General features: G+C 39.6%; 6 protein-coding genes across 6 annotated transcripts; 3 read left to right on the plus strand and 3 right to left on the minus strand.

Annotated features, from left to right (window-relative positions):
* Positions 1-13,650: 13,650 nt before the first annotated feature.
* Positions 13,651-18,015, plus strand: LOC149405104 (flavin-containing monooxygenase FMO GS-OX-like 4). The gene is made up of 7 exons (XM_089607765.1): positions 13,651-14,203; positions 16,355-16,425; positions 16,510-16,662; positions 16,763-16,845; positions 17,135-17,270; positions 17,348-17,521; positions 17,638-18,015. Exons 1-7 carry the CDS (start codon positions 13,651-13,653, stop codon positions 17,815-17,817), a joined length of 1,350 nt encoding a protein of 449 aa, XP_089463891.1. The 3' UTR covers positions 17,818-18,015.
* An 11,641-nt stretch (positions 18,016-29,656) lies between these two features.
* On the plus strand, positions 29,657-33,340 carry LOC149405105 (bifunctional pinoresinol-lariciresinol reductase 2-like). Its single transcript, XM_089603860.1, has 4 exons — positions 29,657-30,159; positions 30,869-31,109; positions 31,650-31,853; positions 32,970-33,340. Exons 1-4 carry the CDS (start codon positions 29,812-29,814, stop codon positions 33,131-33,133), a joined length of 957 nt encoding a protein of 318 aa, XP_089459986.1. The 5' UTR covers positions 29,657-29,811; the 3' UTR covers positions 33,134-33,340.
* Positions 33,341-36,254: 2,914 nt separating this feature from the next.
* Positions 36,255-37,537, minus strand: LOC149405106 (uncharacterized). The gene is made up of 2 exons (XM_089607766.1): positions 36,488-37,537; positions 36,255-36,404 (listed from the first exon to the last, which is right to left on the minus strand). Exons 1-2 carry the CDS (start codon positions 37,535-37,537, stop codon positions 36,255-36,257), a joined length of 1,200 nt encoding a protein of 399 aa, XP_089463892.1.
* Positions 37,538-42,800: 5,263 nt separating this feature from the next.
* LOC149405107 (cytochrome P450 71AU50-like) lies at positions 42,801-45,588 on the minus strand. The gene is made up of 3 exons (XM_089607767.1): positions 45,143-45,588; positions 44,211-44,664; positions 42,801-43,526 (listed from the first exon to the last, which is right to left on the minus strand). Exons 1-3 carry the CDS (start codon positions 45,586-45,588, stop codon positions 42,894-42,896), a joined length of 1,533 nt encoding a protein of 510 aa, XP_089463893.1. The 3' UTR covers positions 42,801-42,893.
* A 1,601-nt stretch (positions 45,589-47,189) lies between these two features.
* On the minus strand, positions 47,190-49,761 carry LOC149405108 (LOW PSII ACCUMULATION protein (DUF1995)). Its single transcript, XM_089605758.1, has 10 exons — positions 49,646-49,761; positions 49,388-49,552; positions 49,206-49,253; positions 49,060-49,099; positions 48,852-48,952; positions 48,565-48,757; positions 48,395-48,493; positions 48,173-48,290; positions 47,771-47,899; positions 47,190-47,452 (listed from the first exon to the last, which is right to left on the minus strand). Exons 1-9 carry the CDS (start codon positions 49,697-49,699, stop codon positions 47,779-47,781), a joined length of 939 nt encoding a protein of 312 aa, XP_089461884.1. The 5' UTR covers positions 49,700-49,761; the 3' UTR covers positions 47,190-47,452; positions 47,771-47,778.
* Positions 49,762-49,920: 159 nt separating this feature from the next.
* Positions 49,921-54,401, plus strand: LOC149405109 (cyclin-dependent kinase F-4-like). The gene is made up of 14 exons (XM_089606839.1): positions 49,921-50,258; positions 51,202-51,280; positions 51,401-51,469; positions 51,949-52,038; positions 52,127-52,268; positions 52,406-52,508; positions 52,608-52,660; positions 52,749-52,815; positions 52,960-53,068; positions 53,162-53,227; positions 53,377-53,445; positions 53,537-53,603; positions 53,701-53,805; positions 53,937-54,401. Exons 2-14 carry the CDS (start codon positions 51,257-51,259, stop codon positions 54,134-54,136), a joined length of 1,164 nt encoding a protein of 387 aa, XP_089462965.1. The 5' UTR covers positions 49,921-50,258; positions 51,202-51,256; the 3' UTR covers positions 54,137-54,401.
* Positions 54,402-55,077: the final 676 nt, after the last annotated feature.

The raw sequence follows: 55,077 nt of genomic DNA on the forward strand, positions 1-55,077 counted from the left end.
ACAAAGTCAATTAACAGCAATTAACAGATATTAACGCTAATTAACTGGATTGAAATCGTTCAAAAACCTACATAACAGCAATTAACAGATATTAACGTTAATTAACAGGATTGAAAATCGTTCCATACATGAATCAGCTGGGAAGAACAAAGAAAAAATTCAAAAACAAAGTCAAGTAACAGCAACTAACAGATATTAACGTTAATTAACATGAATCAACATTGAATTAAACAAGAATTATTTCTGAAATCCAAAAAATAAACATAAATAAACCGAATGAACACGAATTAACAAACATTAACACGAATTTAAATGAATTAAACAAGAACTATTTTCGAAATCCCCAATCGAAACCCTAGAATTTCACACTTTGAAATTCGACAAAGATATGGAAAATTCAAAGACTAATTACCTGAGACGAAATCCGACCTCCGACTCCGCGAACTCGACGACTCGATCGGAGCTCGGAGCGGCGGCGAGGGAGTCGGCGAAGGGCTCCCATGCCTGGTCGAGCATCCCGCCGGAGGGATAAGTGATCGTGATGCCGTTGTCAGAGACCTGGTTGTGCTACGCCGTGATGGCGATCCAGATCACGGATCGTGTATTGAGCGCCCTCAGCGAGGCAAGTATTCCGGAGCGGAAGACCGTCGATCGGAGCAGCGACGTGTCGGCGCGGGATCCCGACGTGCCGTACGACGGCGTGAAGTTGGGCGGGAGAGGGAAGAGCTTAGAGGATTCGAGGAGGAGCGATCTCTGCGCGGCTTCCATGGCTGCTCTAGTGGAGAGAGAGAGAGAGAGAGAGAGAGAGAGAGAGAGAGAGAGAGAGAGAGAGAGAGAGAGAGAGAGACGTGTAAGGAAAAAAAAAATACTCAACAATAACTCCTAACTTGCTATCAATTATATATCATATAAACATAAATATGTTAGCAATCAAAATAGAATATCTTGGCAATCAAATCATAAATATGTTAGCAATCAATTTTGATTTTCTTTAATTATATTTTTTTAAAATTAAAAAGGGCAAAACTGGAAGCAAAATATTGGCTTGAACGCCACGTCAGCGAAATTGGCTATTTCTCAAAATAAATGTAAATGTTGGCTAAAATGCAATCTCAACGTTTGAATTTTGCTAGTCCGTCTAATTTTTCTTTTTTTAATTATGAACATCATAAATAGTTGTTTTTTTCTAATTAATGATTAATTGTTTTTTTATTATGAACAACAAACTAATTAGTTGTTTTTTGTAAGTAGATTTTTTAAATGATGAACAACAATTGTTTTTTGTAAGTATATTTTTTAAATGATGAACAACATACTAATTAGTTGTTTTATATAATTAGTTTTTTTTAATTATGAATTCTTGGAGTTATGAAGTTTGCTTTTTTTTTTTAATTATGAATTCTTGGAGTTATGTTTAATTCTATTAATATTTGTGATAATTAAATATGTAGGATAAATTGACGTATCTACTACCCCGAATGCAAGTGGATATAATTGTGAATTAGCATCCATCGCAATTGCGCATAACAACTGTCCACCGTATTTTGTCTTCAAAAATGAACCGTCTAGTGATATCACCGGTCGACAAGACTTGAATCCTCTACGACACGCCCCAATAGAAAAGAACGCATACTTGAATCTATTGCCATCTTTCACAAACGCAGTCAGAGTCCCAGGGTTCTTCTGCTCCAACATGTATAGCCAAGATGCTAACTTCTGATAAGATTCTTTTGGCGTACCCCTTACGTATGAAATTGCTTTCTCCCTGGTTCTCCAAGCTTTCAAGTACGAGATGTCAACACCCCATCTTGTCTTGACTTCCTCTCTTACGTTATGTGCCGAATACTCAGCCATAGAGCTAATATTGTACTTATCTTTAAAGACGTGACCAATAACCCATGGTGCAGCTCCTCTATGTCCTTTTGTTCGAACCACACGCGCACAAGAATGTCTACTCTCGTACGACGTAATCTGCCACATTTCAGACCACTGCACAACACCCCTCAGCTTCCAAGTGCACATCTCATTTTTGCATATGACATACCATCTACTTCTCGAAGAGGATTTCACTCTAAACTCGAAATTATTTTTTAGAGCAAAAACATGAATCTCTTGCTTCATCTGCTTCTTGGACTCAAACTCCTTCCCAAGGTATATTTCTTATGTGCTACCTATTGCATTCAATGGTTATAATACATATAACATTATATTTTTCATTTAAGAATATAAGTACATCTCATTCTTAATACCTGTCGAAGAATTTGGCAATCGACTTGGATCGTCATTATGTTCTTCCTTGACAAAATCATCGGTTGTGAACTCAGGGGCTTTCCATGAGTAAGGCACGCAATCTGTTGGTGGTACAACTTTATGAGGGTTACATGATTGTTAACCATGTCTCGATGGTTCACCCTGTCCCGATGGTACTGTAAAATGTTTTACAAAATCTTCATATTCTTCAGTGTTCACGAACTCTTCAAATTATGTTCCTTTGTCACAGTTGTTTCCATCATCTACGTCAAACTTGTCGTCATCATCCAGATCGTTGTTGTGGTAGTCATATCTATCACGCTTGTATACTTCATCGTCTCGGTCATCTATTCGACTGTTGAACACATGATTATCATCTCGATCATTTGTAATAAGATTATGTTGTCTCTTGTTGAGTTCAACACGAGACAATTCTTCGTTCATCACATTTTTCCCTTTATCTTTTTTTTTGGAGTTAACGCCTTGACTTCTTTCGATACCAAAGTTACACAAAGTGCATAACTTCTACGACTTTTATTCTTCGTATAATACTTAACGTCCATATCGTCCTTCAACAAAGCAGGCTCAATTGGCATATTACCAGCCTCATATGGAACTTCAAACTTTAAGTCATACTTTGATCTGTCTATATCGACTCTCTTGTACACCTTGTCGACTAACTCCATGTAGGTTGTCTCTTTCGAAACTTCAAGCGGAAATGTTCTCGCGTTTTTGAACACGTATAAGTGTCCATTTCTCTCCCACGTACCGTTAACCATCAATAAAACTGTAAGAAATATCACAAAAATGCATTAAACTTTGATTTTTTCCAAACGCATCGGAATTGGTCGGAACCGGTCGAAAACTGTCAGAAACCATCGGAAAATTGGTCTTGTCGGAAAATGTCGGAATTTGTCGGAAAGTGTCGGAAATTGTCGGAATTTGTCGGAATATTGGCTTAAATTTCATCGGAATTTTTACATGATTTTCATCCGAAAAGGTCGGAATTCATCGGAAATAACGTTAAATTCCGGAAACTTTAACCTACATCTACCAACTTTATTTTTTCTATACACGCTATATGACTAAAGCAATAAAAGATGAATGGAGAAGCATACTTACCCATTTTGAAGGAATTACACCAATTGGATACGCGAAATGATGAAAAAATGATAGAGAATGAGAGAAGTAGAGAATGAATTTTTTTTAGTAGTGTTATATGATCTTGTAAGGGTATTTTTGTCCGAAATGTGTCCAAAAGTCCAATTTTGGATATTTTTTAAGTAACGGGTCTAATGGTGATATTTTCATAGTTTTTGGGTCTAGAAAATGAAATTTCTCATTTAAAATTTTCTTTTTTATTTTATTTTTTATTTTTTAATGTAAAACTAAAATTAGAATTTCGTTTTCTTGTAAAATATAAATGTCTGGAAAAGGAATTTGCACAGATACGATACAAAATTTTCTTTAATTTCTCTCATGCTTTTTTCGGACTTCCAAACATAATAGATAATTTTGATTTTCTATTAATTTTCTGAAGAAAATTTTATTTTCATTACAAAATTTGGGCACCAGACGTACGATACTAATCAGGGCTGGCCCAACACAATTGGAGGCTTTTATGCAAAATTTAATATCATACAAATCAGGGTCAGCTCAACACAATTGGAAGCCTTATGCAAAATTTAAGAATTAAGCGTCTTAAAAAAATTACAAAATAAGTATTATAAAGAAACGGGTTCTAATCAAATTATAAGTCTTTCGTGTTTTGAGTTTGAGCCTTTTTTTAGCATTTTTTTTTAAATTTTGGGATCTTAGACATTGACCTACACCACTACAAATTTCATTTTCTGGTGCGATATTTTGGGCATTGGGTGCGACGAAATGCTTATATTCGTAGTAGTGCTAACTCGTCTAGGACAAGTGCCGGCCTGATACAAACCATTGACAAGACTTGCATAAATTTGTATGCATAATTTTTTGCCGATATTATGATAAAATTATCCAGTTACATGTATATTTTTTTTAAGCAATAAATTTGTTATATAGCCTTTTTTAGTTGGCAAGTTCTAATAATCTAAATTCCAAATAAAAAATATAAAACCCAACTTTACAATTACTTCCTTTTTTTTAGATCTCTCAAAACCAAATACGAAACAAATAATGAAAAAGAAAAAAAAAATCTGAGAAAATACATTGGTACATGTGGCCTTTAAACTTTAATGTAAATTGAAACTTAGCTGGAATACAAAAAACAACGAACCCCTTTCTTCTCCCCACTGCATGTGACGTAAGGCTCGCTGGCTTTTGGCCCAAGCATTAGAAGAGACACAGTTCTCACTGAAGAAAAAAAAATAAAATTGACTCAGCCGTAATTTACTAGAAATTCAATAACAATGCTTTCCAAAAAAATAGTACAAAAGTTTGCGCGGCCTGCCTATTAGTGTTATGCCGTCTTTTTCTTATGGTAAAAAAACGACACCCCAATCGCAAAAACGACGTTACGATATAAAAGGACAGTTTAAGTCAAACACACATGACTAAAAAAAAACTAGGCGCCAACCAAGCCAAAAACCAAGCTTCAACCAAAGCAAAAACCAAGCTTCAACCAAGTAAAAAACTAGGCGCCAACCAAGCCAAAAACCAAGCTTCAACCAAAGCCAAAAACCAAGCTTCAACCAAAACAAAAACCAAGCTTCAACCAAGTAAAAAACTAGGCGCCAACCAAGCCAAAAACCAAGCTTCAACCAAAGCCAAAAACCAAGCTTCAACCAAGCTTCAACCAAGCGCCAACCAAGCCAAAAACCAAGCTTCAACCAAGCAAAAACCAAGCTTCAACCAAGCACCAAGCACCGGTTTCTTTTCCTATAAATAATTCACTCATTCTCAACTCAAGGGGAGACGGGGAAAAAAGGAGAGAGAATCCCCTGAACTCAAAAACTCTCTCAACCTCGGAATTCACCCAGCCAAATACTCTCCCAACTCAAGAGGACTCTGAACTCAGGGACAGAGAACTGAGAATCCTCTCAACTCTCTTTATTCTCTTCTCCACTCCCAGATCTTACGACGAGGACGGCTGAACCGCTGCCGAGCAACGCCGTCGAGCACCGCGAACCTCCGGCGAGCCCCACGAAGCCCTCGTGCCCACAAGCCACGGAGAAACCTCGGGCCAGCGAGCACCGCGAAGCCTCAGATCGCTAAGCCATGCGAAGTCTCGCGCCGGCGAACCACCATAAAGCCCCGTGCCGGTGAACCGCCATGAAGACCAACGCCACCTCTCAAGTCCCATGACCCTCCATCAGGTCCCGCGACCCATGGGTACTTCTCAATAATATCTGGAAAATCATCCCAAAGCAAGCTCGACCTCCGGGCGAGCTTGACCTCCAGCCAGGTCGACCTCCAGGCGAGCTAGACCTCCCAGGCGAGCTCAACCTCCGGACGAGCTCATCCCCAGCCAGGGTCGACCTCCAGACGAGCTCGACCCCCAAGCGAGCTCATCCCCAGCCAGGGTCGACCTCCAGGCGACCTCATCCCCAGCCAGGGTCGACCTCCAGGCGAGCTCGACCCCCAGACGAGCTCATCCCCAGCGAGGGTCGACCTCCAGGCGAGCTCGACCCCCCAGGTGAGCTTGTCCCCAGCTAGGGTCGACCTCCAGGCGAGTTCGACCCTTCAGGCGAGCTTGACCTCCAGCCAGGGTCGACCTCCAGGCGAGCTCGACCCCCCTGCGAGCTCACCCCCAGCCGAGCTCGACCTCCCGGCAGGCCCGACCTCCCGGCAGGCTCGACCTCCAGGCGAGCTCGACCTACTGGCAGGCTCGACCTCACGGCAGGCTCGACCTCTAGGCGAGCTCGACCTCCTGGCAGGCTCGACCTCCTGGCAGGCTCGACCTCCAGGCGAGCTCGACCTCCAGGCGAGACCACTCGGCGAGGCAACGAGCCACGAGATAGCGCCCCCGACGGGCCACTCGGCGAGGTGACGAGCCACGAGATAGCACCCCCGACGGACCACTCGGCGAGGCGACGAGCCACGAGATAGCGTCCCCGATGGACCACTCGGCGAGGCAACGAGCCACGAGATAGCACCCCCGAAGACCACTCGGCGAGGCAACGAGCCACGAGATAGCGTCCCCGACGGATCACCCGCCCTGAACTACGTCATGACCTGATCCCGCAAAGCGGGTACGTAGGCAGCTCACGAAGAGCACGGTCACACCCCCCATTCACCACACCCCCCAATCGACCCCCAGGCGAGCTCACTCTTCCATCAGGGGCGATCTCCAGGCGAGCTCGACCTCCAGCCGAGTTCGACCCCCAGGCGAGCTCGACCTCCAGCCAAGATCGACCCCCTGGCGAGCTCGACCCCCCAGGCGAGCTCAACCTTCCAGCCGAGCTCACTCTCCCAGTAGGGGCGATCTCCAGGCGAGCTCGACCTCTAGCCAGGATCAACCCGCAGGCGAGCTCGACCCCCAGGCGAGCTTAACCTTCCAGGCGAGCTCACTCTCCCAGCAGGGGGGATCACTAGGCGAGCTCGACCTCGAGCCAGGATCGACCCCCAGGCGAGCTCAACCTTCCAGGCGAGCTCACTCTCCCAGCAGGGGCGATCTCCAGGCGAGCTCGACCTCCAGTCGAGCTCGACCCCCAGGCGAGCTCACCCTCCAGGCAGGGGCGATCTCAAGGCGAGCTCGACCTCCAGCCGAGTTCGACCCCCCAGGCGAGCTCACTCCCCAGACAGGGGTGATCACTAGGCGAGCTCGATTCTCCAGGCGAGCTCGACCCCCCAAGGCGAGCTCAACCTTCCAGGCGAGCTCACTCTCCAGGCAGGGGCAGCTCGACTCTCCAGTTGAGCTCGACCCCTCAGGCGAGCTCAACCTTCCAGGCGAGCTCACTCTCCAGGCAGGGGCGATCACTAGGCGAGCTCGACTCTCCAGGCGAACTCGACCTCCAGCCGGGATCGACTCCCAGGCGAGCTCGACCCCCCAGGCGAGCTTAACCTTCCAGGCGAGCTCACTCTCCAGGCAGGGGCGACCACTAGGCAAGCTCGACTCTCCAGCCGAGCTCGACCCCCAGGCGAGCTCAACCTCCAGGAAGGGCGATCTCCAGGCGAGCTCGACCTCCAGCCGAGCTCGACCCCCCAGGCGAGCTCACCCCCCAGGCAAGAGCTCACCCTCCAGGCAGGGGCGATCTCCAGGCGAGCTCGACCTCCAGCCGAGCTCAACCTCCAGACGAGCTCGACCCTCCTGACGAGCTCGACCCCCAGGCGAGCTTGACCCCCAGGCCAGGAATCTAAGACGAAGATCGCGGTCCCGACGAAAAAGAAGGCAAAGCATCGTTTCCCTCTTTACGATTCTAAGATCCTCTGAAGCTCCTGGACGCTTTGGGCTTTGTCCCGAACTTCCTTGAGCCCATTGGACTCTCGAAAAGTAATTTGGGCCGACCCCATACTAGGCACGTGACTATTCCAGGCATGCCACGTGTCCTCGAATGTTAAACCCAAAAAACGGCTTAACATTTTGGCGCTAGAAGGAGGGGATCCCGAGAACAACCCCGGGCTCTCCACCGGCAACTCTTTTCCTCCGCGGAAAACCTTCAATACGACGAAGATTGACTCCAAAGCTTTCTCTACGGAAGCTTTCCACCAAGGCCCCCCCGAGGCCCAAGCTGTCCCTCGCGACGCAATGAAGCCGTCTCAACGACGCACCAAAGCTGTCCCGCGCGACGCAATAAAGCCGTCCCTCGCGACGCAATAAAGCCGTCTCTACGACGCACCAAAGCCGTGTCAGGCTCGACCTCCAGTCAGCCTCGACCTCCAGTCAGCCTCGACCTTCAGTCAGCCTCGACCTCCAGTCAGGCCCGACCTTCAGGCAGGCCCGACCTCCAACCAGGTGAATAGAGTAAGACAAACACGCAAAACAAATATATACATATATATATATATATATATATATATATATATATATATTTGAAAATGCAGGAATACAGACATAGCGTCCACGGAGTCCGAGAAATGGGGTTTCACGACGTTGAAACCCCGAACGTATCGACTCCGTGCGACCCGAGATGAGGGGGCTTGCGCCACCAAGTCCCCGACCGACCTCAAAGCGTCCACGGAGTCCGAGAAATGGGGTTTCGCAACATTGAAACCCCGAACGTATCGACTCTGTGCGACCCGAGATGAGGGGGCTTGCGCCACCAAGTCCCCGACCGACCTCAAAAGCGTCCACGGAGTCCGAGAAATGGGGTTTCGCAACATTGAAACCCCGAACGTATCGACTCCGTGCGACCCGAGATGAGGGGGCTTGCGCCACCAAGTCCCCGACCGACCTCAAAGCGTCCACGGAGTCCGAGAAATGGGGTTTCGCAACGTTGAAACTCCGAACGTATCAACTCCGTGCGACCCGAGATGAGGGGGCTTGCGCCACCAAGTCCCCGACCGACCTCAAAAGCGTCCACGGAGTCCGAGAAATGGGGTTTCGCGACGTTGAAACCCCGAACGTATCGCAAAGAACTCCGTGCGACCCGAGATGAGGGGACTTGCGCCATCAAGTCCCCGATCGATCCTCAGGCGAGCTCGACCTCCAAGCGAGCTCGGCCTCCAAGCGAACTCGACCCCCAAGCGAGTTCGACCACCAGGCGAGCTCGACCTCCACGCGAGCTCGGCCTCCAAGCGAGCTCGACCCCCAAGCGAGCTTGATCCTCAGGCGACTCGACCTCCAAGCGAGCTCGACCTCCAAGCGAACTCGACCCCCAAGCGAGTTCGACTACCAAGCGAGTTCAACCACCAGGCGAGCTCGACTTCCAAGCGAGCTCGACCTCGCTCGACCTCCAAGCGAATTCGACCACCGGGCAAGCTCGACCTCCAAGCGAGCTCAACCTCCGAGCGAATTCGACCACCAGGCGAGCTCGACCCCCAAGCGAGTTCGACCACCAGGCGAGCTCGACCTCCACGCGAGCTCGACCTCCAAGCGAGCTCGACCTCCACGCGAGCTCGACCACCAAGCGAGTTCGACTACCAGGCGAGCTCGACTTCCAAGCGTGCTCGACCTCCACGCGAGCTCGACCTCGCTCGACCACCAAGCGAGTTCGACTACCAGGCGAGCTCGACTTCCAAGCGAGCTCGACCTCCACGCGAGCTCGACCTCGCTCGACCACCAAGCGAGTTCGACTACCAGGCAAGCTCGACCTCCACGCGAGCTCGACCTCGCTCGACCTTCAAGCGAATTCGACCACCGGGCAAGCTCGACCTCCAACCGAGCTCGACCTCCGAGCGAATTCGACCACCAGGCGAGCTCGACCCCCAAGCGAGTTCGACCGCCAGGCGAGCTCGACCTCCACGCGAGCTCGGCCTCCAAGCGAGTTCGACTACTAGGCGAGCTCGACCTCGAAGCGAGCTCGACCTCCACGCGAGCTCGGCCTCGCTCGACCTCTACGCAAGCTCGGCCTCGCTCGACCTCCAAGCGAGTTCGACCACCAGGCGAGCTCGACCCCCAAGCGAGCTCGACCTCCACGCGAGCTCGGCCTTGTTCGACCTTCAAGCGAGTTCGACCGCCAGGCGAGCTCGACCCCCAGGCGAGCTCGACCTCCAAGCGAGCTCGACCCCCAGGCGAGCTCGACCTCCAGGCCATCGAGAACCCAACCCACCTCGAAGACTGCTCAAAGCGCGGCTACACAAACCATTCCCTCGGCCACACAAAGTGGGAATAAATAAATAAATCAATAAATAAGGGGAGGGGAAGCAAAGTTTCCCACACGACAAGTCGCACGCGAAACTGGGGGGTTAATGTTATGCCGTCTTTTTCTTATGGTAAAAAAACGACACCCCAATCGCAAAAACGACGTTACGATATAAAAGGACAGTTTAAGTCAAACACACATGACTAAAAAAAAACTAGGCGCCAACCAAGCCAAAAACCAAGCTTCAACCAAAGCAAAAACCAAGCTTCAACCAAGTAAAAAACTAGGCGCCAACCAAGCCAAAAACCAAGCTTCAACCAAAGCCAAAAACCAAGCTTCAACCAAAGCAAAAACCAAGCTTCAACCAAGTAAAAAACTAGGCGCCAACCAAGCCAAAAAACAAGCTTCAACCAAAGCCAAAAACCAAGCTTCAACCAAGCAAAAACCAAGCTTCAACCAAGCAAAAACCAAGCGCCAACCAAGCCAAAAATCAAGCTTCAACCAAGCAAAAACCAAGCTTCAACCAAGCACCGGTTTCTTTTCCTATAAATAATTCACTCATTCTCAACTCAAGGGGAGACAAGGAAAAAATGAGAGAGAATCCCCTGAACTCAAAAACTCTCTCAACCCCAGAGACTCTCAACCCCGGAATTCACCCAGCCAAATACTCTCCCAACTCAAGAGGACTCTGAACTCAGGGACAGAGAACTGAGAATCCTCTCAACTCTCTTTATTCTCTTCTCCACTCCCAGATCTTACGACGAGGACGGCTGAACCGCTGTCGAGCAACGCCGTCGAGCACCGTGAACCTCCAGCGAGCCCCACGAAGCCCTCGTGCCCACGAGCCACGGCGAAACCTCGGGCCAGTGAGCACCGCGAAGCCTCGGATCGGCAAGCCATGCGAAGTCTCACGCCTGCGAACCACCATAAAGCCCCGTGCTGGTGAACCGCCATGAAGACCAACGCCACCTCTCAGGTCCCATGACCCTCCATCAGGTCCCGCGACCCATGGGTACTTCTCAATAATATCTGGAAAATCATCCCCAGGCAAGCTCGACCTCCGGGCGAGCTTGACCTCCAGCCAGGTCGACCTCCAGGCGAGCTAGACCTCCCAGGCAAACTCAACCTCCGGACGAGCTCATCCCCAGCCAGGGTCGACCTCCAGACGAGCTCGACCCCCAGGCGAGCTCATCCCCAGCCAGGGTCGACCTCCAGGCGAGCTCGACCCCCAGGCGAGCTCATCCCCAGCCAGGGTCGACCTCCAGGCGAGCTCGACCCCCCAGGCGAGCTTGTCCCCAGCCAGGGTCGACCTCCAGGCGAGTTCAACCCCCCAGGCGAGCTTGACCTCCAGCCAGGGTCGACCTCCAGGCGAGCTCGACCCCCCATGCGAGCTCACCCCCTGCCGAGCTCGACCTCCCGGCAGGCCCGACCTCCCGGCAGGCTCGACCTCCAGGCGAGCTCGACCTCTTGGCAGGCTCGACTTCCTGGCAGGCTCGACCTCCAGGCGAGCTCGACCTCCTGGCAGGCTCGACCTCCTGGCAGGCTCGACCTCCAGGCGAGCTCGACCTCCAGGCAGGCTCAACCTCCAGGCAGGCTCGACCTCCAGGCGAGACCACTCGGCGAGGCGACGAGCCACGAGATAGCGTCCCCGACGGACCACTCGGCGAGGCGACGAGCCACGAGATAGCACCCCCGACGGACCACTCGGTGAGGCGACGAGCCACGAGATAGCGTCCCCAATGGACCACTCGGCGAGGCAACAAGCCACGAGATAGCACCCCCGACGGACCACTCGGCAAGGCAACGAGCCACGAGATAGCGTCCCCGACGGATCACTCGCCCTGAACTACGTCATGACCTGATCCCGCAAAGCGGGTACGTAGGCAGCTCACGAAGAGCACGGTCACACCCCCCATTCACCACACCCCCCAATCGACCCCCAGGCGAGCTCGACCCCCAGGCGAGCTCAACCTTCCAGGCGAGCTCACTCTCCCATCAGGGGCGATCTCCAGGCGAGCTCACTCTCCCAGCAGGGGCGATCTCCAGGTGAGCTCGACCTCCAGCCAGGATCGACCCGCAGGCGAGCTCGACCCCCCAGGTGAGCTCGACCTTCCAGGCGAGCTCACTCTCCCAGCAGGGGCGATCTCCAGGCGAGCTCGACCTCCAGCCGAGCTCGACCCCCAGGCGAGCTCACCCTCCAGGTAGGGGGGATCACTAGGCGAGCTCGACTCTCCAGGCGAGCTCGACCTGCAGCCAGGATCGACCCTCAGGCGAGCTCAACCTTCCAGGCGAGCTCACTCTCCCAGCAGGGGCGATCTCCAGCTCGACCCCCAGGCGAGCTCACCCTCCAGGCAGGGGCGATCTCAAGGCGAGCTCGACCTCCAGCCGAGCTTGACCCCCCAGGCGAGCTCACTCCTCAGGCAGGGGTGATCACTAGGCGAGCTCGATCCCCCAAGGCGAGCTCAACCTTCCAGGCGAGCTCAACCTTCCAGGCGAGCTCACTCTCCAGGCAGGGGCAGCTCGACTGTCCAGGCGAGCTCGACCCCTCAGGCGAGCTCAACCTTCCAGGCGAGCTCACTCTCCATGCAGGGGCGATCACTAGGCGAGCTCGACTCTCCAGGCGAGCTCGACCTCCAGCCGGGATCGACTCCCAGGCGAGCTCGACCCCCCAGGCAAACTTAACCTTCCAGGCGAGCTCACTCTCCAGGCAGGGGCGACCACTAGGCAAGCTCGACTCTCCAGTCGAACTCGACCCCCAGGCGAGCTCAACCTCCAGGAAGGGCGATCTCCAGGCGAGCTCGACCTCCAGCCGAGCTCGACCCCCCAGGCGAGCTCACCCCCTAGGCAGGAGCTCACCCTCCAGGCAGGGGCGATCTCCAGGCGAACTCGACCTCCAGCCGAGCTCAACCTCCAGACGAGCTCGACCCTCCTGACGAGCTCGACCCCCAGGCGAGCTCGATCCCCAGGCCAGGAATCTAAGATGAAGAACGCGTTCCCGACGAAAAAGAAGGCAAAGCATCGTTTCCCTCTTTACGATTCTAAGATCATCTGAAGCTCCTGGACGCTTTGGGCTTTTCCCGAACTTCCTTGAGCCCATTGGACTCTCGAAAAGTAATTTGGGCCGACCCCATACTAGGCACGTGACTATTCCAGGCACGCCACGTGTCCTCGAATGTTAAACCCAAAAAACGGCTTAACAATTAGCACTCGTCCATAATCCATTCTCGGTAATCAGGGAGGGACGAAGCCGAAAAACTACTTCGAGGATAAATATAAATTTGTACATCGTAGATCGATAACAATTTTAATTATTTAATGAAATAAATATATTAATGAATTATTATATTGAAGTTATAAGCTGTAATTATTTATAAAATAAGTTAAGACTGTTAAATATTTTTTAAGATAATAAATCTGAAGATTTGAGGTTATAATATGTAATTATCTTTTACAATACATTATGAAGAGAATTATTTTTTTAAAATAAATTGGGAGCTAAAAGCCCCTAGAGTAGTTGTCCACCTGACTTTCATCGTATTTCTATCTTACTATTGATAAATGGTACATTTCTTTGAAATTTGTGTGCTAGAATCTTGAAATTCAAGCACGTACGAATAAATTATTTATTAGCAGTGTACGAATATTCAAAATTCTTAAATTGAATCCATGACATGAATAAGATACTTTAAAGCTCTTTTTTTTCTACCGACTTAGAACTTCATTTAGAGTAATGAGGAGAACAGACCAAGGCCTACCACTTGTCTCCCGCCACGTGGCAGTCATCGGCGCCGGAGCGTCGGGGCTCGCGGCGGCTCACGAGCTTCTCCGCGAAGGGCACAGAGTTGCGGTGTTCGAGCGAGGAGAGGAAGTGGGTGGAGTTTGGGTCTACACGTCTCGGGTCGAGTCCGATCCGCTGGGACTCGATCCGAATCGGAATCTGGTCCACTCGAGCTTGTACGAGTCTCTCCGGACCAACCTGCCCAGAGAGCTCATGGGTTTCAGAGAATTCCCTTTCACGGGCCGACAAGACCCGAGAAGGTTTCCGAGCCACAGAGAGGTTTTGATGTACTTGAGAGACTTCTCAAAGGAGTTTGGGATCGAGGAGTTTGTGAGGTTCGGGACCGAGGTTGTGTCTGTGAGTCCGGTGATGATTAGGGCTCATCGTGATCAGTGGAGAGTCGTGTCGAAGAAGAAAGGCGAAGATTTCGTCAGAGATGAGATTTTCGACGCTGTTGTTGTTTGTAACGGTCATCACTCGGAGCCTCGTGTCGCTGAGATTCCTGGTAATTTTTTCAGATTGCATTTCCAGCATAAACTTGAATATTCTAATGAATACTCATGAGTCTGTTTTATTTTCTATAGCTGTGTGGTGTTTGGTAATTGTTCCTGGTAGCTATTTTTTGTATTTACCCCAACGGTAATGCAATTAAAATTGTTATTGCAAAAGAGGGGTAATGGTGGCAGCAAAAACACTTAATGTTTAACTAAAATACTATATACTCATTCTTTTTTTCTCCGGAAATAATACTTTATGTTACGATTTAGTACTCCGTAAGTAATTGCACCGTTAGTTTCTAGGGTCAAGCGGCTATATAGCCAAATAGAACTTAAGCTTTTGCAAAATAGCCATAGTTTGCCAACTATAAGCAAACTAGCTCAAGTAAGATTAATTTAGGTTGGATTAAATTTAATCCCAACAAACTATAAAGACAGAATGTAAGCTTTATGAAGGCTGGATTAAAATTAATCGAGGCAGGATTAAAAGTCGTACTACTCTCAATTGACTATTTTGCTATACTTAATGAAACTATGGCTATTTTGCAAAAGTCATAGTTTGAATTGGCTACTTCATATCATTTTTCCTAGTTTCTAACAGAACTCCACGTGGAATGCTCATATATGTCTCTAAAAATAATAGTTATGCATATTTATTTAAAAAAGAAATTTGTAATGATATTACAGATAAGTCAGTAGTAATAGTTATGCATTTTATTTAAAATCGTTTTTCTTTCTTTCTTCTTCTTCTTCGTCGTTAGAAAAATCTCAATTCTGTTTGCAAGCCTGTTGACCAACCCATGAGCTTATTGGAAAATCAACTGTAACAACGGAGATTAGCTCAACCCTATTGCAATTTGTTATTTGGGTCGCCATGGCAATCGGTTACTACAAGCGCGGAGCTTCGCGCATAAGATGTTCGAACTCTGTCGCTCAGGATCTGATATTGGTTGCGTTTGGTTTAGATTAAAAAGCCCTGTTTTTGTTTTTAGAAAAAACTAAACTGTTTATCCGGTGTTTGGCCAAACTGTTTTTATAAAAAACTTCAAAAGCGATTTTAGATCTTATACATGAGATGGAAAAGCTAAAATTCCTATCTTTTGAAAAAAAGTGTTTTTAAATTTGTCTTGTTACGTTATCTTTTTTTCTCTTTGATTTTTTTAAGAAAAAAATATTATTCATATATATGCATATAAATAAGCATATTAATAATTATTATTTAATTTCTAAATACATGTCTATTCTAGTCATTTTACTATAATATATTTATTTTACCAAACGCTAAATCAGCTTTTGTTACCAGCAACAACTGTTATATAAACAGTTTACCAAACACATGTCAGTTTTTGAAGAAAAAAAAAAAAAAAAAGCACTTTTTTAAAAAACAAAGTTATACCAAACGGGACTATTAGAGGTGTTGGAAGCTTTCCGGAAGATGTTTTGTGAAGGAACGAGGTTTAGTTGACCAACGCTGAAATCTCCATCGCCATCTGATTATCTCAAGAAGAAACTGTACGTCATACCATCGCCATCTCCACCTTGTTGTTGATGTTGTTCAAATTTGGATTTGGCAATTTAGAGGTTTTCTATTGCTATTCCTTTTTCTTTTTCTTTTTTTGAAATGTCGAGTATGGTGGTCAGAGTTTTTTTTTTTTTTTTTTTTTCCGAATATTTAATAGTGTAAATAACAAGGGAAACAAATGAAACAAGGGTAATATATCGGGAATTCAATCTAGGCAGTTCATTTTGAAGTTAGCGGTGCAAGTACTTATGGAAACACTAAAACGTAACATGAAGTATTATTTCCGTAGCAAAAAAAAAAAAAACTGAGTATATAAATATTATTTTGGTTAAACATCAAGTATATCTCAATTCACTATAGCCGTGTGGCTATATAACTTAATAACCCTTTTTATTTTCATTTTTTTTCTTATAATTTGTTTGCTATTTGGAGCTCTATTAAACTCTTGTGTTTACAATTTCATTTATAAAAAAACAAGTGTTTATCGTTTGAAAAATGCTATTTTTGAAAATATATTTTTAAAAAATCATTATTTTTTATCCAAAAAAAGCCACTATTTCGATCATATCACACCCTAAAAACACTATTTTCATAATTTCATCTTTCTTTTTTTTTCTTGTTTTTTGTTTCCTTGAAGGCATCGATGCGTGGCCTGGGAAGCAAATTCACAGCCATAATTATCGAACTCCACATCCTTTCCGTGATCAGGTCAATTCGAGGAAAAAAAATATATTGTATGGCATAAAAACCTTGCATAAAAATTTATTTTATCACTTCCGATATTTTTCGCAGGTTGTAGTATTGATAGGGATTTCGGCGAGTGCGATCGACATATCTCGAGACATATCTGAAGTAGCCAAAGAAGCCCACATAGCAGCAAGATCAATATCCGATAAACAACTCAGAAAATTCCCTGGATCTGATAACATTTGGCTACATCCCATGGTTAAGTACATTTTTCCTCTCATGGCCGAGAAATATATCCATTTCCCTTCTGGATTTACACTATGAAGTAGTTTTAATTGTGTTCGATCGGTGAATGCAGATCAAAAGTGTCCACGACGATGGTCGAGTCGTGTTTGAGGACGATAGTGTCGTCTTTGCCGATACCATTCTTCATTGCACCGGGTATTAACTGCAATGATTAAAATGCCAATACTAATCGACCAATAATTTATTCAATTTCATGAATATTTTAGAGTAATCCAAAATGTCGATTTCTGTCTTGCACTGAAAATTCTAGTTTTAAATGGAAAATTTGTTTTTCTTAATGCATAAACATCATCGAAATTTTGCGTTGCAGGAGTTACTGAAATTCTAGTTTTTTTTTTTTTTTTTTTTTTTCAAACTCTGATACGTTGTTACTAAATTGATGTTCTACAAATTAAAGAATTAAGAGAGTTTCCTCTTCATTAAGGTACAAATTCCATTACCCTTTTCTTAAGACCGACGGCATTGTGACCGTGGATGACAACCGAGTCGGGCCACTTTATAAACACGTCTTCCCACCAACTTTGGCTCCGTGGCTTTCCTTTGTTGGCATTCCTTTCAAGGTAATTACTCGTCCTAATCGATTATTCTATTAATTTTTTTTTTTTTGGTGTGTGATGTCAATAAAATTTCCCGCCAGACTCTTCCTTTTCCGATGTATGAGCTACAAAGCAAGTGGATATCGCGTGTTTTGTCTAACCGAATCAAACTTCCAACTGAAGAGGAAATGAATGAAGATATCACGGCATTTTACTCGATGCTTGAACTCAGAAATGTACCAAAGCGATACACTCATGATTTGTGTTGGCGCGCGGTAAGAAGATTTCTCCCTTTCAATGTGTTTCTTGAGACTCAAGTTATCATTTGAATGCTTTATTTCATGCATTACTTGAGACTCAAGTAATCACCCACACGCTCTGTTTTTTGCAGTTTGAGTACGAGGATTGGCTCGCGGACCAGTGTGGCTACGTGGTGTACAAAGACAAGTGGCTTAGAGATATGTTTTCGAGGCTTTTGATAAAATATGCCGCTCAATCACCAACATACCGCGATGATCAGGACTGCGAAGATTCGGTTTTGATAGTCGAACAAGATTTCCAAAAGCACTAGCCTAACTAAATGTTCGTTGGTACGAAGAAGGAACTACGTATGGCACAATTATAAGCAAATTCATGAATTATGCGGTGGTAATATTAATTAAAAGGTGAAGTCTAATTTTGATTCGGTTGAAAATTTTATGAGATAAATTGAACTGTTATTTAAAGACTTAGAATGTTTCATTTCTCTCTTACATAGTGACTAGAAAGTGCAGGCATGCTATTCTTATTTCCTTTCGAAAAATTATACAAATTAAGCCACTTACAACGTAATGTTTTAGGTTTTGAATGTTTAGCAAATTATTCAAAAACTATGATGTGACATCTAACTGCTTTTTCTTTTGACTTTTAGCCTTAATAAATGATCCGTCGTTTTTGTGGTCTTGATTTTGTTTAAGCTCATATTAACGTTCTTTTTTTTTTCTTTTTCGATTTTTTAATTTAATGTGAAATATTGGCTTAACCAATAAGTTGATCTACAGTTTATTTTTTATAAGAATATAATATACATAATCTGTTTGAATTTGTTTGTCGGTGCAGAATATTCGTTGTTTACAAAAACGAACCACTATATGTAATGGCTACAAAATTAACCATCATGATCTGTTATTCTGGAGTCTTTATATTTTTTAAGATGATAATGTTTTTTCTTTTTGCAAAATCAATTCTTTCCTTCTACGCTTATAGCAACTATAGTTATAAAGTTATATATATATATATATATAAAATCGCATCAGTAATTTATTAAATTTTAAAATTATTCAGCGCTCATTTTCTTATTATTAACAGTTTTTTTCCCGATTTTTTTGGTTAATGTGAAATGTTGATAAAAGGTGATGTATGCATTCTAGCTACACGTATTGCTTATATCAATATGTGACACTAATTATATATATATATATATATATATATATATATATATATATATACACTTCCTTATTGCATTCTAGCCACACTCAACATGTTTCTTATTTGTCGATATATATAATTTAAAACTTAATTGATAAAAGTTGATGTATGCATTCTAGCTACACATATTGCTTGGCGTCTTAAAGCTTTGAACTTCAACAACAATATCAGTTTCTTTTTTTTATTCTCAAATGTCAGTTCCTTCATTATGGGAATTCTCTGATCAAATGTTTAATTTATTTGCTTGGCTTACAAAATCAGTTTCTAATATTAAGCGCTAGGTAACGCAAGAGTATACTTCTCACCTATGAAGATATTATATTATGTATCGAACGACATCAGTATTTTGCTTGATATGAATTCCCTCTTTACAATGTATTGGAAATGAAATTTATTTATATGTTTACGATTTAGAAAAAAAAGAAGCAAAGACAATTCGATTGAACTAAAATTTGAAGAAAGAAGTATAACTAAATTTGATATTCAAGAATTTGTTGCAATTAGTCTATTTTTAGATTTTTTTAAAATATTAGTCAAATTTTTATTTTATAAAAAAATTGCTCATCAAATCCACAGTAAATTAAAGAGTAAATTAGTGGGAATTCCACTTCAACATTTTAATGGTAGCTTGTGAATACAAACCCACCAACCAAGCTGTAGATGCTACACAAAATAAAAATAAAAAAAAAATTGAGAACTTTGCACATGTATATACAGGTCCTGAGTCCTGACTTCCAAATAAATCAGAGAGGAAGAGACTTTTGATGTTCTTCCATATTTTTCACGTGAAAACTACTCGAACCAAAGCTTTAAATTGTGTGTGTGTGTGTTTTTTTTTTCCCGTGAATATCCTACTTTTCATTCTTATTCTTATCGTGAAATAATTAAACACAAAATTAAGTAATTAGTCAATTAAAATATTTAAAATTGTTATATAATCAACGTTTCGTAAATCTTAAATAAATATTCATAAAGATGAAATGAACTATTTATCTAAGATTTACGTATATAAATATGAAAGTGATTATTTATCTAAAATTGACAAAACGTTGACTATTTAGTAATGTTAAACTGTAAATGTAATTGTATGTCTAATGGACCCATAATTAAATTTATTCCGAGAATCCTTCATTTTACATCTTTCCTTATTCTTTCCTTCATTTTACATCTTTCCTTATTCTTTACAGAGATTAAAAGTTTTTAATCGACTTATTTGTTTAGTGTTACAAATATGTATATTTATCATCTTAAATTAAAATTAAAGGGATATATACGGAATCAGTCATTTATCATACCTTCCCATAATAGTAGGGGTGGCAATTTGGTCCGGACACGAAACACGAAACGGTTACGACACGATTTAAAGCGGATTTGGATCTCAATAAATGGATCGGTTCTTAATTGGATCGAACACGGTAACACGATTAAATAATGGTTTAAAACGACACGATTACGGTAACACGATAAAAAGCCGATTAACACGATTATTAAATGGTCGACACGAAACACGATTACGACCCGCACGAATATGATCCAATTAACACGATTACGAGTAGTAGCACGATTACGATCCATTTAAACACGATTAATATTATATATGTAAAATTATAAATATAAAATTATAATTATAAACATAAAATTGATATTAGAATATATGATGTAATAAAATAAAGTATATTCTTATAAATATCAATTTACGTATGATAACATATAGTCAATAGTATACCAATTGACTTAACTGGAGCAATAAGAATCACAATTCATATCGAACAATCACAATTACTATAGTATCATAATAACGTATTAAATTCAATTTTATTTTATTTCAATTCATATCAAACAATCACGATTCACAATCACAATAACAATAGTTTCATAACAATGTATCATATTCAATTTTATTGAATATTAATTCAATTCAATTCATATTGAAAAATCACAATTTAAAATTGATAATCACAATAACTATTATATTATAATAACGTATCATATTCAATTTTATTTTCAATTCATATCGAATAATTTCAATTCACAATCACAATAACCATCATCTTATAATAATGTAACATATTCGATTTTATTGGATTTCAATTCAATTCATATTGAAAAATCACAATTTAAAATTGATAGCCACAATAACTATGGTATCATAATAACATATCATATTTAATTTTGTTTTATTTCAATTCAATTCATATTGAAAAATCACAATTTAAAATTGACAATCACAATAACTATAGTGTCATAATAACGTATCATATTCAAATTTTGTTTTATTTCAATTCAACTCATATCGAACAATCACAATAACTATCATCTCATAATAACTTACCATATTCAATTTTATTTGATTTTAATTCAATTCAGTTCACAATCACAATAATGTATCATATTCAATTTATTTGATTTCAATTCAATTCAACTCACAATCACAATAACTATAGTCTCATAATAACATATCATATTCAATATTATTTTATTTCAATTTAATTCAATTCATATCGAACAATCACAATTTCAATTTGACTATCACAATAACTATAGTCTCATAATAACGTATCGTATTCAATTTTATTTGTATCGTATTCAATTTTATTTGATTTCAATTATAGTAAAATGACTTATTACCTCAATTTGTTTTCAAATTCAATATCTAATATTTATCAAAATAAAACATTCATATAATTATAAATTTCTATTATTATTTCATGAAACTATCAATAATTAGACTAATATTTAGATTTGATATCCCTCCATAACATTCCCTCCATATTCTCCATAAAATTTCAGTTTAATATTTTGTTTACTTTTACCCTTCATTATTTTCCCTCCTTTTTTATATTTTGCCAATTTTTTTGTGTGAAAAAATAAAGAAAAGAATAAAGGAAAAACAAAAGTATTAGTTAGCCACGTGACTCGGTGTCGATGTATCGGACGGAGGACAATTCTGATCTTATTATTATGTTTTTTATAATTATATCGCAATTAATTGAGTCCGAATGTCTAAACACGGTTAAAACACGATTAAATACTCATTTAACACGACTATTAAACGGTTTAATTTAAATGGTTATGGATCTGTAAAAAAAATATATGGTCGGATTTGGATCTAGATTTCAAACACGATTAATAAATGGTCGGATTTGGTTCTAGCAATTATTTATGCAAACACGATTAACACGACACGATTACGACACGAACACGAAATTGTCATCCCTACATAATAGTACGTACACACCAAGTCATCACAGAACCGAATCCCTACAGCATAAAAACCGACCTAATAATTCATATATACCCGCGCGTTGCTGCGGAAAAACGTGCGGGGATGCTTTATGTATTTTTGCAATAATTAATATATAGTAAAAAATATCAACAAAATATACAAAACAATGATATAACATAATATGTTTAAGTTATATTTAGATTACATCCATGAGCATTTAATTAATAGATATAATCTGAATAAAACAAAAGCGGTTTGTATTACGCAATATAAATGCTAAAACTCTGTTTAAGTAACATTTTTAGGAATAATATATATTATATATATTCAGACCAAATCTATTTATATATGAGATAATATAACTGCATATTTACATATTTATAGAATTTGGTAATGAGTATATAATTCATACAATTGTGATGAACTTGTATGTGCAACATTATGTATATATATATATATTTACTTTGTATGTACTTAAAATTACAATCATACAAATAAATAAATTCTAATGACTAAAATTTTAAATATAATTACTCTCTCTCTCTCTCTCTCTCTCTCTCTCTCTCTCTCTCTCTCTCTCTCTCTCTCTCTCTCTCTCTCTCTCTCTCTCTCTCTCTCTCTCTCTCTCTATTACAATAATTTAATAATTTCGAAGCCCAAACACAATTCTCATGACGTAAGCCCAAACCTGCTCACATCATAAATAATAAATTGATAAAATAATAAATTTTGAGAATGTAATTTTGTATGCTTAAGAAAATCAAAGTTTATCTATTCGAAAAAATAATAAATAATAATTTTTCGCCACTTAAATTAAAAATAAACATATTATATTGTATGAAAATGATTATTTAGAGCACCAATTAAATATTTAATATAAATTTTACAACTCTTTTACACTATAACAAACATAGCAGATATATACAAATTGATAATAGATATATAATATGATATTTATAATGAAATTTTTTCCTTGTTATAGTTCATTTGAAAGTGTTTAAAATAATTAATAAAAATATATCATTTTTCAAAAACTAAGTTAATATATTCCTCATTTAATATCTTATGCAATGAATTTTAATATAGAAATAATTATTTCTCTATCCGTTCATATCTCCATTCCCATTTATATTTAGACATAATTAGCTTTAGGTTCAAAATCTTCTGATTATATTCGGTCCAGGTCCAAAATATCAGTCCATTCCTGAAACTAAAAAAAATGACAGCTTCCTTTTAGTTGTTAGATAAAACGACAATCCTCACCATCTTACAATTTATATTTATAACCGTTTGATACAAGCTATCCTACGGCACACAAATGTCTGAGATTTAAGAGTGCAAACAAACACAATTGACCCAACCTAAATCGTTTATGTCTCTCTCCCTTCCTCTTTACTCAAAAAAAAAAAAAAAAAAAAAAATCAAGCGACTGTATAGCTAAATAAAACTTAAGCTTTTGCAAAATAGCCATAGTTTGTCAATTATAAGCAAATTAGCTAAAGTAATATTAATCTAGGTTGGATTAAATTTAATCCCAACGAACTATAAAGACAGAATATAAGCTTTATGAAGGCTGGATTAAAATTAATCGAGACAGGATTAAAAGTCGTAGTACTCTCAATTGGCTATTTTGCTATACCTAATGAAACTATGACTATTTTGCAAAAGTCATAGTTTGAATTGGCTATTTCATATCATTCCTTACAAAAAAAACTCGGCCTTTTTCTCCGTACTCTCTCTCTCTCTCTCTCTCTCTCTCTCTCTCTCTCTCTCTCTCTCTCTCTCTCTCTCTCACCGATTGTTGGTTTAATTAATGTCGATATTCAATCTCTTACAATTTCTTAGTTTTTCAACTATATTGGTGCTATAAATATTTGATTTGTTTCTATTCAAAAGAAAGTATGTATTTTTTTTTTTCAATCTTAATCAGTTATGAATCTCTCTCTCTCTCTCATCTGAGTTCACTTTTCATTCAGAAGTTGATTTTTTTTTGGTTTATCATTGGGGGGAATTGACACAAATAATCATCTCAATGTCACTTACCATATTTAGCCCAAAACCAAAAAATTGACAAAAGTAATACTAAAGTTTAGTGAGAGAAATAAATGTTCATCCAACTACCCCCAACCATATTCTCAACCCCTAGAAGTTCTCACGCTAAAAAACTGAGACCCATTTGTTTTTCTTCTTCTTCCTCACGCCCAACAAAACTGAGATTATATTTTTTGTTTTCCTTCTTCTTCCTCTGAAACCCATTTGAAACCCAACGTTTTTCTTCTTCTTCCTCGCCGGAATCTGCACACGTTGTCACCGGAATCTCTTCTTCTTCCTCTGAAACCCATTTGAAACCCAACTCTCAACGTAATAATGATTAACTTATCTAAAATCCAAGCTTGAAGTTTGTTTTCTGAAAATCAAAAGTGGTTGTTCAATATTAAAGATCCAAGATCATCTTCGTTCAAATCAAAGATCCAAAATTCTTCAAACAATTTTTGGTAAGTTCTTCCTATCTTTAAGATACAATAACATGTTTAATTGTTTTGATTCATGTTCAAATAAGTTCCATTGTGTTTGAGTGTGATTTGTTTGTCAAAATGGTGTTTTTGTTGAATTCCCGATTTTTCCAGGGTGTCACGAAGTGAATCAGTTCGTGACACTAGTGTCACGAAGTGGATCCAGTTCGTGACACTTCCCGATTTTTCCAGGGTGTCACGAAGTGAATCCAGTTCGTGACACTTCCCGATTTTTCCAGGGTGTTACGAACTGGATTCACTTCGTGACACTAGTGTCACGAATTGGAAATAACAATTTTATCATGTTGTTGATGTTTTTTATTCTATTCTTTCATAATTAAATAACAGTTGATACAATCACGATGGAGTCGAGTGATTGCAGTTCGTCAACACGTCGGAAGCCGCGCGTTTCAGGAAATATAGGAGGTGGTACCGAGCGTCGACGACCTCCTCTTTCATGTTTGTGTGGTCTAAATGGAGTTGAACGAACTTCCTGGACTGCTGATAACCCTGGAAGACGATTCTATGGATGCCTCGAGTATAAGGTTTGAATATGTTTCTCGTTATCCTAGAAACTGTGTAGAAATCTTATAAATAAGGAGAATCGTGTTTGTAAATAAATATTCTTTGGTTTATGGTTGTGACAGATAAAGAAATCAAATGGATGCGGGTTTTTAGAATGGATTGACACACCTATGTGCCCAAGATCGATTCAAATCATTCCAAGGCTGCTAAGGAAGATAAATTCATTGGAAAACCAGATACCATCTTTTGTCGATGAAGACTTTAAACACGAAGAACCAACTGAAGCCAATGAATTGAAACAACTGATTGTATCTGAATTATTCAAGATTAAAATGCTGGTTGTTGTTGTTTTGTTCATAGGTATTGTGTTATTGTTCAAATGAGTCGGAGATGTATTGAATGGTTCAAAAAATGAAATTACATTTGATTTTGTTCGACTTTTGTTGGACTCGGTTGTCTAATGTGATATTAGAATTGTGATATTTCACCTCATGTGTCACGAAGTGATCTCAGTCCGTGATATTGAGTTTATTGTGAAGAATGGTTTATAAAACACAACTGTCACGAAATGAGGTCACTTAGTGACACATATTAATTGATGTCAAGACAATACATAAAGTTCTAAACAAAGAAATTGATGTCAAGACAATACATAAAGTTCTAAACACACATATACAGTTATAAACACATACATACAATCATAAACACATAATTTTAAGTAGCCTCAACATTGACATTTCCACGCGTGTGTAGTTTTAGCGCTCCGTGTCGGTATAATTCGGTGGTCATCTTCTGTCGATACATGAGCATGTCCTCGTGTTTCTAATCAGACAATGTAAGGTCGTGCGCCAAAAACTCGGCAGTCTTGATCATAAACATGCCACAATCATTTCTGAAGGAACAAAAAACGCATGCTTTAATTAAAATGAGTGACACATCTGTCACGAAGTCAGCGAATCCGTGACACATCTGTCACGAAGTGGGTGAGTCTGTGACACATCTGTCATGACCAGGATCAAAATGAGTTTGTGACACTCACCTTTCGGGAAATAACAGTGGTAGGACTCTCTGAGGCGGCCGCAACGCCCGAGGACTCAGCCTTGTTTTTTTGTCTATATCAAACACAAAACAAAATCAAATAACCATACAACCATACATTGCTCTAATTAAGTCACTTAATTTTTATTCTATACCTTCTTCATCTTTGGTGGTGCGACGATGAACGCGTCGTCATAGTCGGAACGCTTGGACGGCGAAATTATTTTCCTTTTCGAAGCCGTCCTAGGACTTCTTCGGACACTTTTGGAGGCCTCCTCGACCTTGGTTCCTTTAGACTTCGTCATTGAATATAAAAGCTAAAACAAATCAAGTCATCAATTTTCAACAACTTCAAGACCAAACACAAACATTCTTCAACCAAATATACACACGAGCCCGAAACACGTACACAAATACACACAATCACACCTTCGCCCAAACACAAATACACACAAACACACACTTGCTCAAACACAAATACACACAAACACCCAAACATCACACCCGACCATTACTTGTAGCTAGCACAACAGAACATCACAAGGCTAACCAACGAAACAGCCAGTAATACCATTGAACCAATTTCACGTCCAACCCCAAACATTCACAAACGCAAAACAAGGAACAACAATATTAATTTCTCAAACCACATAGTCGGCCAACAGAGGACAACGAGGAACAAAATGGAGAACAGAGCATAATATCACAGTTGGAACTTTGGAAGGAATGTGAGACAAACATTTCAACTAATCTTGACATCAAAATACATAAATCATCATCGAATCGCAGCTATAACACCCCCAAACGAAAACCCCCAAATCCAGTTCCAAAACCCTAGAATCCGAATTAAGAATTGGGGAAGAAGAATTTCCTTACCTTGCTTCCCCGAAATCTGGTCTCCTCGGCGGCCTCTCCCTCTTTTCTCGGCGTCTCCTCTCAGTCCGGCGTCCTCGGCAACGCGCGGTGGTTCTTTTCCTCGGCTGAAACGCGTGCGCGAGTGGTGCTCGGTCTCGGTTTCTCCGCCTCGCTCTCTCGCCGAGCTTCCTCTTCTTTCTTCCTTCTTCTTGGTTTCGCTCAGTCCTCACCCTCTCTTTCCCTCGGTCTCCTTCTCTCGGCTCCCTCTCTCTCTCTCTCCCGTGTTCTCTTCTTCCTCTTTTCTTTTCCTTCTTTCTCTTTCTTTTCTTTCTTTTTCTTCTTATTTTTTCTTTATTCCCGTGGGCTGGTGTTTTTGGCCGAGTGATACTTTTTGACTGAGAAACAATGGGGGGATCGTGCGAGAGAGAGAGAGAGAGAGAGAGAGAGAGAAGATGAGGGGTTTTTTTTTTATGGAAAAACATGAAGAATAGCCGGGAATGGGTTTGCATGCGTTTAAAAGATTTCTGAGGGTATAATTGTCTTTACATAATGGCCTAGGTACTACATGTGTCAATTTTTTGGTTTTGGGCTATATCTGGTAAGTAACATGGAGATGATATTATTTGTGTCAATTCCCCTTTATCATTCAGATTCATAATTCTTTCCCTTATTACATTAAAATGAGAGTTTTGGGAAAGAAAAAGAAAATGAAACTTTATTAAAAAAAATGGCCAGGATATCTTAGTTGTATTTAAATGATATAGTTCTAAATATTTTCTATTTGGGAGTGGACAATAAGAATAGTGCCATTTCTAAATACTTTATCAGAGTTAACAAAAAACTATATATGGTTGTATCTTGATAATAGTTTTTATATTTGCTAAAATAATCAGGAGAGATGTGATGGTATTGAGTCATCTTTAAAGAGATAAGATTAGAACGTTCTTTTTTGTTTTCTTTCACTCCTTTTCTATCCTCACATTATTTCAAAACTGGTACCAAACACATTTTTTCTATTTTGTTTTCTATTTTCATGGTTTGAAAAGTCAAAAAGTGTTTTCATAATGCTTACCGAACACTTCCTTAGGTTTTGAATGTTTAGCAAATTATTCAAAAACTATGATGTGACATCTAATTGTTTTTTTCTTTTGACTTTTAGCCTTAAGAAATGATCCGTCGTTTTTCTGGTCTTGATTTTGTTTAAGCTCATATTAACGTTCTTTTTTTTTCTTTTTCGATTTTTTAATTTAATGTGAAATATTGGCTTAACCAATAAGTTGATCTACAGTTTATTTTTTATAATATAATATACATAATCTGTTTGAATATGTTTGTCGGTGCAGAATATTCGTTGTTTACAAAAACTAACTACTATATGTAATGGCTACAAAATTAACCATCATGATCTGTTATTCTGGAGTCTTTAATATTTTTAAGATGATAATTTTTTTTCTTTTTGCAAAATCAATTCTTTCCTTCTACGCTTATTGCAACTATAGTTATAAAGTTATATAAAGTTATAACTATAGTTGCAATAAGCGTAGAAGGAAAGAATTGATTTTGCAAAAAGAAAAAAAATTATCATCTTAAAAATATTAAAGACTCCAGAATAACAGATCATGATGGTTTATATATATAATCGTATCAGTAATTTATTAAATTTTAAAATTATTCAGCGCTCATTTTCTTATTATTAACAGTTTTTTTTCCCGATTTTTTTGGTTAATATGAAATGTTGATAAAAGGTGATGTTTGCATTCTAGCTACACATATTGCTTATATTAATATGTGACACTAATTATAGCCACACTCAACATGTTTCCTAATCACATTCTTCCTTATTGCATTCTAGCCACACTCAACATGTTTCCTATTTGTCGATATACATAATTTAAAACTTAATTGATAAAAGTTGATGTATGCATTCTAGCTACACATATTGCTTGGCATCTTAAAGCTTTGAACTTCAACAACAATATCAGTTTTTTTTTTTTTATTCTCAAATGTCAGTTCCTTCATTATGGGAATTCTCTGATCATATATTTAATTTATTTGCTTGGCTTACAAAATCAGTTTCTAATATTAAGCGCTAGGTAACGCAAGAGTATACTTCTCACCTATGAAGAATTCCCTCTTTACAATGTATTGGAAATGAAATTTATTTATGTGTTTACGATTTAGAAAAAAAAAAAAAAGAAGCAAAGACAATTCGAGTGAACTAAAATTTGAAGAAAGAAGTATAACTAAATTTGATATTCAAGAACTAAAGACAATTCGAGGAAGAGAATTTTGATGTTCTTCCATATTTTTCACGTGAAAACTACCCGAACCAGTGCTTTAAATTGTGTGTTTTTTTTTCCCCGTGAATATCCTACTTTTCATTCTTATTCTTATCGTGAGAATAATTAAACACAAAAGGTAATTAACCAATTAAATTATTTAAAATTGTTATATAATCAACGTTTCGTAAATCTTAAATAAATATTTATAAAGATGGAATGAACTATTTATCTAAAATTTACGTATATAAATATGAAAGGGACTATTTATCTAAAATTGATAAAACGTTGACTATTTAATAATGTCAAACTGTAAATGTAGCTGTATACCTAATGGACCCATAATTAAATTTATTCCGAGAATCCTTCATTTAATTTACATCTTTCCTTATTCTTTACGGAGTTTTTTAATCGACTTATTTGTTTAGTGTTACAATAAATATGTATATTTATCATCTTAAATTAAAATTAAAGAGATATATACGGAATCAGTCATTTATCATACCTTCCCATAATAGTACGTACACACCCAGTCATCACAGAACCGAATCCCTACAGCATAAAAACCGACCTAATAATTCATATACATACACACACATATATCTAAATTTAAGCATACTCTTGATATTTTTTTTTTTTCATTTAGAGAGAGAGAGAGAGGGATGGAAATGAGGCAATGTGAAGAGAAAAGCAAAGTGTTGATCGTGGGAGCGACAGGGTATTTGGGGAAGAGGTTAGCGAGGGCGTGTCTGGACGAGGGACACGAGACGTATGTGGTTCATAGGCCCGAGATCGGAGTGGACATCGAGAAAGTTCAGACGCTGTTGGAGTTCAAGCAGAGAGGGGCTCGGCTCGTGACCGCCTCTTTCGAAGACAAAGAGAGCCTCGTGGCCGCCGTCAAGCTCGTCGACGTCGTTATCTGCGCCGTCTCCGGTGTCCATATCCGAACCCATCACATCCTTCTCCAACTCGTTCTCGTCGACGCCATCAAAGAAGCTGGTAACATCAAGGTATATACTTGTATGAGCACTCTACTTTTCGGATTAGAGATTTCAGTTTGTAAACCTAATAAGTAGTGACAAAATATTAAAGGTTGTATTTTTTTTCTTCAGAAAATTAGAAAAATAGTCAACTTAAACGTTTGATATTGCTAAATAGTCAAAAGTTTGGTAAATATTAGGTAGCTATTTACTTAATATTTGCCAAACTTTGACTATTTAGCAATTCTCAACGTTTAAATTGGCTATTTTGCTAAATTACTTTTTTTTTTTTATAAAAATTCCCCTCTAATAATTTTCATTTTTTAAAAATATTGAATTTAATTGCAAACCATCGAAAATAATGAATTTCATCACAAATAATAGCAAATAAGTTGGCATCCCTACTACTTTTATACATGTTTTTTTTTTTTTTTTGGTAGTAATGTCTTATATATTCATATATAATTAAAATTGATACTAATTTGAAAACAAATATGGAATGGAGTACAAATATTTACAGCTTAGAAAAAAATGGGACAATCCCTTTTAGAATATGGTAAGAGATAACAAATAAAATATATAATTTCAGATTTCTTTTATATTTAGTTTTAGCCCCTAATAAATTACTTTTTTTTAATTAAATGTTGACATTTAGCTCCTCCTATAAATGTGAATAATTAAGAACATAGATATTTACTTTCATTTATGCTGGTCATTGACGTTTGAAGTTTGATCATAGAGATTTTTGCCGTCTGAGTTTGGAACTGACCCAGCAAGAATGGGAAATGCAATAGAGCCGGGAAGAGTGACATTTGATGACAAAATGAGAGTGAGAAAAGCAATTGAAGAAGCCAATATTCCTTTCACTTATATCTCTGCCAATTGCTTCGCTGGCTATTTCCTTGGTGGCCTCTGCCAACCTGGTTTCATTCTTCCCTCTACCCAGTCCGTCACTTTGCATGGACATGGCGACGTAAAAGGTATATATATATATATATATATATATATATATATATATATATATATATATATATATCAAAATGTGTAATACTAAGATATATACATCATGTAAATGTTAGAGATTTTATAATTCAAAATTGTAGTAAAAATTATAATCGCGAAATTATGTCTAGCTTTGGGGGGAAAAAACATAATTATATAAAGGGTGATTAAGAATGTTGATTTATTTTTATTTTTTTTTAAATTGTAATACAAATATTATTATTAGAGGCTTAATACCTTTTATTTGGGAAAAAAAATAGCTACTTGTAAAGTATGTTAAAAACAATTTGAAAATATTGGAGAATTTATAATCCTTAGTTAGCTTTGAAAAACATCTTTTAATTGGGAGATCGGGTAATTAAAAATGTTAACATTCAACTATTATTATTAAAAGCTTAATAATGTAATATATGTATATATATATATATATATATATATATATATTATATTTGTTTTTGTGAACAAATAGCAAGTGCTTGAATATTTTACGTAATTATTTGTTCTCTAAAATGTGGCAGCGATATATGTGGATGAAGATGACATAGCAAGGTACACTATTAAAACCATAGATGACCCTCGAACCCTAAACAAGACAGTGTACATAAGGCCACCCAAAAATATTTTATCACAAAGAGAAGTTGTTCAAGTTTGGGAAAATATCATTGGAAAAGAGTTACACAAGTCTTCAATGTCGAAGGAAGAGTTTTTAGCAACTTTGAAAGGTGAGAGATAATATGATTTTAAATGTCCTTTTAATTTTTTTTTTATATATTTCTTCATCATGATTAGTGAATTAAAAATTATCCACTCATATATATAATAAAAAAAATTATTAGAATTTTCATTAATAGTATAATATTCTATATTAAATAAACATTTTGTGCGGATTTTCATTAATATTTGGCATTTTAATCACTTAATATTGTTACAAAAATATTTTATCACAAAGAGAAGTTGTTCAAGTTTGGGAAAATATCATTGGAAAAGAGATATCATGATTAGTGAATTAAAAATTATCCACTCATATATATAATAAAAAAAATTATTGGAATTTTCATTAATAGTATAATATTCTATATTAAATCAACATTTTGTGCGGATTTTCATTAATATTTGGCATTTTAATCACTTAATATTGTTACCTTAAAAACAAGGGCATATCAGACCTTAATATTACCACATAAGTCATTTGGTCATATCCCTAAAAATTGTCAAACATAGGCTAAATCCAAAATTACATGTTTAAAGTGGACTAATTACTTACAAATCTCTAAAAACAAATCAAACACAAAAATAACAAACTAAGAATGGATTGCTCGACATGAAATTATCGCTTCCTCTTCATCTTCACTCAATTCTTCTTCTTTTTTTTTTTCTTTTTCTTTTGATCTTCTCATTAATCTTGAAGCCTTGAATTTTTTTGTACTAATTAAATATAAATCATCAGAACAACATTAATAATAAAAATGGCTACTTTTTTTTTCCTTAAGTAGGAATAGCTCATTGAAATAATCCAAAACATATATGCCGTTTATTTGATTTTTTATTTTATTTTATTTTATTTTTAGTCGCATTTGTAGAAGTGTTTGAAGGAGTATAGTGTAAATGCTGAATCTAGATAAGCTCATATATGCATGTAAAAACTTTTTTTTTCTCTTTTTTTTCATTGGTGAACTAACTAGATTTGACACACACGACCCACTTTTGTCCAACTTAAGCAAATATACTACCATCTCAGTAAATCCTAGATATGAAGTACATCACATGTACTTGGCTAATTGATTGGTAGCATTGTAATTTTTTTTTTTTTTTTTTTTTTTTTTTTTGAAAAACGAAAGAGCAAAATTACGCGGAACAAGTCGGGTTGGGACATTACTACCATGTCTGTTACGAGGGCTGTCTAACCAACTTTGAAATAGGCGAGGAAGGTCTTGAAGCCACCGCGCTTTATCCAGAAGTGAAGTACATTCCAGTCGACGAGTATATGAAACGTTACGCTTGATTGAAGAAAAAAAAATTGTTGACCACCTCGTGTTTTCTGAGCAATGGAATGGATGCATGATACTAAAAAGAAATTGATTATTTTGCATCTATTAATAAACTGCTTGGATGACTTTGTTAATGTTATGATATCCTGTACGTCGTACATGTTTTCCGACTTTATTATTTATTGAATAAGATATATGCCCAACATTTTCAATCCATTTATCCTGCAAGATTTATACTTAGTGGGTAGCAATAGCATTAGCATAAGTAATTTAGAAATATCAAAACTTTATTTTGACAATGGTATTTTTTTTTTTTTTTTTTTTTTTTTGAGGAATATTTTGACAATGGTATTATAAGGATTATTATTTGGCAACCTAACCTTGGCTTTATTACTAACGCTTAGAATTTTTTTTTATTTTGCTAATTAATTAGTTTAAAATAGCTAATTAATTAGTTTAAATTTTAAAATAGCTATTTTGATCAATATGTATATGTTTTTCATGCAGAAACCCATTTTAATATTTTAAAGTGGAGTATTCTATAATATCGAGAAAATGAGGGGATGGGTTGAGATAAAAGTGGACATGTTGATCGCTTCAATTGATTATCCGATTAATTTACATTTTAATCGTTTTTTTTTCAAAACATATTACTCAAGTGGTTAGCAAATAAAATATTGAAAGATTTGAAGGATTAAAATGCTGGGAACTGTCGTGGAAGTGACGGCGAAATCGCGGTGATCGGAGGTGGCCGACAAAAATTTGCCCATTTGTCGTTTCGAGTTATTTTGTCGTCGAAATGCCCTGGAAATGTCATTTTCGTTTCCACGTCGTTTTGCCGATGATGTGTCGTTTGGTTGCTTGTCTACCATCATTTTCGGGAAATATCATCGACTCAAACCCGAAAAAAAACCTAGGTATTCCTCTTCTTGAAGTCGACGAAGATCACCGACAAAACGACGCAATTCCCATCGTGCCCAGGTAATTTCGAGCGTCCATGAACAAAATCAACATATTTTTGGTCATTTCGTCGTCAAGTCGCCGTGATATCGGCAAAGTGTACGAGAATTTGTGTCGGACTGAGAGAAATTTGACATTTTTCGTGGGTTTTTGAATTTTTTCTTCCCCATGTTTGAATATTTAAGGTCGGTAAAAATGCCGAAAGATTGGTGAAGAAGAAGAAAAGCCTGGCCCACTTTTAAATAATTTTTTTTAGTAAACGTGGACGGCACCACGGAGAAAATACATTTAAAACCCTCACTTCAATGGCGGAGGACACGTCGCGTGGTGTCCGGTGCGCCCCCGGCGGCCCTTGAAAATCCGGAGGACCGAGTGCCTATCACGCCAGGTCGTACTCATAACCGCATCAGGTCTCCAAGGTGAATAGCCTCTGGTCGATGGAACAATGTAGGCAAGGGAAGTCGGCAAAATGGATCCGTAACTTCGGGAAAAGGATTGGCTCTGAGGGCTGGGCACGGGGGTCCCAATCCCGAACCCGTCGGCTGTCGGCGGACTGCTCGAGCTGCTTCCGCGGCTAGAGCGGGAATTGAGAGTTTCCAAAGATAAGACCACCACGTAGAAGATGCCGACGACAACGAGGGACCAGCCACTGGCGACGCGGTCATGGCCACCCAATATCCACTCCGTACCGAGTACTCCTCGTCCTTAGAGGAATGCCAACGAATTCCATCGGTAATCCCAACACGACTCACAGGGATGCTAAGGATAGCGTTGGCATCCTCCTCTCCAAACATAGCTCGGACCAAGGCTTCATTCCACCTCCCATCATAACATTTAAGTTCCGCAACCCTCATGTCTTCCGGGATGAACGGGGTATCCACCAGGGAAAATCGGTGAGAATGGGGAATCCATCTATCGTTAGCAACAAAGACCGATTCACCATCTCCAACTTTCCATCTCGAGCCCTTCTCTAAGATCTTCTTTCCCCAAATCATGCTACGCCACAAAGAAGAACCGGTAGAACCGCACGAGGCTTTGAGAAGATCACCATCCGGGAAATAACTCTCTCTAAAAACACGGTCAACAAGGCTTCCAAGTCATCTTATGAGTCTCCAAGCGTACTTGGCGATGAGAGATTGGTTAAATTTTTCGAGGTCCCGGAAGCCGAGCCCCCCGTTCGACTTATTCTTCGTAACCTCCTCCCATTTATACCAATGAATTTTCCTTGTATCACCGCAGCCTCCTCACCAAAACTTAGCCAAAGCTTTATGGATGTCATCAATAAGGGCTTTGGGAGACGGAAGCAACTAGCCACATAGCTCGGAATAGCTTGAAGAACCGATTTGATGAGGACCTCCCTACCGGATTGCGAGAACCAAAGACCTCTCCACGACTTGATCTTTTCCCACACTCTCTCCCGGACAAAAGCAAATAATTCTTTTTTCTTCCTTCCAGTAAAAGACGAGAGCCCAAGATAACGCTGGTGACACGGAGTGATGATGACCCCAAGACGCGCCGCAACAGAACTTTTAACCTCCTCGGGGACATCGCAGCCAAAGCAGATCTCCGATTTAGAGAAGTTTATCACTTGTCCCGAAGCCGCCGAATAAGTAGAAAGGCAGCCCGAAACCTCCTCACACTCGTCCATGGAAGCAAAGAAAAAGATGATACTATCATCGACAAAGAAGAGGTGAGAAACACGAAGGTCATTCCTACCAAACCTCGCCCCCTGAATCATTCCCCGCCTTTCCCCTTCACTAAGGAGGCATGAGAGACCCTCCGAGCAAAAGAGGAAAAGAAAGGGAGAGAGAGGATCACCTTGCCGAAGCCCCCGATGAGGAATCACGTGACCCCGTTTCGTCCCATTGATGTTGAAGGAGAAACTCACCGACGAGACACACCTCATGACCAACTCCACCCAATTGTCATCAAAGTCGAGTTTAAGCATCATGGCGGCGAGAAAAGGCCATTCAACCCAGTCATACGCTTTAGCCATATCTCACCGTTCTCAAACCTACCTCATCTCATGGTATGGATACCTTCGAAGCAAACCATCACATTGTCTAAGATTTGACGGCCCCCCACAAATGCCCCTTGATTTTCCGTAATAATATCCTCCATGTGAGCCTTTAATCTCTCCACAAGAAATCTCGAAACCACTTTATAGATCACATTTCAAAGGCTAATCGGGCGAAAATCACTCACCTTATCAGCCTTCTCAACCTTAGGAATCAAGGTAATAACCATGTCGTTGATCTCCGAGACCTCGTGCTTATCGTTAAGGATGCCCAAACACACCGAAGTAACAAGCGCCCCGACCACCTCCTAATGTTTTTGGTAAAAGAGCGCAAAAAACCATCTCTTGCAGGAGCCTTGATGGGTCCCATGGAAAAAAGGGCCTTTTTCACATCATCTTCATCGAAGGGGCGGAGCAGGTCTTCATTCATCGCAGCCATGACTTTCGGGGCAACACCAAGCAAGGCTGCATCAATAACCTCCGGGCTCGGGTAGGAAGACGTGAAGATCTTCCCGAAGTAGAAAGAAACCACCTCCTCCACACCTGAATCACCTTCCCTCCAACTTCCGGAGTCATCGAAGAGACCCCGAATGCTATTCCGTTTGCGTCTCGCCGAGGCTCTTCGATGGAAAATGGAGGTATTTTTGTCGCCGCATTTCATCCATATCATTCTACTCATCTGTCTCCAAAATTTATCCTCTTTTTCAAGCAAAGCATCCAACTGCCGTTGTTCCCGACCCAAGTCTGCCCAATCAGCCCCCAATCTTGCATCACCAACCCGACGAACAACCTCTTTTTGCTTGTTAATCCTAGTCGTCAACTCAGTCCTCTTCCCAAGGCTCCATGTACTAAGGCTATTCTTGCACCGCCGAAGAGAATCAATGAGCACCGAGAGACCAGCCCCCGAAGTATTCCCCGCCCAAGCATCACGGATCCTCATAGTACACTCCTCCTCGCCACACGAAGCCTCCTCAAAGAAGAATCTTCTAGCGGGACTCGGGACCCGATTCCTCTCCCCACGAGTAGACAAGAGGATCGGTGTATGGTCTGAACTCCAAAACTCGAGATGAAAGACCTTAGTACAAGGAAACAAGGCCTCCCATGACGGGTTCGCGAGACAACGGTCCAGCCGCTCCTGGATGCTCGACGGAGATGAGTTCTTTCGCCACGTGAACTCAGCCCCCTCGAAGCCGAGATCCGATAACTCACAATCCTCCAAGAGGTGACGGCAGGATTCGAGGCAATGAGGATCTATTGTCTTTCCGTCACTAAGCTCCCGGTTCTCCACCACCTCATTGAAGTCTCCACCAACTAACCACGGTCCCTCTGACGATCCGATAACCCTATGGACGAGCCCCCACGAATGCTTCCTCTCGGCCGCCACCGGATTCCCATAGAGACCCAAAAACCTCCAGACCATGCCACCGTCATTAACCACCATGCCGTCAATATGGAACCGAGAATAAGACCCAAGCACAAAACGTACAAGTTGATTCTAGAGCAACATAAGTCCACCACTCCGGCCCACACAATCCACCGCAAAACAATTCTCAAAACCCAATAAAATCCAAACTCTCTCCGCCGAACTACTCTTAAGCTTAGTTTCCGATAAGAAGATAATCTCGGGCTTATGCTTCAGAGAGTGCAAACGGAGCGCCCTCTTCGTCCAAGGGTTTCCCAACCCCTGGACGTTCCAGACGAGGAGATTCATTGGGCTCGGCGGCCCTCATCACTGTGGGGCGTCGCTTCAGATTTCAGAGTATTCGTAGGCAAATCCGATGACATAGAAAAAGCAGGGATGGAGTACAGAGTAGAGGCCATATCCACATGCTCCTGAACTGGCCTCGTGGAAGGGACAGGAGCCACAGTCTGGAAGGGCGAAGCACGGGCAGGGTCAACGACATGGACCATTCTCGGCACTTAGGAGTATCCTCCATCCTCCCGATGGGTCCCCTGCTCGGCCTCCCCCGCAATTATCGAGTTGATCGGACCCCCAACCTCGGCGCTCGAGGATCGATGGGCCCTCTTCTTCCATGAGACCCGATCCCCGGGGGGTTCTGACCACAGTTGGAGTGCGGCCCCGCCAGAGAGCCTCTCCGAAACCCGTCGCGCCGGTCGACCCCCATTCCTCGAGCTCGACGGCCAGTCACGAGACTTCCGGGAGCCGGCGTAGTGGAGACTGGGGAGAAGGCTTTGCCTCCCACCCCCGACGCTAAAGAGCTGTGGCCACGCGTCGCAGCCCCAGCAAGATGCGCCACATCAACTGGAGAATGCTGAGTCGGAACCTGGCTAGAGGCGCCATGTTTGTCTTCGAGAGAGTTTCCAGGAGAGAGGGACACTCCAGCCGGGCCAGATCCCACCCCAGCCTAGGCCTTGGGGACCTGGGGGCCCAAATCACCTTTTCGACCGTTTGACTTAGGGCCTGGAGAGTCATGGGCCCGAAAAGTAAAAGAGTCCACTTTTTCTTTGACTTTTAAGCCCAGTTGACGTTTAGGTTTGCTGATATTATACCTAATCTTACCATCATCACTCACAAACGTCGCGTGGGTGTCTAGGGTATTGGGACTTGCCGAAAACCCTTGGAGTGAGCAGCCAACCGTCTTGGAAATTGGGGCCATCTGTGGAGACGTCTCCACCCCTAAGTGGTCCTTTGATTCGACCTCAACGGTCTTCTCCAGACCCCGAGACACAGCACTCTTCCCGAGAGACGCGTTCCAGGCATCTGACGAGTACGTGCTAGAATGGATCATCGGGTCCACCTGGGGAAGCTTCTCCTGGGCCGTCGAGGAAGATCTGGTCTGTTGCACGGGAGGATGAGTCAAGGGAGCGTCCTGAGGAGGGCGAGAACTGTCACGCGACTCAGAGTAGTCACCTTCGTCACGGTCGTTCACTCCATCAGCCTGCCGGGTAGGAGAAGAGCTGGTATACCCCGCATTTCTTTTCCGCCCAAGGCCTGGTTCGCCGGCGAGGCGAAACACCGGTGATCCATAGCGATTGGGAGTGACACCAGTTAGGAAATTCCCATAAGCAAACCCGTCCGGAGGTTTCTTAAGTGGAGCATTCGGGGCGATACAGTTCTCCCAATGGTGGCAAATGAGGCCACAGTTGAAGCAGAGAATAAGGAGTCGCTCATATTTGATTTCACACCAGGCCGCCTCCGCCGTCTTCCCAAGCTGGACTGAAATCCCACGTCGCAGAGGTTTGGAGATGTCGAGCAACACTCTAACCCGGATAAAACTATCCCGGATCCTTCCCTTCCGATCCGTATCAACTTTCAAAACCTTGCCCAGCTTCTTTCCGAGCATTTCACCCATTCTTGCCGTCGTAGCAATCAGAGGGAGGCCATGAATCTGGGTCCAGAAGCCCGCACTCGTAAATTGGCCGGAGAGGTGAGACTCCTCCTCAGCAGGGTCCGACAAACACAACAGAGCTTTGTCAAACAGCCAAGGTGACACTTTGATTTTATCCTTAGAAGAACCGAAACTGAATTTTAGTACCGAGTTCTGCAAGTCACAGATTTCCAGGCCCCCCTTAACATTCCAAAGGTTCCCGATTACCGATTTCAATGCTTTCTTATTGTATGTTTTGTCAATCAACAGTTTGCCAAGAAGTAAGGAGTTAGCCTCCGCACGTCCGTCTTCAAGGATCTCGTCATCAATAGCCACCACCTCCTCTTCGTCCTCAGTGACATTGAGGTGATTTCATTTGTTACACAAGTCATCCATAGCCTTACACGAAGGAAACTCCACAAGGTGAACTCTGAAGTTAAAGAGGGAACTAAGAGAGAATTTTTTTTTCTTTATGGATCAAATGCTTTGTTTTATATATTGACAATGACGCGTTTCTCTCTCCTTCGGCAGAGTCTCTCTCTCAAAAACAGAGTAAAGAAAACCCTAGCCTCACCAGCCGCCGCCGCCTCCTGGGCTCCGGCCTGGGAGGTAGGACGGTTGCTCGCGAGGTGAGCATCGGCCTCGGTAGCATCTCCTCACTGACGTGCGCAGCTCTAGGTGGCGTCTCTTCCTTCGTCCTTGCATCGGCTCAGCTCTTCGTTTCTCTGGCGCGCCGGCTGCTCCTGGTGCTCGACCATGGTGAACGTGCTCAGGTCCCGGATCTGAGAACGGTTTGGCGGCTTCGGTGGGTCTATGGTTCGCCGGTGGCCTCGGTGGCTTCGGTGGGTCTGTGGTTCGCAGGTGGCCTCGGTGGCTTCGGTGGGTCTGGTCTCGGATCCTTCGGTGGGTCTGTGGTTCGTAGGTGGCTTCGGTGGGTCAGGTCTCGGTGGCTTCGGTGGGTCAGGTGGCTCCGGTGGGCCTGGTCTCGGATCTGAGATCGGTTTGGCGGCTTCGGTGGCTTCCTCTGTTTTTATCTCCGACTGGAGTGATACGGTGAGACTCCGAGCTAAGGATGGGAGGGACGTGGCTGAAGAGTTTTTCGGGTGCAAAAGTGGTCGGATCTGCCGTTTTGTTTGTGTTGTGTTTTTTGTTTTGTGTTTTTACTTAGTTATGCTTTATGTTTTTATGCGCGTTGTGTTTGTCTTGGTTTATCTTGGACACGGATTAGCCGTTGTCCACTGTCCCGTTGTGGATTTCCTGTTAGGTTTTGTTCTATACAGGTTGAAGATGCATCTTCTTCGTGGTCATCAAACCGAGGTTGAGTGAATCTTTCCATCTACCAATTTTGGTTTTGTTGAAAGAGCCCTATGTGTGCTCAATTTCTGTGCTCGTCGTTCTTCCACTTGTCGGAAGCATGCACAAAACGTGCGATTACCGGAACTTAGTGTTAGTTTCACTTCGACTTAGGTTTGAGGTGTTCCATGTACTAAGGTGTTTTTCTCCTGTATTGATGGGTTTTTACCCAATTTTAATGGAAATTCCGTGACTTTAAAAAAATATATATATATATTGACAATGACAATGACAATGACACATAGAGAGAGAGAGAGAGAGAGAGAGAGAGAGAGAGAGAGAGAGAGAGAGAGAGAGAGAGAGAGAGAGAGAGAGAGAGAGAGAGAGAGAGAATTTTTTTTTTGAAATAAATATATATTAAATTAAGCAATTAATTCATGTACTTGTATGTAGGAACGTGAGTCCAATCTATTAATCAATTATAAAACCAAAAGTCCAAATTGGTTGTACACATAGCACACCGTACGTACAAGTAAAGTTTGAAAGATATTTATTCATTATATTATAATAAAAAAAAATTAAAGAAATAAAAAAACTGATGTCCATATATATATATATATATATTATTGTACAACATTTCACTTTCAATAATATATTTTCACTTTCAACTAATAAAATTTTAACTTATTTCAAAAAAATCTTAACTTATATTTTATTATATTATTTGTGTTTCGTTAATTATTTTGTTTTGAATTTAAATTTGGACAACGTATAACAAATAACTGTTTTAATTTAAAATTATGCAACATTATTTCCGTCAGAATTTTCGTGTTTTATCGAAATTTCCGTCGGCACCGCAATTTTCATCGGCATTTTCTTAAGCAAATTTCCACATTTTTCCGTCACAATTCTCATCGGTCATCGCAATTTCTGTTTTTTGAGACCATCGGCACGAAAATCGGCCGTCGGCATTTCAATCCTTGATTGAAACTACCGGATAATGTTAAACTTTTATAAATAAATAAAAACGGTTAGTTAACTGGTCAAATCTTTAGTGCAAGGTGAGGAGAGTTGTTGGCGAGTGTGGTCGGGGGCCAGAAAGAGGAATAATGAGAGGGTGAGGTCCAAGGGGTCATTTATTTAGTTATTTATTTTGGTATATTTTGTGATGTTGTGCAAACTAAAAAAAATCAGAAATGCTTTTAAGCCCGAGCACGAATTCGCACGACTCCCCACCAAAGCATTAAACACAAAAAAGAAATTGCCACGTGTCAATGAATGTGTGGATTGTTCGGGCTCGTGACCCGTGATAAATAGCATCGCTAAAAAAAATTGTCCACTTTTGAAAGAATATTTGTGGAAAGTCAAAATTGGGTATTTTGCATCAATTGTCGAGGATTTCAAAGAACCCAAATCATTGGTCCATTTTTAGTGTCTATCCAACAAAATAAACTATTTTAATCATTTTAATTTATTTTTAAATAAATATAAACTCGTAATTAAATAAAATAATGACGTGACTTATTTTAATCGGAGGGACGCATATGGAGACACCAAAAATGGGACATAGAGTCCGGATTCGATTTCAAAAACTGTTATGCAAATTTTGTTGCGACTTTTTCATTGTAGTGTTCGGCCATTTCTCTCTCTAAAATAACTTCAAATTCAAATATTGAGTAACTAATAACTTAATTTATAAAACAAATCTAAATATTTATTTATATATAGAGAATTGAAAGAGAAGTTTAATAATATAGTACTTTCACATCAAAAACATATACAAGAATAAGCATCATAATGTTCTTTGCTTTTCTTAAATCAATTACCACAACTGTTTTTACTAAGCCAATGTTTGCAAATGAATTTTAATTATTTATAAAATAAAATGAAAAAAAAAACATTTCAAAATTTATAAGAAAACTCTTGATGCATATATGCATGTACATATATATGTTGAGCTTGAGATCTTATCATAAAATTTTTATATATGTATGATTCTTTGTATTAGTTGCTTCCACTGCATCGCCTTAGGATACAGTGGTTTCCAAAAATTACAATACATATCAGTCCGAAATCAATTTATTGGGATAACGTCGTTGAAATTAATTAAAACATAAACACATTACAAAGAAAAAAAAAATAGACACGAAACGAAAAGAGAACTTAATCTCATGTTCAGGCATAAAGGCCGGGATTAGAGAGCCTCGGAGTTGGAATGGCGATTAACGTGTCGCGTTTCTTAACGACAATCCCAAACTTATCGGTCAAATCGAGCTCAGAACCCTCCGGAAGTTTCCACTCAAACATGTGCAAGAACGAAGCCAAGACGTGAATCACAATCCTCTCGGCGAGAGGCAATCCCGCGCAGATTCTCCTTCCGGACCCGAACGGAATATAGTTGAAGCTATTTCCGGAATTGAAGTGGACATTCACACCGTCGCCGGACAAAAACCTCTCCGGCGAGAATTTTGACGGGTTTTCCCAGTTCTTGGGGTCTCTTTGGATAGCCCAAACGTTGAGGAAGATTTTGGTGCCCTTAGGGACGTGGTAACCGCCGATCGTGGTGGCTTTGCTTGGGAATCGGGGCAAGAGGAAAGGCAGTGGTGGGTGTAGCCGAAAAGTCTCTTTGATCACCGCGTTGAGGTAAGTGAGCTTCGATAAATGAGACTCTTCGACGACGCTGTTTAGACCCACGACTTGTGTGAGTTCTTCGTACACTTTTCGCATCGCCTCTGGACAGTTGAGAAGCTCTGCCATCAACCACTCCACCGTTGTCGCAGTCGTGTCTGTCGCACCCAACACCGTGTCCTATACATATATAAAATATACAAAAAAAAAAAAAAATTATACTATTTTCCCAGTTTTTATTTTTTATTTAATTTTTTATCCTAAAAATTTACAAATTAACAGACTGTTTTAAAATTTTGTATTTGTAAGTTGGAACTATTTGGTATGCACAATGAGTGGTTTTAAAATTTTGTTTGTTGTTATTCAAGGCATTAATTAGTAATACAAATTCAATGACTGGTAAAAATTACCAAATCATTATCAACAAGTAATTAGACATCAAAAATATGAAGCACTATTTATATACAAAAAAAATTCACAGAAATGATTTTTTTTTTTTTTTTTTTTTCATGAAATTGTTGAAGTCCGAGGGCGACAAAAAAAAAAAAAATTACACGTATTGACGAGCAACAATCGGACACGTGTCAAAGACTAAAGAAAATAGTAGACTTGCGTAAAATTAGTGACCTAGTTAAAATTTTATAAAAATGTGCGATGTCAATCTTAATTGACATTATTAATAAATTCTTTGAAAAAAAAAAATTAAACGATGGTCAGTATTTTGCAACACTCATATAATAAGAAAATATTTGACAGCCTTACATTAAAAACTTTTATTATTTTGCTAAACAATTATTAGTTAGTTTCGAACAAAGGTAATAGAAGAAGAAAGATATCAAAAGATTTAAAAAAAAGTTAACGTACGGTAATCATGGCTTTGAGTTCATCGTCGCTAATGGGAGTTGAACCATCCTGTTGCTGGTTGAGCTCCAACAGAAACTGCAAAAAATCCTTCCTAACAATCTCATCCTCTCTCGCCTCGCTCATCATCTTTTTCCTCCCTTGGATCGCCGAGTCGAACATGTCCTCGAAAACCCGGTTCACCTTCCTCGTGTCCCTCTCGATCCCTTGGAGATCGAACCTCGCCACCGAGGGAAACACGTCCGACACGTTCGGCGTCCCGAGAAGCCTCATGAGCTCCGCGGCCGACTTCTTGAAGTCCGCTGCGTCGATCACCGCGTTTTCTCCGCCGAGCGACGCTCCGCAGGACATGCTCAGAACCGCGTTAATGGCCGTCAGAAACGCCACGCTTCCCATGTCTATCGCCTCCCCGGCCCGCCCGTGTATCTCTTTTATCGATTTTCGGACCTCTTCGCGCCTGGTGGTCAATATTAGATTTAAATGTTAGTTTTGTTAAAGATTCTCGAAAAGATGAAATAGTTTTGAGTTAGGGAGACATGTAAGGCAATAAAATTTAAATTAATAGAGGTGATATAGGGTAACAGATAACGAGTGTAAAAAACATATCCGATTACGTGACTACAAATCCTAGCTCCACCTGCATGGAAAGAGAAGGAGCTAGAACATTTTATTCGAAAGGGACTAAAACGATTTTTTTCTTCTTCTTTCTTTTAGCAAGGGCTGATTTGAATTTTTTTTTTTTTTTTAAGTAAATTAAAAAAACAGGTGTATAGCAAGGGCTGATTTGAATTCTTTTAGCTAATAGTTTGACTAGTTTTCTAAAAATTAAGCTTTGGACAAGGCTGGGTATAACTGGTTTTGAGATGAAACCTTATGATATTTAGTAGATACTAAAAAATAAATCAAAAGTAGGAAAAGAAAAAAAAAAACCGTGCCTGAGATCGTAGAGACTGTCGAGGATAGAGTTATTGAGCATCTCTCGGACGAAGATCTTCCTAAGCTTCTTCCATCCGGGGCCGTAGGATGCGAAGGCGATGTCGTGAGCGCCGTACGATGCGATCGTTCCGGCGACGGTGGAGTCGCGATTCGCGAACACCGTGTCCTGTTCCCGAAGCACCTCTCTCGCCAACTCCGGCGAGGTTATGACCACACAAAGCTTGTTTCCCAACCAAAACTTGAGTATTGGGCCGTACCGCTCCGCCAGGCCCGCAAACTCTCGGTGCAGGTCCGACCCCAAGAACGGGAGGTACCCCACCAGAGGAAGCCCGCGTGGGCCCGGGGGAAGCCTGTGGGACCGCTTCTTTGCCACGTGTCGGGCCCACAGGAGGGCTGCCACGGCGATCGCGAGGCCGAGGATATTGTTGGTTTGGTTCCACCACATTGTGTTCATGATTGTTTGCGCTATTAGTAGAGTATGTGTAAGTATGTGAGAGTATAATTGAATCAGTAAGGGTTGTTAGACATTTCTTTGGAAAGGTTTTTATAGAATTTTTTTTCTGTTGGTCAATTACGTACGTACCATTTAATGATAAATAAATAAATTAATGCAAGGACTAACCATCCAACGTTGATTTTCTAGGGTACAACCCATTGGGTTTGTACTTGTGCCAATTATATGTATATATATTGAAATTGTCAAATAAAAACTGCGATGCCATTTTGTTTTTTTCAAACAAGTGCAACACTATATTATATGCATATTTAGTAATACTTGCCCAAATCAAGAAAATATCTTGGCTATTAGCTAATTTTAAACATGTGTCTGCTTAAAAAAAAAAAGTTACAAAACGGCAATATGATAAACTCTTCTATTTGAAACAAAATAATTTTATTTTCGTCTAAGTAAAAACTTCCCTACATTAGTCAAAATGTCAAAATATTTAAGGATTAGTGACATTTTATGTCCGTTGTAATATGAGTACCCCACATTCTTAGAGTGAATCGTTATATTTGCTTTTTCATTTTTTTTTTAAGTTTATAATTTATTTATTTTTACCTAATCTTATGTGTTTGTTGCGTGACACTTAAAATAAAGGAAAACTAATAATCTTATGAAAGAACTAATAAAAAAAAATTGAAAAAACGAATAATAAAATATATATATATATATATATATATATATATATATATATATATATATATATATATATATATATATATAACTATATAACTACGCTACGCCTTCTCTTATTTTTAATATATTTTTGCCGTGAATGTGGCCAAGGAAATAGGCGAGAACCATAACTTTGAACGCTGAGATTGGGCCTCAACGACTTGAAGTCGAGGAATTCACAGTGAGAGTAATCAATTGCCCATATTGTCTAACAAGAACTACAAGTGGAATCGAAGAAGAGGAATTTCGGGAAGAGTTACATACTAAGAAATCATAGGATTTAATATCTTCCTCTATGAATATAAGAGATAAATAACCCCCCGTGTTTATTTGAAATGCGGCCACTATTCATTCTTGATTTCTAGAAGGTTGATATTATCAATATATATATATATATATATATATATATATATATATATATATATATATATATATATAAGAATTACCCATAATACCCATGATATTCACATTTATTTTTCACTTTATTATAAGACAAATTGTATGCTTCACATCATGTTGTTGTTTTTATCTAATTTATAATGTTCTTGTAGCTAGTTAGCGATTATAAATATTGACGTTTGCAAATTATCCAAAGTTTCAAAAAGTTAACCAAATTAGCCATACATTACACTATAAATATAATATTAAAATTGTCAATATAATATTTACAGGAATAGCATGTGAATAGAACTGCAAAAATTACCGAGCCAAAAAGAAAAACAGAATAACGAAATAACTACGGCGAGATTAGATTAATATGGCATTGTTCAGAGATGGTTAGTAATTTAGAAAACTTTTGCATCAGACTAAAACGGATTAAAAACTAATTTATGGCTAGTTGTGATGCGGCACAAGCTATATAGCAAAAACAAAATCCAAATGTAGGTCGTTGTTCATGATTATCATAAAAAATTCTATTAGTATTATTTCTCAAGTGTCTCCTCTCAAACTTACATTACTTACATGTTGGCATTAATTAAAGATTTAACATGATAATCTGTACATGGTTATACTTAAAATACTACACATATTTGGTGTATTGTAGCAGAAGATAATAACTTATAATAATATTACCTTCTTCCCTCATTAAAAATACCGAATGAAGATCTAATGAAAGAGTTTCATCGGAAACCTACAAAATAACAACAAAGAAGAACCGATCATCAGTGTCCACAGCTTAATTATATTTCTTGGCATCCTTCAAAATAAAAAAACAAAATAAATTAGTTATAAGAAAGAAAATAAAACATGAAAAACTTGGATAAACCATAGAAGAAAATCAACATCCCGAAAAGAATTGGCATATGGCTGTCTTCCACGACACACATCACCGAGCTTTGCTGGGTTTTAATTGATAATACGTAATATAATCTGTTAAAAGACTGCATTGTGAAGAAAAAAAAATAAAAAAAACTGACAAGCTTAAGAGAAAGAACAAAGCATTACTCACAAAGATGATCAAGCTGATGGAAGAATATCCAACGCAATTTCCTTCAGTGAAGGCATTGTATCTCTCTGATGAACGCAAACGTATTTATTCCTCACCTTTCGAAGTACTTTCCATGGACCCGGGTACGACCTGAAAGTTCGAAAAACGAGCCAATGATAAGAAAGATCCGTATGAACTCATAGAGTAAGTCTAACTTCAGAATTTCTTTTTTTTTTTTGGAAAGATTCTTCTTCTAGCTCTCTCGAAAAGGGTATATCAAAATGTAATTTAGGCATAGATTATTCTTATCATTGCAAAGTGATTTTCATCTGGAACTCCGTGACAGCCAAACAATCTCAAAATAACGAAATCTGGTTCAAGGTAAAGGAAGAGAGAGCTACCGAAATTTTACTTATAAAATACCTGAATAGAGTCCCACCTTTGGCTCCTTTGAAATTGTGAATGTAATACACAGTTTCCATCCGAGGAAACAGAGTCTTCAAAAGCGTTGCCAGCTTCGGGTAGAAGAACGACGGGTAATCTTATCGCTATTCAGTCAAGAAATCCAAGATCCAAAATCGAAAAAATATTAGGTAACAATAAAGGAAAGCCAATCTCTCGTGACGGTTTGTGGTAAAAAGATACATCCGGATCTTATCCTGTCAAGCTCTCCGTTAAAGATTATCAGCTTCCGATCGGTTTTCTCGACAGCCTCTTTGTAAAGCTCTTCAACGACGAGCATCTCTGAAAGGGAAACACGGTGATTGATTACACATCTTTCGTCGTTGACTTTTCTCGATCGATTATTAGAGTACCATTCACGTTGAAATAAGGATATGCGACGAGGAACAGCTCGTCCGCTTCTTTCACGCGATCCTTCATCTTCACTTTCTCGACAAACCCAAAGTCCTCGAAGAACGAGGGTTTTGTTAAGTAGTCCAGCTTGAACGAAGCTCCTTCGAAGGCCGAGTTTCTCGCGAATGTCACCTCGTTCGCCTCGGGAAAAAACTGAAAAGTTGCCGGAAGATATATGAATATGACAGGACTTCAGACATTATAATTAGACAAGTGCTAGGTCCACAAAAAAAAAAAAGATAATTACAATTCTGGTACTCCGGGCTTTAGCTGGATCGACAAGGCGCTCACAGAATTCGCGGATCAACATTATACTTCCGGTCATTTCGATTCCTCCTTCACCATCACCTGAGCGTGGTAAACACAGTTGAAAAAATTACAACTATTTGAGGATGATCATTTAGATATGGGTATTATTAATTCACAGGTAAACATAATATTAACAATTTACCAACCCGGTACAGAATCAAGCCCGGCCGTTGGAAATTCGATTTCCTGCAAAGAAATTACTTGAAACAGGCTTTTTATTTATATATTTTTTTTATTTATTGAAACTAAGTACATTCTCTCGCATACAAAGACATTGAAATTATTAGCTCACCATTAACTGTCTGTTATCTTTCAAAGCCAACGAAGTTGCTGTTTTTGCCTGTCAAGTGATCAATAAGACACACACGAAAGGAACTATAAGCATTACTGGTTTTCTTCGATTATTGAAAGTTTAAAACTGAATCTGAAAGAAGAGTTTTTTTTTTTTTTTCCCCATCTTTTTTTCTGTTTTACTTGTTCAAGAAGCTCCGAGTAGTCTTGAGGAAAAGGGACATCAAAATCAAGCGAAGAATTTCCGTCTCCTTTAACCGAATTAGTAACGAAGAGCTTCGCGGCTTTTTGAGCCTCTGAATTCCGGTACTTCTTCGGCGACATATTCATGGAATAATAATTCGAGACCTACATTTTTCCCCAAAAATAATAATCCAGAACACGGAACTACTGAACAGTTTGAAAAAAAAAATTCAAAAATTAACGTTCTTCAAATCTTACTTGAGAGCTTGGAATAAGTGAAGGGATTGGGCTGGGAAAAATTTTCAATGCCATTGCTGTATCTAATAATATCAATTTTTTTTTCCCCTGCTCTACTTTAGTCAACGAAAAACTACTCTTCCGGATTGACTACAGTCAAGGACTTGAGAAGCAAGGATAGTTTGACACGTGGCATAGAAGATATGAGTGTCCAATAGCAAAGGCAGTATTTTTCCCGCTTGAATCACGAAAGCAAGTTTTTATTTTTTATTTTTTATTTTATTTTCTTCGCGAAAGCGAAAACATTTCCAAATTCTCTCGCTCTTCTTCTAGTCCGTCCTATATTATCTCGTAGTGAATGTTCCGTCTAATTCGCCCAGATCGGCGACGATCGATTCGCCTCCGTGGAGTGTCTCCACCGGCAGAGTCACCGACAGTTGACTTTCTTTCCCCTCCGAGTTGCTCTGCAGCAAGATCTCGGATCTTGAGCCTCCACGGCCATCGCAGCCGTCCGATGTGGTTCGTCCTCGTCTGCGACGACTGATTCGACCTTCGAGGAACACTTCCATGGCCGCTCTTGGTCTCCCCCGTGGTTGGGCGACGATGGAGTACTTCCGCTTTCGCAACACCAATGGTAATTTCTCTAATCTATTCACACTATATATATTTTATTATTCCTTGTTCGTTTGATTAAAAATTGATTTTTTTTTCTTCTGCATTGTTGAATCTGAGTTTATTATGCTGATAAGTTGGAATTGGATGGTACGATGTGATTTCTCGTCGTTGTTTTCGCCTTGTTGAATTTGGTCGGTTTCGATGTTAAAGCCCTAATTTAGTTTGAACCCTCATTTGATATTTGAGTATGAATTGAGTGCTCTTTTGCTTGTCCATGTTTTATAAAATTATGTCTGATTATCAAATAGCTTTTAGTTTTTCTAATCAATTCATCCAATATCTTTTATCACTCCTTGTTCGTTTGATTTAAAATTGATTTTAATTTTTTCTGCGTTGCTGAGTTTATATATACCGATAATCTTTGGAATTGGATGATTAGTTTTTATTCTTGAATTTGGTCAGTTACATATATGCCCTAATTCGACAAATGAATATAAATTAGGTAATATATAATTTGAATATCAATGGTGTATATGTGATTAATTTAATATCAACGGTGTGTGGTTAATTGCATATATGATTGGAAATCGGATTTTAATTTTGTTTTATTGTTTACCGAGTCGGACTAGGTTTCCTTGTTTATTACGTTTTCACTTCCCTATTATATCATGACTATTTAAAGTAGGACTTATAATACTTTTATATAGATACGCCTAATACATTCAGTTATAGTACTCAAACTCATTCTAAGTTCAGCGTCAATTTTCAGAAAGTTAGATATACCAAAACGAAGACGATCGTTTGAAGGACATAACTTCCATTATTCTTAATAACTAAACATCTGTACTTTATTCCATAAGAATGGAGAGGTGGGTCTGAATGGTATAGCAGCAATACTTAGTCTATAATGAAATAAACTTTATCGGTCACTTACCAAAAAAATTTCGAATTATCTTTATTAGGTACGAGTTCATAAACAAGGTTGGTGAAGGTACTTTTGGATGCGTTTGGAGAGCTATGAATAAGGAAAGCGGTGAAGTGGTAAGACTTCAAGTCTTTCTTTGACCTTTGACCTAAATTTTAGGTTTTAATATAGTATCAGAGCCCAACTTAATTTCGGTACTTTTGTTTGTTTTCAATTAACAATGTCTTCTTTTGCAGGTTGCCATTAAAAAATTGAAGGAGAAGTATGTTTCTTGGGAAGAGTGTTTGAACTTGAGAGAGGTCAAGGTAACGTAATGTTGCTGTTTAGACTTTTTGCGTACATAGTTCTTGGATTAATCTGATTATTGCATATTAGTCCCAACAGTTTCATTTTTTGTAAAAACTATTGATTTTTAATATTCTAGTCCTTTTCAGAAAAAAAAAAATAATACCTAAACAAATTCAAAGTGAAGCATATATACCAAAAAAAAAAAAATTGTTTATGATTTAAAAAATTATCACTAAGATAAAATAATACATTCTAAATCCAAAGTTGTTGTAACTGTTATCAGTATTTTTGGGGGTAAAATATAATTTAAGTTTAGAATTTTTTTTTTTTTTTTTTTTCCGAAACTGACCGAAATTCTATAAAGGATCACAATCATAAATATTAACAACTATTTGCGCCAAAAATCCTACTGTCTATCGTATTTGATATATCCTGCTACGTGGTACATGGTTTATAAATTCTTTTTTTTTCTCGGTTTTTCTCTCTCGAATGACAGTCATTGCGGAAAATGAACCATCCTAACATTATGAAGCTGAAGGAAATCACAAAAGAACATGATACTTTATTCTGTGTGTTTGAGTACATGGTGAGTGGCTTCTTACCAATTATTAAGTTGCTGGTCGTATTAATTTAATTTTATATAACCGTTCTTCCGATTCACGTACGAATTTCAGGAGTCCAATCTGCAACAACTTATCGAAGAAAGACAATATCATCATTTCTCAGAATCTGAAATCAGAGACTGGTGCTTTCAGCTTTTTCAAGGACTTGCTCACATGCACAAGTCTGGATATTTTCATCGGGATTTAAAGCCTGGTAATTTCATCTTACAAATCACTGGAACTTAAGTGTCTTTTTGAAACATACTTGAGAAAGTCCATGCTTCTGTCTAGTTTAACCGTTTTCTCTTCATTGGGTTTTTATTTTTATTTTTTATTATTAAATTCTCGCAGAAAATCTTTTGGTTGCAAAAGAAGTAATCAAAATCGCTGATTTAGGCTCAGCCCGAGAAATTGATTCCCTGCCTCCGTACACAGAGTACATCACAACACGGTGGTAAGTTTTTTGTTTTGTTTTGTATCTCGCTTTTAATTCCCTCCTCGTTTATGTTATGTATTGTAACAAAAATGTAATGGCTTCATTTTTATCTTCCAGGTATCGAGCCCCGGAAGTGCTTCTTCGTTCACCGTTGTATAGTTCTAAAGTCGGTGAGTGCGATTCCGTGATGAAATTTGCAGCTCTTTCTTTAATCAGAATATTTCGTTTTCTTATTCCTGTTGCTCAATTTTATGACAGACATGTGGGCAATGGGAGCTATCTTGGCCGAGCTGTTCACTTTCAACGCGCTATTTCCTGGTACCAGGTAACCCAAGTATATAATATATATATATATATATATATATATATATATATATATAATTTTTCTCATCTGTAAAAAATAAAAATAAAGTTCTTCTAGAAATACGTAATTTGTTGCTGTATCTTTATGCAATGGTTATGTTTGCAGTGAAGCAGACCAGATGTGCCAAATCTGCAGTGTTATAGGCAGTCCGACTGTGGATTCATGGGCTGATGGGATTAAACTCGCAAGTGGCATGAACTACAAGTTCCCTCAGGTCGATATAAACTCTCAATTCGTTTGTCTACAAGATTTGTTTTACTTAATTTGGGTATGGAAACTAATTTTTTCTCTGTTTTTTACACAACAGTTTCCGGGGGTCAAACTATCTGCACTGATTCCATCAGCTAGCGATGACGCAATTAGCCTTATTGCGGTACGTATGAGTTTTGTTAGTCTCAAGTTTGACACCTATGTATGTTATTGAAACCTGCACATTTTTGTAAATTTTAGTTATTCCACCAACTTTACACGAACCTTGGCTATTTTAGCTATGAGACCCTTTGTTTTCGTTCTAATGTGTAGGCGCTTTGTTCGTGGGACCCGTCAAAGAGGCCATCAGCTCTTGAGGCACTTCAACATCCCTTTTTCAAGGCAAGTGTTTCCATGCCATTTCCATATATATATTTCTGCTTCTATCTTCACCCGAAAACCCCCGTTAACTCGATCTCCTCGAATGTTACAGAGTTGCTATTACATCCCACAGCCACTTTACTACAGACCAACTGTTTTCGTTCCTCCTTCGTCCTCGGGTTTGTTTACTACTTAAATCCGTTCATTGACGCTTTCTTGAGAAGCCACGAATGCAAAAGTAAAGCTGAGTTATTTTCATCTCTTCTCGTCTCGCAGCTCTAACAACGAAGGTAATTGGGCCACAACGCGCTAAGAGATATCCCGGGAGCTTATCAACCAGTGTCCAAGCTTCCCTTAACTCACACGTTCCTTCTCACAATGGTACCTTTTCTTTTTCCAGTTTCATACAATGAGCAAGTTTAAAATTCTAATCCATGTACACCTTTCTTTTCCCTTCCCATCTCGGCAATATGGTAGATTAGAAAAGTAATAATTTCTCGTAAATATCGCAGGTGTGCAGTGCAAAGTGGGGATGGCCAATCCATGCCAGTACTATTTTGGTATCTTTCCTCCGCAATCGCATGGAAACCACCCCGTGGAAACTAACATGCGCAGCTCTGTTGATTGGCCGACACTCCCTCCGCCGAGCATGGTGATTGGGCCCCGGCCCCGTCCGTGGAAAGACAAAAATTGGGCTCCAGTGCTTATCTAAGCTTAAATTGATTTCCAAGAGGATTTTTGGACCTCCTTTTAGGATTATCCTATTCTTTTTTTTTTCTTTTTCTTTTTTTATCCTTTATCTTCTAGAGCAAGCATTAACTTGAGACAACCTTACGCTTTCTCTTGTATGTTGGTATTTATTTTTGTTTGGATGTAAGCCATTGGATGTTTTATGAGATTATATGCTAATGTGATGAGATTTCAAAAGTACGATTACAGTGTGTTTTCCATTATCCAATAGGAGTTATTTATTCTAAAAGTACAAGAACAAATGTCATTTAAGGTTCTGAGTTTTGTTTGAATGTTTTTTGAAGGTGAAACCATGAAATATAGACAACTAGGTAGTTGGGACTTGGGATGATGCCTATGCACTATGAAGTGTAAACAACAAATCATCGTACAGGTCAAATAAAATAATTTAGTTTACTCATAAACTAAATGAGAAATTTCATTTTGTAAACGTCAAAAGTGGAGAAATATTAAAGTTGGACCCCTTAGTTCGAAAATATATAAAGAGTACGTCACAACACGGTGGTAAGTTTTTTGTTTTGTTTTGTTTTGTTTTGTATCTCTTCTTTTAGTTCCTTCATCGTTTATGTATTGTAATGGATTCTTTTTTTAGGGTCCAGTGACTATCTAGCCATATGAAACGTTAGAAATTTTAAAATAGCCAAGGTTTCATTAATTTTTTGTAAATAGCCACATAAATCTATTTACGCTATCAAAATAAGAAAAAGCGCAGAGTAAATTTCTAATAAATATGACTATTTACGAAATATTTACAATAGTTTTTGGCTATTTATGAAAAATTTACAAAAAGTTGGCTAAAACGCAAACGTTTATGTTTATGTGGCTTATATCGCTAATTTTTTTTTTTATCTTCCAGGTATCGAGCCCCGGAAATGTTGCTTTATTCACAGTTGTATATGAAAT

Source organism: Urtica dioica, chromosome 2 (assembly GCF_054948205.1).
Source record: "Urtica dioica subsp. dioica isolate 48M chromosome 2, U.dioica_male_clone48M_v1_H2, whole genome shotgun sequence".
In the NCBI taxonomy this organism is placed as follows: domain Eukaryota; kingdom Viridiplantae; phylum Streptophyta; class Magnoliopsida; order Rosales; family Urticaceae; genus Urtica; species Urtica dioica.

What these genes read in the sequence shown, in the direction of transcription:
- LOC149405108 (XM_089605758.1), bottom strand. Translation starts at nt 49,699, where the DNA reads ATGGCATTGAAAATTTTTCCCAGCCCAATCCCTTCACTTATTCCAAGC. An exon ending in ACTCGGAGCTTCTTGAACAA is followed by an intron (nt 49,254 to 49,387) that starts GTAAAACAGAAA and finishes ATCACTTGACAG; the next exon opens with GCAAAAACAGCAACTTCGTT. An exon ending in AAGATAACAGACAGTTAATG is followed by an intron (nt 49,100 to 49,205) that starts GTGAGCTAATAA and finishes ATTTCTTTGCAG; the next exon opens with GAAATCGAATTTCCAACGGC.
- LOC149405109 (XM_089606839.1), top strand. Translation starts at nt 51,257, where the DNA reads ATGAATAAGGAAAGCGGTGAAGTG. An exon ending in TCTGTGTGTTTGAGTACATG is followed by an intron (nt 52,039 to 52,126) that starts GTGAGTGGCTTC and finishes TACGAATTTCAG; the next exon opens with GAGTCCAATCTGCAACAACT. An exon ending in TTCAACATCCCTTTTTCAAG is followed by an intron (nt 53,446 to 53,536) that starts GCAAGTGTTTCC and finishes CGAATGTTACAG; the next exon opens with AGTTGCTATTACATCCCACA.
- LOC149405107 (XM_089607767.1), bottom strand. Translation starts at nt 45,588, where the DNA reads ATGTGGTGGAACCAAACCAACAATATCCTCGGCCTCGCGATCGCCGTG. An exon ending in GACAGTCTCTACGATCTCAG is followed by an intron (nt 44,665 to 45,142) that starts GCACGGTTTTTT and finishes ATTGACCACCAG; the next exon opens with GCGCGAAGAGGTCCGAAAAT. An exon ending in AACTCAAAGCCATGATTACC is followed by an intron (nt 43,527 to 44,210) that starts GTACGTTAACTT and finishes ATATATGTATAG; the next exon opens with GACACGGTGTTGGGTGCGAC.
- LOC149405104 (XM_089607765.1), top strand. Translation starts at nt 13,651, where the DNA reads ATGAGGAGAACAGACCAAGGCCTACCACTTGTCTCCCGCCACGTGGCA. An exon ending in TCGTGTCGCTGAGATTCCTG is followed by an intron (nt 14,204 to 16,354) that starts GTAATTTTTTCA and finishes GTTTCCTTGAAG; the next exon opens with GCATCGATGCGTGGCCTGGG. An exon ending in CACATCCTTTCCGTGATCAG is followed by an intron (nt 16,426 to 16,509) that starts GTCAATTCGAGG and finishes TATTTTTCGCAG; the next exon opens with GTTGTAGTATTGATAGGGAT.
- LOC149405106 (XM_089607766.1), bottom strand. Translation starts at nt 37,537, where the DNA reads ATGGTGGTTAATGACGGTGGCATGGTCTGGAGGTTTTTGGGTCTCTAT. An exon ending in GCCCCTTCGATGAAGATGAT is followed by an intron (nt 36,405 to 36,487) that starts GTGAAAAAGGCC and finishes CAAAAACATTAG; the next exon opens with GAGGTGGTCGGGGCGCTTGT.
- LOC149405105 (XM_089603860.1), top strand. Translation starts at nt 29,812, where the DNA reads ATGGAAATGAGGCAATGTGAAGAGAAAAGCAAAGTGTTGATCGTGGGA. An exon ending in AAGAAGCTGGTAACATCAAG is followed by an intron (nt 30,160 to 30,868) that starts GTATATACTTGT and finishes GTTTGATCATAG; the next exon opens with AGATTTTTGCCGTCTGAGTT. An exon ending in TGGACATGGCGACGTAAAAG is followed by an intron (nt 31,110 to 31,649) that starts GTATATATATAT and finishes AAAATGTGGCAG; the next exon opens with CGATATATGTGGATGAAGAT.